A 72089-nucleotide genomic window follows, 5' to 3' on the forward strand; every position below is an offset into this window, starting at 1 on the left:
AGTGAAGAGAATGATTGATCAATACCGTTTATAAGTAATGCTACAAACCTTTTGTTCATAACTTGCCAAAGCATTGTAAATGGACTGAAGCACAGTTTCTCCACTGACTGCTATTGATTAACCACTTTCATTTTTGTATACAATTTGCATAATGCATCATTCATTTGTCACTGTATGAATAATGCACACTAGCTTGTTTTCATTCCATCATAAAGAAAATCCAAAATGTAATCAAAGCAAAAAGGGTCTTATAATATATTTATTTTTGAACTGAAAGTTTTGGAATTTCGCAAACAGGAACAGAAGAGTCACCCTTTTTATTTATTTATTTGCTTTTGCACTTTTTCATGGCCTCTAAGGGAGTACAAAGGCCAAATTGTTTAAATTATGACTAGGTTGAGTCACAGGGACATTACTAATATACTCAACGGATCATCTAATAAGATAGGTTTCTCTCGCTATTAAGACCAAAGGCCCCTCATTTGAAATTACACCAACATGGTTCTGAGATAATACCTTGCTACAGGTCTTGCATAGCAGTTTGGAAGTTTGCTATTTGCCATGGGTCGCGTCCAAGCTTTTCAGCTCCTATTGGAGCATTGTAATCATATTTGAGTTACTTTAGTTGAGTTTAAGTGTCACATTATAGCTCAGCCAGGTGCAAAGTTAACTATTGTTCCACAACAATAGAAAAAATTTGTGTTATATTGAACTGTGTTGAGCCAGATAATAAAGCATAATCAGGGCTCTCTTGAGATTCTCTTGAGATACATCCACCTGTTCTTATCACCTGATTCCCTTTCTTACCCCCACCCCCACAAGGTAGAGCTCATGATAGGGGTACAGTCCCTATGGAGTTTCTATTATTCTATTCTATTATTTGTTATTATTTGTTTCCATTTTTCTTAAATTTAAAGGGGAGATAATACCTGATGTGATATTGGACTGAGTGCCTTTCTGACTACTTTTGCAGTTTATGCTTCATGCACAGGAGATGCTTCTTGTTAAGCCTCTGGCGTTCTGTCCTGCTCCATCCAAACAGAAGAGCAGTCCTTGTACACATTCATGATATTAGCAGTGTTAATATCTTAAATATAAATAATATTAGGTTTGTTGGGTGGGTATAAGTTCCCTATAAATATTAAAATGAATTTGTTGCTTTCTCTTTCCTTTTATGTATGATCTGCGCAAGAGTGCCCATCTGCTAAACAGTAACAAATACATACATACTAAGCAGCACCTGAACGCTACTGTATCAATTGTAATGGTTGCTCTATAAAAGATTTTAGTAAAGCTCAGGAGCATGCTCAGTAGCGGCTGATCTACTGTAACAGTGCAGAAAGTCATTATTTGTAAAAAATGATTGTTGGCGAACTTCTCCCTTACGGTGAGTATCTGCATCACATCCTAGAAGATGACTGCAGGGTTCAGAAGTACAGAGAAATAACACCATATAAAGGTACATTGCTAATTCCCACTTCATACTGAAACACTGCAGATTCCCATGACTCAACTGTCTATAATTGATCTCCTTTTTTAGGAATAATAAGGTCCCACTCCCATAAGCAACCGTTTGCCATTCACTTAGTGCTTAGCGATGTTGGTACATACAGTATTCTTTATCATGTTTACCCTCCAGGCCATGGGCTCAGCTTGCACCACATTTTCTCTCATCTGTTACCAACAAATCCTGTTTATTTTGTGTTACCCTCTGAAAAATGACATATTAGCGCACGGGTTAAACAGTTAACTCCCACTAAGACCTTCAGGGCTGTTAAATGTTAACTAAGCACTGTAGGTTCCAATAAACAGTGTCCTGAGTTATACGTACAGGAGGGCAGGAGCTGAGCAGGCACACACAAGGTAAATATGAAATGGTTAATGCACCAAGACAAAATAAACTATGATTGTTTTAAGTCAGATAAACTGTATTGTCTAAAATATTGTAGACAACCGATAGTTATTATTAATTAAAGGGGATTAAATCTGAAAATATTTCCAGTTATACTCATTCATAGTGGCAATGGTCCTGCATCAGGTACTGGAAGTTGCAGGTGCTGCGGCAAGTTTCAAGCCACAGAACTAATCACTGAATTTTTCACCAGGGTACAATCCGTTGTATGTGAGATTTGATTTAAGTTGAAAATGATTGTAACAACTTATCTATAACTGGGGTTTTCCTACATAGTAGCCAAGGCAGTTTCTTAGTTTCTCCTACATTCAGCCAGATTGGAACTAGTAGGCCGAGGATGCATCTGCCTAGGGGGAAATATGGCTGTTTGTGTTTGCCATTAACTCTGGTGTAGTACCACAGTGGATGGGCACATACAGTAGATTGCACATATATATTTTTTAGAAACAGCCATCCAAATAAAAAAATTACTTAAAGAATTTTTTAAAATTCAGTATTGTTTTTATTGGATATACAGTGTTTTTATACAGCAATGGTAATAGGTTACAGAACTATGGTTACACAGATTGGGGTTTCAGTATAGACAAAATATACATTCCAAATCTGTAGGAGCAGTACATACTTTCTTTTCATAAAAACAAGTTTATGTTTTTAAGTCTTAGGTGCTATGTTTCGGCGGTCGTCTAGTTCTCCATATTTGTTTAAGCAATAGTAAATAACCCCTGAAACATACGAGTTTCAATTTGAATTGCACAACTTTATTGAACTGCCACTTGAAAAACGTTGATGTTAACTAAATAGGAGAGGGCCTAAATAGATAGATAAATAGACGAGTAATAGAAAGTAGTAATAACAATAAGGGGCCCATTTCATAATATTCTAATTTCATTTTTTCCATGAATCTATATTTCCTAAATATCCAAGATTTATTAAGTGCAAAAGCTTTAATAAATGCAAATCTTTGCTAAGTAAAAGTTGTCGAGGTGGGACTTGAACTTGATGAACTTGACAATGAAGAGATCATATTGTGATCCTTGCATTATATTACAGTTGCGGAGTTTATAGAGCTCATTTACAACAGAAATTCCTACAATTTCAGTAACATTTCATCCAATCATGCATTTGCATGCGTAAATTGTCAAGGTGGGGCGTGAGAACTATTCAGTGCTCGCAATTAAAACTAGAAAGGGAAGTTTTGTAACAAAGCATGTTGGTTTGTAAAACATGTGAAGTCATGAATGAAATCTAAGGGCTGCTGTTGGCTCCACCCAGTTTTTATAACCTTCTAAACATGTGAGAATGGCAGCAGTTTAAATATCCATATTAAAATCAATTAGATAAATCTGGAATTGTCTTGAATTATTATATAGAACTCTGCAACATTTGGGGACACTGGCATTAAACTTGTTAAAATGGCAGCAGTTTAAATTTACCCATTAAAATTAATTGGATAAATCTGATTGGCTGTTGGTGGCTTCGTCCACTTTCCCCAATCCGTGAGCTATTGTCACCCAGATAAAATCTGCAAAGTTTGGGGACCCTGCTGTAAATAGTATGAGAATAAGAGCATTTTCAATTGAAACCAAATAAAAAGGTGAAATCTTATTGGCTGTTGGTAGCTCTGCCCCTTTTTCAAACCTAAAACTACAGTCCCGACCAACTGCGAAGAGTTTGGGGACCCTGTCGTGAGAATGGCAGCAGGTTTAATTTCCCTTTGGAAAGTCAATAGGTAAAATCAGATTGGCTGTTGGTGGCTCCACCTACTTTCTCTAACCTTGACCTGCAGTCCACCAGGGATCAACCATGAAGAGATTGGGGACCATGGCCAACCGTGAAGAGTTTGGGGAGACTGTGAGAATTGTAGCAGGTTCAAATCCTCCATTGAAAGTTAAAGTGATACTGACACTAAGGAATTTCTTTTCACAATGACATTTGATTAGCTGTTTTTGGCTCATGCCACTTTGCGTTGTCCAAAAAATGTTGTTTCATTTGAGATGAACCCATGATTGTGTTTGTATTTTTGTTTGGTGAATGTAGCTTCAAAATTGTAAGAGTGGCAGCATCAGTACACAATACAGTATTTGGCAACCTAAACAGCTTCAAAATTTGAATTACAAATATTGAAAAAATCACTGTAAGTGATGCAATTTGCTTTGCTTTTTTTTCTACACAATCGAGCTGTTAATGCAAAAATCAAAGTAAAAAATGTTCCATGACTGGATGGTATTGAACGGACGTCTATTTTGTTTTTTTCATAAATATTTTTCATTTGCCCCTGTCAATCCTCCATATCAACAGAAAAAAAAAGAATAATTACTAGATTGCTTTAACTTTAAAGGAGAATTCAACCCCTTATTAAAAAAAACCCAACCTCTCCTAGCCTACATAGATCCCACTCCCCCCCCCCCAAGACTAGCTGCTACCCCGGTTAAATGCCCATAACGTTTTACTTATCCCTCGGTGCAGATTCAGGGCATCAGAGTTCACGGCAGCCATCTTCTTCTTCAGTAATCTTCGGGTCTTCTTCTGGTGCAATTTCGGTGACTTTTGGTGCATGCGCAGTTGTTCGGTACCGGTAGACTGCTCCAACTGAAGGTCAATTAGGTTGATTATTATATCTGCACAAAAATAATAATATCAGAATACAGGAGAATACAATGTAAAATAAATTTTAACAGGAATAAAATTGTCCCTGATTCAGACTTTGGCCCCTATAATTTATCTTAACAGGGGCATATTTATTATGCTGTGTAAAACTAAATTCGCCGAAATTCCGGCCATATTTTTGCAGGCTGAGAGAAGCAGATCTGTTCAGTGCACCTGCTCCACTGATTTGAATCTGATTCACCATTAGTCTCAGTTATTCCAATAGACCTGCTTATATTAAATAGTTACAATTGTATCTTTGCTTATCTTAAATTGATACAAATGTATCTAAGTGCAGGTTCTTAGTAGTGCAGCCTCTTTGCCAAAAAGCCTCTTATTTTAATTTAGTTTATGAAACTTTGTATCTTTTTCTGTCGTCAGTGCAGGAGATCAAAGAGAAACTCTGGCCTTTTTAATAAATCCAATGCCATAGGCTGAGCTGTCAAAATCAGGACTGTCCACAGACAGTTGGGTGGTGTGAGTAAGAAGTGCTGGGTATACTGTATATAATACAAATATAGAAACTATTATGTGCTATGTTTAAGACCTGGGGTTTTCTGGATAAGGGATCTTTATGTAATTTGCTAAATATCATTTAAACATTAAATAAACCCAATAGGAATTGATTTGCCACTGATATGGATATGCATTCATGGTTCATGGACTCGATGGGAGGTGGCCTTCACGTGATTCAGAGCATTCTGTCTAATGGTTTTTCACATAAGGGATCCCAAACCTGTATACGTCTGTATATTTCTGTGTAAGAAAAGCTAACCAGTAAATCACTCTGCACAAAGGCTAATATCCTTATTCAGGATGTGGGAACTTCTACACAAGCTATATGTAAACATTGCGTTATTCAGAGTAACAGTAGTTGGTGTTTTTTAGATTTGTGTTCCTTTAAAAGTTCAATTTCCTAATTGAAATTCACCCTTGCCAAGTATGCCTTAATGCAATGCATGATTAATGTCTAAATCAGTAAGGCAGTACCAGGAACGGATTCCAATTCACTCTTTCTAGTTGAGCAGGAAGAAAAATTATTTCAATTTCAATCTCTTTGCCTCATCTGTGATTATGCGACTGCTGTTTGGCATAAAGGAAGTGTCTGTGAGATCCAGCGAGACTCAGAGAGAGCAAGTGTGTGACTGCTGACACAGTAAAGTGAAGAGCAGCACAGGACTACAGTGGGAAACAAGCTTCAGACGCACACAAGTAAAGGGAAAGGTAAGCTGCCAGATCTTTAAGAAACATTTTGGCATGTATAACTACAGAAATATTGCATGCAGCACGTCTTTCCTTTAGAGAATTAAAACAAATGTTTATTTCTCCCAGTGCTGCTTTACTGACTGCATCAGGGGTTTGCACACTTCTGCTACAAGATTGCTCAGTGCCATTTTATTTTGTACTCCATCCACAGCTTCTCATATTAACCAACACTTGTATAATGTGTCTAGAATGAAAATATCTTATTATAATACACAAAAGCCATGAATACCTTGTAAATAATATCCTTATAAACGGTGAGTACTGATGTCATCAGTTATAAACGGTGAGTAGTGATGTCATCAATTATAAACGTTGAGTAGTGATGTCATTTCTGTCACAAAACTCAAGCCGTGGGCCTCGTGCTTTTATATGGTCATGAAAATCCTCGGTAACTTATAATATCCTTAGAATTTACAAGAGGGGGTACTTTATTCACTATATAATAATTATTATTATTATAATTGGCAACATTGTTTCTGTTCAAAATTGTGGTATGGGAGAGCTGTTTTAATATTAAAAAAAGGGAGTTGTGATGGGCCTGCCACAGGAAGTATCAGCTGCATGTATTATAAAATAGGAATTAGAACCTTTTTAAGATTGTGACTCTTTCTATTGTTTCCATTGTGTTACGAGTTAACCCAGCACTTGATGACTGGAACATTTTAGATCACAAATTAGATCAGCCCCTGCTACGCCCACTTACACCCAGACATGCCCCCAATTCACCCAAAACCACACCCACTTTAAACCCTGCTTGGTTAATGACAAAGGCATGGCTGTACTAAGCATTGTGCAAAAAGTGGCTCTGTATTGTGAAGAAGAGTAAAGAGTGCAGTGGAAGTAAAGGTGGCCATAGATGGTACAATTACAATCTTTCCTGGAAAAGATCTTTCCAAGAAAGATTGTTTGTTTTAATACACACGTGTAGAGCTGAATCATCAGCTGTATCTGATGATTCAGCAATGCAATGGCTGATGCTCGGGTGCATAGACGAGCCGACCGATATCCAAGTCTTCTTCTGATATCGGTCGGCTTCTCTCCCACCATACATGCACTGAATATCCATATGAATATCCATATTTCATGTGATATTAATGGTGCGTCTATGGCCATCTTAAGTGTGTGGCATGTGAGCAGAATAGTCTGATCCATTGAGCTAGTAGTGTCGGGTTTAAGAGGTAGCAACATAGTTAGAGCTTTGGCGCAGCACAAACCCCATTACACCCAGCCATAACCACATTCAAAAAATCAATCAAAATCAGTGCATCCCCCCCATGGGCTTAACCCTTTTGCTGTACATGTTTGCTGCCCTATGCAATGAACAGATGTTCCAGTGTTTACTTGGCAGGGTCCTTGGCAGTCTCCTGTTGCTGCCTTTCCAGGTGAATTCCAAGGACTCATCATTGCCTCCTATTGAGCATGGATTTCCTTAAATATTAAAGGCTTCTGTTAAGTGAGAATTTAGTAGATGTTCAGGATATAAAAGCATATGGAGGGTAACCAGTAAAACCTCTCTGGATTTTCTCAGCTTTTGCTATGTATCTAAAATACTTTGAAAATTTCAAGGAAAAATCAGGAACAGCACAGGAAACTATTATAGCAAGTATCTGCATATACTGATTATGCAGACTGGTCTTTAGAATTTACAAGCTAAAAGATACTTTTAAAACTTAATCTGGAGATTAGGGGGCCGATTCACCAAGGGTCGAATATCGAGGGTTAATTAATTATCAAAGTTGAAGGATTTTAGCGCAAATAGTTCGATCGTTCGATCGAAGGAATAATCCTTCGATCGAACGGTTCGAAGGATTTTAATCCAACGATCAAAGGATTAGCCTTCGACCAAAAAAACTTAGGAAAGCCTATGGGGACCTTCCCCATAGGCTAACATTGACTTTTGTAGTTTTTAGATGGCGAACTATGGGGTCAAAGGTTTTTCTTAAAGAGACAGTACTTCGACTATCGAATATTCGAATAGTCGAATGATTTTTAGTTCGAATCCTTCGATTCGAAGTCGAAGTCGTAGTCGAAGGTCGAAGTAGCCCATTCGATGGTCGAAGTATCCCAAAAAACACTTTGAATTTCGAAGTTTTTTTACTTCGAATCCTTCACTCGAAGTTAGTGAATCGGCCCCTAGGTCTCAAGATCACTGGTAAGATTGCAACTTTATTTATTACAAAAGCTTTATTATCCAAGGCAGTAGATAGCTGGACTGGCCAAATAAACAATGCTATATTTCTTGCATTGCTTCTGGTGGAATTCACTCTAAAAAAAACCACGTAAAAAATGTATGTAATTTTTTACACTGTTTTTTACATGGCAGAGCCTGGCGATGTGTGGTGTATTATCCCCGTTTTTAACGAAGCATAATAAATATGCATCTTTAACTTAGAAAAGAGAGTATCTAACACTTGCATTTTTTTATGTTTTGTTTTCCAGTTTGTTTACAATTTACACTTTGCATATAATAGTGTAGCTTAAGTAGAGCTTCTTCTACATCCCGAAGAAAAGACCCAAATAAATGATCAGTTATGCTGACTCTGCAGTTGTCCCAATATAAGTACAGTAATCACTGCTCTGATGAGACGAAGAACAATATTCATGTCTAATTCACTCTCTTCCTTGAGTGTTTATTATGCCAAATGCATAATTCAACAAGCAAAGCTTAATAAGAAAGCAGTTCAGGCCATTTATACAATGGTTCAAAAAAGTTGCAAACATTATGAAATTTCATGTTGCCTCCCATAGTTGTACGGTATAATCAACAGATTGCAGGAAAATTGTTTTTATTTATTATTGCAATAATATTATCAGAAAGGTTTTTATCCCACATTGCTCTCCTAGAAATACATCTGGTTTATCTTATAGTGGCAGACGATAAAGCAGCTTACTTAAAATTGTCACAACCTTATAAGTTAAGCACCTGGAATACCTCATGTGCCAGTGTAGGATAACAAGTTCCATACCACGTACAGCCAGTAATCACTTGCTGAGAGCAAAATCAAAGTTTGCACAAAGAACAAAATGATACGAAGGCCTCTGCTACTAAGTGCAGGCCTTGAGTATTTCCCTTTCATTGTTACTACAGTGGAAAGATCCAAAGTTGGTCTGTGTGGCATATTTTCGACTGAACCCAGGTCCTTTTTATGTACATGTATAGACATGGCTGGAAAACGATGTCATATACTGGCTCAGGACAATGAAGAATATGAAAATGACTCATAGAAGTGGAACATGATTGCATTCCCTGGACTTGTTAAGAAGCCGAGGGAAATTCACATTGTTCATATGTGATTAACAACTTATAGGAAAAATGTGAGCCACATGCATAGGGTTTGCATTCTACATATGGTTGCAAAAGTTGTTGTTTCTATTTCTAAAACGTTGAAATGGATCATTGGTATCCTTCAATTATACTGCACTGACATATTCCTTAGTGCATGACAGATATATCAATTCTTCTCTATCTGGAGGAAACACACAACAAGCACAGGGATCATGGTTTGGTTCCTACAGTTATGTTCATGCTTGCCCTTCCTGTGGAATTGAGTAGAGTTTAAAAAGAGATTATGTTCTCTGTACAATGGCCTCACTCATTATCAGTCCGAATTCATTATACAAAAGCTTAATTAGGAAGGAAGAATTTACAAAATACATATCCTCTTCCTACAATTGCCCTAAAGCAGTGATACCTAACCAGTGGCTCATGAGCAACATGTTGCTTTCTGACCCCTTGGATGTTGCTCCCAGTGGCCTCAAAGGAGATATTTATTTTTTAATTCTTGGCTTGAAAGCAAATATAAGTTGCATAAAATCCAGATGAACTGCCAAACAGAGCCTCCTGTAGGCTGCCAGCCCACATTGTGGCTACCAATTTCAGCCCTTTTTTGGCACCGCTGGGACTTGTTCATGCTTGTGTTGCTCCTCAACTCTTTTTACATCTGAATGTGGCTCACGGGTAAAAAAGGTTGGAGACCCCTGCTCTAAAGAACCAAGAAGGCAAGTTTGAAGGAACAGTAACAACAAAACATGAAAGTACTATAAAGGAATGACAATATAATGTACTGTTGCCCTGCACTGGTGAAATTGGTATGTTTGCTTCAGAAACACAACTATAATTTATATAAACAAGCTGCTGTGTAGCCATGGGGTCAGCCATTCGAGTGCAGGTTACACAGTAGATAACAGAGACCGTAAGTTCTGAAGAATCCCATTGTACTACAGAGCTTATGTGTTATCTGCTGTGTATCCTGTGCTTTTTCTCCTTTTCAGCTTTGAATGGCTGCTCCATGGCTACACAGCAGCTTGTTTATATAAACTATTGTAGAGTTTCTGAAGCAAACCAATGCAGCACAACAGTACATTACTGTATATTCTTATTACTTTAACACACTTTAATTTTTGATGTTACTGTTCATTTAATTCAACAAATAACGCATTTTATTAATACTAAAGAATAAGCAAAATACATGTAAACACAATCCGCATTTATTAGATTAATGCTGAATACAAATCTGTATTGTTCCTTTAAATTAGATCCAAATCTTAAAGGGGCTATAGAAAAAAATAAAAAGTTGTCTGCCAGTGAAAACAAAGTTACTGGGCCCCACAGCAAATCTTTGTAGGCCCCCAAAACTTTGGCAATAAGACATGGGCATCTAAACCCAGCCCCAGATTTGTGGCGAGGCCAAAAAGGGCACCATAGAAATTGCTTGTCACTGGTGGAAAGTGTTGAGTAATTTTATATGCACTAGAATATGCATCAGTTTGGTTACATAATGTAACTAGGATACTACATGTCTATACAATACTGATTTCATCGTTCACAGCCGACACACCCATATAATACACTGCCAATGTCTATAACTGACAATTAAAAGTTTTTGAGCGAAGCTCCCAAATTATAATTTAACCCACTACAAACAGGTAGGGCATTTGTACGTTTCATCATGGCAAAAAAGTGAAGAATCAAATCAGCTACTATCCCATATCTAAATGTATCATTGCACCAAAGAAAAATCATTACAGTAAATTAATACATTGAATTGGAGAATGCCATATAGGCAGCATTACAAACATTGCAATAAGTCATTTAAGGATTTCAGTAATATACTGTACTTTCCCTGTTGTTTTCTTCATGCTCTCAGTTCTGTCAGGTGTGGCTTACTTGGATCTGTTGACAGTCAAAACATTTTCAGGCAGGGAGCCGTACTTCTGTGTTTGTATTATAACAGAATTGTGTGCATTGATGTTATCAATGACTTCTCTGCATGGATTCACACAATGCACATTATTTTTCATAATTATAATAGGGCTTCTTTATACAGCAATGCAAGGTGCAATGTGCCCAACAACAACATAAATCACTTTTATACCCATAATGCAGTATTTTTACTCCAAATTCCAGTGTCATTGAGGTGCCTAGTAAATACTGTAGCTTGCACCTATATGAACAAAAAAAATAGCATCTACGTGTTGCATGTGTGAGTAGCATAACTTCTTGAGCATGGTATCACTAACAACATTAATAGCAAATTCACTGGACACAAGTAATTTGTGTGTGTTTTGTGCAATCTGCTCGGGGAACCTTAAAAGTATTGCCCCATGGGCCCTGTTATTTGCAGCAATTTCTTAAAACTGAATGAACTGGTGTATTGCATTAGGTGTTAAGTAGACAGTTATCTAAGGGAAGTATCGGGCGTACCTATAGAGGAAGCAGACCCTGTGGTTGCTGTGGGCCCAGGAATGTAGAGGCCCTAAATCTCACCCTCAATGGTGTGTCTTAATTGCAACCCCCAAAATGGTTTATTCAACCTTCTAACCAGTGTCTGACTGGCCCACAGGGATACCAGGAAAACTCCCGATGGGCCCAGGTGTCAGTGGGCCCTCCTGCTTCTAAACATTTGGCCTATTTCATGGTCATTCCCTGTTTCTATGAGAATAAAGAGGCTAAATAGATGAAATAATAAATTATAGTATGTAAAGAAAAGAGAATAGGAGAATAGAGGTTGAGTAAGGAAAGTAAGAAAATAATACTTAGAGTGAGCCCCTGGTCGAAAGGTTTTTGGGTGGGCCCCTGGTGTCCCAGTCTGACACTGCTTCTAACTAAGTAAAATTATACAAAGTATTTGAGGTTTTTAAATAAGGTTTCTCCTCTTCCCTACTAACAGCAAGTGGCTAAGATAGAAAATCTGTTTAATGCATGTGGTGACTATTACACATCTGATAGCAGTGAATCAATGTAAAGAGAGCAAAAGCAAATCCAGATAGATATTGGTATATTTTGTTATGTGAGTGTATTGTGGGGTTGGTGTAAGTGTGTGTAGGTATGTGCAGGTATGTGCTCTGGGTTTCATTTGGAGGTATTGAACCTGATGTACTATGTAACTATTTGTTTAAAAAAGAGAAAGAATTCTCATCAGAGGATCTTTTTGCGTTAACTGGGATTAATACAGCTCCCACTATGTTGAGAATATCAGCAATTTGCTAGGATTTGCTGTCCACCATCATCTGTAGTGATGGGCGAATTTATTCTTTAGGCGCGAATTCGCCATCTCCACAGCACAACTTTGACGCCGGCGCCCATTTTGAAGCTGGCAACAATTCATCATCATCTGGATAAAGCAACACTACAACTGAAGGTACATTTCCCCTTTAATAAATTGCATATTTAGAACCTAACGCAAATGCAGGGTGTTAGGGTCCTTGCCTGACAGGGTGGGCCCTCAAGTTGGGCATATTGGGGAAAAGTTGCTTGTTTGATGAGCAGATCTTTTAGTGTATAACCAGCTTTTTAATGCTCTACTGAACAGATTCATTAGTCTTGTTCCCTCCAGGTTTGGGCAAATTATTTCAGAAATCTTTTTATTTTTGTAAAAAAAAAAACTGCTCATGGGAAAGAAAATAATATTTTTAATTTTGTTTTAAAAACCCATTCGGCAGCAAGGCAAAGGAACCGCTAAAAGGAAATGAGTTAAGGAATCACTTGCAGTTTCTGCAGTCGTTTGCCTAAACCAGAATGAGCATAGATTCAAAAATCTGCCCCCAAGACTAAGTGGAAAGGACAAACTACCTCATTGATGGATTGCATACAAACAAGGCACCAACAAAGTATGGGAGAGCTTTATTTAAGGAGTACAGTCACCCTCTCACCTCTTAAATTGTACCACTTGTTGCAGTTCAGGAGGGTAATGTAAGCTCCAAGATATTAAGAAAGATTTTATTCTGTTACTTAAAGGAAAACTTTACCCCCAAAGTGAATACTTAAGCAACAGATCGTTTATATCAAATAGTGACATATTAAAGAATCTTACCAAACTGTTATATATATATATATATATGTAAGTAAATATTGCCCTTTTACGTCTCTTGCCTTGAACCACCATTTTGTGATGGTCTGTGTGCTGCCTCAGAGATCACCTGACCAGAAATAATGTAACTCTAAGGGGCACATTTACTAAGCTCGAGTGAAGGATTCGAATGAAAAAAACGTAGAATTTCGAAGTTTTTTTTGGCTACTTCGACCATCGAATTGGCTACTTCGACCTTCGACTAGGACTTCGAAACGAATGATTCGAACTAAAAATCGTTCGACTATTCGAGCATTCGATAGTCGAAGTATTGTCTCTTTAAAAAAAACTTCGACCACCTACTTCGCCAACTAAAACCTACCGAGCATCAATGTTAGCCTATGGGGACCTTCCGCATAAGCTTTATAAGCATTTTTTGATCGAAGGAAAATCATTCGTTGGATTAAAATCCTTTGAATCATTCGATTCGTAGGATTTAAACCTAACATGTGGTTTGTTTGTGTGCACCCTGAATCATACGATCCCAGAGGGCGGCTTTTATTTTTTAAAATGGCAATATTCTATTTAGGATTACCCAATGGCACATACTACTAAAAAAGTATATTAGTATGAAAATGGTTTTTTTACATGAAGCAGGGATTTATACATGAGCTGTTTTACGCAATATCTTTTTATAAAGACCTACAATGTTCGGGGGGTATAGTTTTCCTTTAAATATACTTACTTAAAGTACAAATAGTCCTCTATTAACACATAGCGATGTACCTGATGATGTGCCCCTCTTGCTGCCTCCTCTTCTACATGATCAGCACATGCTCAATACAATCTATTAACATATACTGATTGGAACCTCCTCTACACATCTGCTGGAGTTATTTCGAAGTTGCCTCAAGAAGACCTCAGCACTGCAACTACACTGCCCTTCAGTATATATTTCTCTGTATAGGGTGGTCTACTCTAGATGGTCCCTTGAAGCTGCTGGCATGGGCCCATAAGTGCCTGCATACAAAACTAACCTACACATAACATTGAATGGTACACCATGCAGTAACGGAACTATGATCGTCGCCCCAAGGGGGCCTGATCGCACCCACCCCTGACACCATAGTACCTGGAAAGACAGTTTGCACCTGATTCTTCCATTGTTTTGTATTAACGGTGTATCCTAATCACAGGGGAAATACAGTTGGAAGCTGATTGATATGGATTGAAATAGTGGGTAAAACAGATTTTAATTAAAAACACTAATCTTACTGCAGGTTCAAACTAAGTGTTAAATTAGGCCCTGGCATTTCAAGTACACAGAGGCCCAAACATTCCACCAAAATCCCAATAAATAATGTGTGTATGGCATCTTACAGCAGCCCCTCATTTGTCAGAATCCATAGATTGCCGGTTCAGGGCTGGGTAACTGCAATATTGACTGTACATGTAAAGGTATGATTAAATGTGGAGAGACAAATATTAAATAAAAATATTACTAAGTTTGCTTTCTATAAAGGTTGAACAAAGTTTGTTTTCATGTATTTAAGCACTTTCTTTTAATGCCCTTTGCCAAACCTTTACACAGATCTTCCAAAACTGACGACATTAATTATATAGCCGCAGGAAGCAGAATTTGTGCACTTTGCTGCATGTTTTGTACCACGCCTCTCCAGCCAAGCTAGACTACACATACACACAGTGGTTTGAGGTTTCCTATGGTTGCTTACATGTCGATCATTTAGTAATGTTAGTTAAATTCACTCACACTTATGTATGCTTCTGTGTCTAGCTTAGCATTTGAGAAGGTATTTACAGAATTTGCACTTGTATGTGCACATGAATTTTTTATATAGAATTGTGACTTTCTGAGCTTGAGATCCAGTGGTTAGATACTTTCACATTCGAGCACTGACCTGCTACTGCATCCTGTAACGTACGTCAGAAACCCAACATATTTAGCTACTAAGAGTCAGTAAATTGGACAGACGCATTTATACACTGGCACTGCCTTCACTTTATTCTCCCGTGATTCTAGGTTTTCTCGTGACATGATCGACTTTTCATTCGAATAGAGCCTGCGGTGCCTGGCAAGGATTTTCTGCACACAGACAGAATGAAAGTATGGGACTAAAATTCTCATGTCTGAAAGGTAAGAAATTGAAATGCAGCAAAGACAAAACAATGTTTCTATGATACTCTCTGACTAACTCTCTACAAGAATTCTGTCTCATGTACACTGCTATGCAGTTTTTATATTAAAGCTTATCTTCTTAGATCTCTTTCCAATAAACAGCACAAATCAGGAATCCAATTATGTCATGAATTTCATTGTACAGGTATCGGATCTGTTATCCGGAAAGCTCCGAATTGGGGAAGGCAATTTCCTATAGACACCGTTTTAATTTAATGATTCTAGTTTATTTGAAAATAATTTTTCCTTTTTCTCTGTAATAATAAAACAGTACCTTCTGAATCTCAACTAAAATATAATTAACCCTTATTAGAGGCAAAACTCTCCAGTTAGATTTAAAGTGGACCTGTCGCCTACACATAAAAAGCTGCACCTTTGCAAATTAAACATGAAACACAAATTCTTTTTTTCATTAAAACATCCATACATGTTATTAAAAAAAACCCTGGTATTTAAATATTGGAGCTGTCAATCAAATATTATATGCCCCACCTCTATGCCTGAGGCATGTTGTCGGGCAGTCAATTACTTTCACTTTCAATTCAGTGCTTCCTACATATCACTGCATTCTCACCTTCCCCCTTCCCTCCTCAGGCTCTATAATTATGTAGAGCACTTTGCATGGGCATTATGTTCCCCATTCATACACAAGATTTTGGGGTGATACAACATTTATCTTAATAACAGTGTCCACAAAATGGCTCCTGCCTGCTCGCTGTGATAGTGTAATTCTAAGGAAACACAATTTAAATAATATATATAGTGTAAGTAAAGTTTATTTTGCTCAGCTAACATGATAATAAAGAATTTGGAATTATTTCTTAGGGTGACAGGTCCCCTTTAATGTTTTAATGATTTTTTAGTAGACTTGAGGTACGGAGATCCAAATAATGGAAAATACCCCATATCTGGAAAAGCAAAGGTTCTGCACAGTCTGGATAATCGATACCTGTATTCCAAAATTTCAGACTGACCTGATATTTAAATCTGAGATCTGTAATTATCACATTTAAAGTGCTAGATTTCAGTTACTATATATTGTACCTGTGTGAATATACAGTGGAACATGAGAGACATTGATGACATTTAAAGGATAATGTAAAGCCAACTAGAACCAGTTATGGTTTTACTAACTAGAACCAATATATGGAGCTTTCTGCACCAGCCTTGATCTCCAGCAGGCATTTGCATTAACATAACTAAAGCCCTATGGCCAGAGTTGCTACAATTTTTAGAAAAAAATACTGGCCTTCCTTTATTTTTATGGTTTTCCCCTATTAATAACATTGGCATCAAGCAATTTTTTTACTGGTTAGGCTGGTAAAATAACGGCCGGGTGGCAACCAAACCTGTGGCTACCAGTTAGGGTTGCCACCTTTTCTGGAAAAAAATACTGGCCATCCTTTATATTTATCTTTTTTAACTATTAATAACATTGGGATCAACCATCATTTTTACCGGCCAGGCCGGTAAAATACCGGCCAGGTAGCCACCCTACTCCCAGTGGATAATTTGCACCTGGCCCCCAGCAGTGCACCATCCCAGGGCCAGAACTAGGGCAAGGCTGGAGAGGCACGTGACTAGGGTGTAACACTTGGGGGTACTCATTTGCGCACATGTGAGCGCTTGTTTGTGTGTGTAGGTGGGGGGAGAGGTTGCCTGGGCCAGGCCCCAGGCCCTGCACCATCCTCCGCCCTCCTTACCAAAAATGAAATATTAACTGAAAAATCTTCTTTGAAAGAATGCAAAAACACAATATGTTCCTAATGTAAAATAAAACAATTATGCATTCTATGAAATGTTTGTTTTCCAATGACAAAGGCTGCATTATCCAGTTTTAGATTGCTTTGGAAGGGGTTGTGTGCCAGCGGAAAACCCACTATCATAGTGATTGCCCATGTATCATTAACCACATTTCTACCCAATGTATTGCATCCCCTTTTAGAAGTTAACTGCCAGTTTTTCCTAAAAGATGAAAGTTGGAATTATATTAGTATTCATGGTCCCAAAAAGTCCTACTTTCATGCTCTAATTGCATGATCACATTTATGGGCTGATAAGTGATAGCTTGCACAAGTGCGGTTGCCAGTAGCAAACAGTTGTTTACTTAGTCCCAAACAGCCAAAATGCGGAAGTCCCGAAGCAGCGAAAAAACCCAAAGCCACAAAAATAGCCGAAGTCCCGAAGCGGCGAAAAGACCCAAAGTCACGAAAGAAGGCGAAGTTTAAGTCCTGAAGCCATGAGTTCAATTCCTCTGAACACCAATGTGTGTTTTTTTGTTATTCCCCTGGCCACCAATGTATTATTTTAATACTCTATAGGCCCCTGTCACCAATGTTTTTTTAAAAAAATATTCTTTGGGGCCCCAATTGTTTTTAACTGGTAAGGGGGGCCCTGGTGCCAATGTTTTTTTAAAAAAATATTCTTTGGGGCCCCAATTTTTTTTAACTTGTCTGTGTGGTCTTTTAACTGTGATGTGGAGTGGGCGGGATCTGGGGTGGGGCTTGGTGGCCCGAAAATTTAGTTGCATGGGGCCCCGTGATTTCTAACGGTGGCCCTGCTCACAGGTATGGGAGCAATTGGGGAGGGGGGAATTGTTTAGAACTATAGAAGAAGCCGATTCCTTGTTCCAGACCCCCTCTTGTTCCCCGTCCCCCCTTTGGGGTCTGCTTCCTCTATAGTTACACCACTAGATACATTCACTGACTGTAATAAGCTATTTACTGTATGTAGCTCCATATCTGTTACCCAAATGTAGTCACTAATTTTACTAACATTGCCCTTATACCTATTTATGTATGTAGATATACTTTAAATATATAGCACTATTTGTATACAAAGATTGATTAACTTTTTGCACTCTTTGCCCAGAGGTCATTAATACAGCTCTCACCTGCTTAGTATGAATATTACCAATACTTTTTCTTTGTTTTCATAAAAATTCTATGAAGTGTGATTAAATCATGATTTGTTTTTACAGTCTTTACATTTGTGAATATTTTTTCACAATGTGAATTCGCAAAAGACGGAAAGACGGGCACAGCAGTTCAATATTTTAAAGCTCAGGAAAAAACATGGGCAATACAACTATTTGCGAAAAAATATGTGAACTTTGTAAATGACCCCCAGTGTATTTTCTTACATAAATGTCATTCTATGCTTTAAGGCCATATGGCAATTTGATTTTCTAAGGTCCCTGCCTTTTGTTGTCATCCCTGCAACCAGGCCCAAATCCTTGTACCCATTCCCAGAGAAACAAAGATTTGCATCAGTTTATTAATATCTCTCATTTGTGCCCTACCTTGTATAGGGTGGTGTTAAAGGGGGAGTTCACCTTTAAGTTAACTTTGTTTAACTAGGTTATAGAATGCATAATTCTGAGCAACTTTTCAATTAGTCTGCGTTATTTATTTTTTATCATTTTATATTGATTTGCCTTTATCTTCTGACTCTTTCCAGCTTTCAAATGGGGGTCACTGACCCCATCTATAAAACAAATGTTTGGTAAGTCATATTAGAATAAGCCAAACATCCCCAGTATATCATGGGTTAATGCCCTAGCCCTTCAACTCTTTAAGGTAGTACGTACTAAAAACATCAGTAGTCACAAACAAATCCCATGAGCATGAATTGTAGAGGAATACTAACCTTTTTTATTATAAGAGTACATCAATTACAAATAGCCTTATGCATTTCAACCTACACAGCACTTAATCTTAACAACTGTGATATATTGTTACATTTAAGCTTTTATTGAGCAGAATCATCCTCCCATGTAAAACCACAGCTCTCTTCAGAATTAACCTGTGTACATGCTTTCAGTGTGATTATGTTGGAATTAAGCCTAAGTATTTATCATCTCTAAGCGCATATTCTTAGAAACCCCTTCAAATGGTCTTCATTATTATTTTATATAGTTTTTTAATTATTTGCCGTCCTCTTCTGCCTCTCTTCAGCTCTTAAAGGAGAAGGAAAGCCACTGAGGCATTTTATTGCCAATAGATTAGCTGCAATAGTGCAAGCTAGAATGCTAGATTTATTCCGTAGAATGTTTTATCATACCTAAGTAAAAAGCTCTAGAAGCTCTCTGTTTGTTTAGGATAGCAGCTGCAGTATTAGCTTGGTTTGACATCACTTCTTTCCCAGTTCACTCATAGCTCTGGGCTCAGATTACAGCAGAGAAGAGAGGGGGAGGAGAGGAGCAAACTGAGAATGCTCACGCCCAGGGCAAGGAGGTTTAAGATGAAGGCAGGAAGTCTGATACAGAAGCCCATGTGTACACAATAGAAGAAAAGAAATGCAGTGTTTCTTTTGACAGAGGACTCAGAGCAGCATTACTTTGAGGATTTACTTGTATATTTAGGTGGACTTTTCTGATAAGGCTTACTTTGTTTTAACTTTTCTTTCTCCTTTAAATGAGGGTCATTGACCCTGCTGTCATGGTTACACTTAATTACTTTTCTTTCCATTCAGGCCATCTCCTATTCACATTCCAGTCTCCCATTCATCCACTGTCTAAGGCAGGAATATGCATAGCTGATATGATGGGTTTCTCCACTACACCTTATCACAAATGACCATGAGTAAAGCTAAATGGAACAATAAAATGAGATATTCATGTTTGTGTTCCTTTTCACAGGTCTGCCATTCTGTAACAACAATGAGGAGATTCCTTCAGGCAATTCTGACAGTCATCTGAATGTCCCTGATATTATTGTTACCCCACCCACCCCTACAGGGACAATGACCAGCAGAGCTCCAGGGCAAGGGGCCAGTTCAAACCCTGCAGAGAAGAGTTGTTGCTAATAATGTCTAACTGCTAGAGATGAACAGGAGCCAGGGACTCCTAATTTCAATAAACACTAGTGGGTTTTTTTTAGAGGTGCCATGCTCAGGTCTGTTTCAATGGGAAAGTGTGCAAGGTAAAAGATGCAACTGTATACTTTATATTATGAACTTCTGTCTACAGTATATGCTTTTTGCTTTCACTCATTCGGTGACATTGTGAGACTTGCTCAAACTAAATGATCTCTGTAAGCATAGAGTGCCTAATTTTTGAGAACATATGGACATAGTGCGGAATAATTTATAACATTTATAAAAGTTAATCCTTCATGTATATATTGTGTATTGGAGACATTTATATATGAAAAACATGTTTGATTATTATGATTCTTGATATAGCAGAAACATATTCCACTGCAGTTTGCAGTGCCTGTTACATTGGAGCTTACAGTCTAAGGTCCTTATCACATTCATGGTGAATTTGTTGCTGTCTATAGGTATGACATTCTGCCGGTGAGCTAGCTCAGAATACACAAGGGACGGAATGTTGTTGTCCACTCACATGCTGGTCCTTGAGGTCTAGTATGCAGTCAGCTTTCAGCATAGCAAGGTATGGGATCCGCTATCCAGAAACCCATTATCTAAAAAGTTCCAAATTACAGAAAGGTCATCTCCCATAGAGCCCATTTTAATCTAATAATTGAGATTTTGTTTAAATGATTACTTTTTCTCTGTAATAAGAAGACAGTGGGGCAAATTTACTTACCTCCGAAATTGCGCCAGTGACGGCTTTGCTGACATCGCAACACTTCGCCAGGCGTAGATTCGCCAGGACAACGCTAATTCACGAAGATCCGAAGTTGCGTCCAGGGTTCAGAACGCTTGCGAAGTTGCGCTCGTGATAATACAATAAGCAGTTCAAAGTTACGCTAGCGATGCCTAATTAGTATACGGCGTGAAGTTAAAGTACAATGGACATATATGTTGCAGTAACTATATTACACTACACAAGCCCAGGGAACCTTAATAAAATAAAATAGAGGTGTTATATTGCCCTACACATGAGCCCACAGTCTAGTTTATGGGGTAAATTTATCAAAGAGTGAAGTTCCGCCACTAGAGTGAAATTCCGCAGCTCTCAATTAATTTCTATGGGATTTTGAAAGGCGTTTTTATCAATGGGTGAGAGTGAAAGTTCACCCTTTGATAAATACGCCTATAAAAATCCCATAGAAATGAATGGAGAGTGGCGGAATTTCACTCTAGTGGCGGAACTTCACTATTAACTTCACTCTTTGATAAATATACCCCTATGTGCCATATGTTAGGAAATATAGGGGGGAAGGAGGGAACCCAAAACAAAATTTACGATCTTTTTCAGCCTATCACCCTGTAAAAAGTAAAAAACACCAGTGTTTTTTGGGACTTAGAAAAATTTTCAACTTTTTTTTGAGGAATTCCTATATACTCTATTGCACTTCGCCTGGTCTGAGGTGGTGAAGGCAAGTCTGGCGCAGGAGGTAACGTTCAGCAAAATCTGCATCTTAGTGAATTTGCGTAGTTACGTCCATTCGAGCGAAAATTCACCTGGCGAGTGCGAAGTAGCGCTAGAGTCTATCTCCTTCACTTGCGAAGTTATGCCAGCACCCATTAGTAAATCGGCAAAGTCACAAAATGGCGACATGTTGGCGAATTTTCGTCACTTCGCCCTTTAGTAAATTTGCCCCAGTACCTTGTACTTGATACCTAAAAACTAAGATATAATAAGTACTTATTGGAGGCAAAACAATCCTGTTTGGGTTACTTAATGTTTAAATGATCTTTTAGTAGACTTGTATAGAGATCCAAATTACAGAATGATCTCCTATCCAGAACCTGGTCTGAGCATTCTGAACAAATCCCATACCTGCATATGAAAACACTGATCTTTGCTGGATATGGCTACCCACGTGCTCTATGGTGAGATTTACCAGGATAGAGTTATCCTGTCTGTATGTTTCTTTGTGGAAGAAAACTGCATTATTTGGATGAAACACCCATTTGTAGTTAGCATAATAATACTTCATGTGTGTACTGTGCATCTGAACCATATTTATACAAAATATGATTTTGATTTTTTCCTTATAGGGGTTGCCATACATGCATACATCTGGTAAGGGAGTTTAGCCAGTTTTGACCATCTAAGAATGTATGAATAATGGGCAGAGATCCCACTAGGCAGGCTTGTAGAGGTACATTTTGAATACTCAAATCCTGTGTCAGCCACCAGTTGATGTAACTAATTTGACCAGCTATATAATAATCATAGAAATTGGGTAAACTCAAACCTCCATTAGCATATTTAGTCATTAACTTGACTGTCTCTTGGAGCTTTATTATGCCATAAAAAAAGGAGTTACGAAAGCTTGTATGGCTTTACAGGTTTGTTTAGATATTACTGTCGGGGAGTTATGAAATAGGTACAGATATTTAGGTAAATAGACCATCTTTACAATATTAATTCTGTCCCAGAATGTTAAAGGAAGGTTGCCCCAAGCCTGCAGCACAATGGTCAATTGTTGGTTAATGGGAACTATATTCAGGGGTACAAACTGGTTGGGATCTAGATGGATATTGATTCCTAAATATTTAAAGGTGGTAACCCACTTGAGACTCGAGTCAGCTGCCAGCTGGGGGTCTAAAGCTGGGTCCAGAGGGAATATCACGGATTTAGTCCAGTTAATGCGGAGACCAGCGTATATTGTAAATTGGGCAAAAATGTTTAACACTTCGGCCAAGGAGGGGCCGGGATCCGCCAAGTAAATTAGGACATCGTCCGCATAAAGTGAAATAATCTCCTCTATCCGGCCATATTTCAGACCAGTCAGGTTGGAGGATAGGCGAAGTTGAGTAGCCAATGGCTTTATCGCTAGGGCAAACAGGAGAGGCTACAGGTGGCAGCCCTGGCGCATCCCCCTACCCAGAGGAAAGGATGGGGTAATGAAGTCATTCACTAATACTTGAGCTGTGGGATTACTATATAACAGCCTAATCCATTTAATAAATTGCCTGCAAAAGACAAAGGATTCCATTACTGCCCATAAGTAAGGCCATTTGACTGAATCGAACGCTTTTTCGGAATCCAAGGAGACCACCACCCTGGATCCCAAATTGTCATGTGGAACCTGCATATTGTAATAGAGCCTTCTTAGATTAACAACTGTGGACCTTTTGGGCATAAAACCTGTTTGATCGGGCTGGATTAGCTTTGTGATAACCAGTTGCAACCTGAACGCTAGTACCTTTGCCAGAATTTTGGCGTCCACATTTATAAGGGAGATGGGACGGTATGAAACACATTGTGCTGGGTCTTTCCCCTCTTTATGGATCAGGACAATGAGTGCATTAGCGAAGGAGGGTGGGAGTCTACTTTCCTGATTGGCCTGATTTAAAATTTCACAAATTGTGCCTGGTGTTTGTTCCCCCCAACGTTCGGTACCACTCAATGGGTAGCCCATCTGGTCCGTGGGCATTAGCTGGGGCCATTGATGCATTCACTACACGGATTTCCTCTGTTGTAATGGGACTATCAAGCATTGCTGCATGCGAGGGGTGCAATCTGGGCAGTGGAATATCTAGTAAAAAATCTGTTAGCTGTGCATCGGTGTAAGTCACCTGTGAGCGATATAGATTGGTATAGTAGTCAGCAAATATATCTGCTATTTCACACGGATCTGTAACGATCCCCTGTAGCAGATAGCACTCTGTGTATGATCGTCTGTGGGGCAGTAAATACAGATAAATAGGCTAACATCTTGCCAGACTTATCACCTTGTCCAAATCCTCTCTGAGAGGCATATAGTAACTTTTTCTGGGTAACTGCTGTCATTTTACATTTCAGTTTAGTGTGAGCCTGCATCAAATTGTAATGTAATTCAGGGGAGGGGGACTCTATATATGCCATTTCCGCTTCTTCCAGGTCTGAGGTCGTCTGTTGAACCTCACGTTTGGCCCTATTTCTCACTGCATTTATAGATTGGATCAGGGTACCTCTCGATACTGCCTTAAATGCTTCCCATAGCACTAAAGGGGATGCAGAGCCCTGGTTTTCGTCCCAGTATGTCTCTGCTGTCTCCTGTCCCTTGTCCGCCACCTCTTTCTGGGTCAACCACAGAGGGCTGAGCCTCCACCTTCTGGTTCCTGCACAGATATAGGGTTGTATAGCAATGTGATTATAGGTGAATGATCAGAAATTGACCTAACTCCATATTGGATATGGCTAATTTTAGTGGCCATCTCTGGGGACGTCAGGGCCATGTCTATTCTTGAAAGTGTCTGGTGTGAAGTAGAATGGCAAGAAAAAATTTGAGTTCCCGGGTGCCTGGCCCACCAGACATACTGGAGACCCATTGAATCCGCCCAGGCCTTTAATTTGGTTGGCTTGGTGTCGGTTGAATTAAGCCTATCCAACACAGGGATCATGCCACTATTAAAATCACCCACCCAGCACTGAGGCACCGCTGCCAGTGCTGCCACTTTCTGCATTACAGTGGCCATCAGTTCTACTGTGAAGGGAGGGGGTACATACATGTTAACCAGTATAAATTCAAAGGAGTAAACAGTACAGTGCATAATAAGATATCTGCCATAGTGATCCACATGAATGTGATGGAGTGCAAAGTGAAGGCCTTTTTTAATTAAGATAGAGACCCCTCTCCCATGAGTGGAAAAGGTGGCATGGTACGACTGAGAGACCCTCGCCCTCTTTAGTACCAGGACTTTCTATCCAGTTAAATGGGTTTCTTTTGCTGGGTACCATTGTTTCAATGCATTGAATCAGAGGCCCTCTTAATTTTATCATTAAGCCTCTAATATTCCATAAAATCAAGTTTACCTTAGCCATAGTTAAATAAGACGATTTTACACTGTGCCAATATCTTGCTGCTGTATATATACATAAAAGGGTAGGAGTTAAAGTGGTAAAAACCACAGGGAAACCCACAACGCCCTAGCCCGCCCTGCCCCCCCCTGGAACCTGGGGTGGGCCTTAACCCCTAACAGAACCCATATAGCCACCATCTGGGACATGGCGACTATAGCATAAACACACTTCAATTAAACAAAGGTTACAGCATAAGCACTCGCCCCCAGTCCTCCGGGCTTTGGCTAATGTCCCCACTGGCAAGTGCATGTGTTTACAAAACAGGGGTTTTTAGTTACAAATTTATGATCATAAAGTTGATAAGCCACCATACCACGTCAAGGTAAACCCCACTTGACAAATACAAGAGTCCTCTGCACTCAAACCATTATCAATATATTTAAGACAGAGACATTTTTTGCATACTGCTCCTGAAAAATGCCTTACCCTTTACACAAAACAGGGATTGTTTGTCCATATATTGCAATATATTTAAGCTGGCGTCTGAACTGCACATTTCTTGGAATGGCCACATGATGCTACACCCCTCGCTCAATAGAGGTGGTTTTCCGTGTCCATACCCCAGTGCACCTTCTTAACGTACTCTATTCTTTAAATATACCAGTCGAGATTCAGGCTAAAGAGACAAACATTCCTCTCCCTTAATGAACCTTTATTTTAATTTAACAAGTACAACAATATAAACTGCATTTCTATTGGCATACTATTATGGACGGGTCTGGTGTTGTATGCCCTTAAACATGTAGGTGGTTTACCCAGCCTGATACCTAGTGTGTCCCATTTTGCAAAACCTCAACATTTAATCACATCTTAATGTACATAATGGATGTATTTATGTAACACTCCTCTGGCACTTCCCTTTGTCTGATTCTCTCCAGTGGCGTAACTACCGGGGAGCAGGAGGTGCAACTGGGCCAGGCCCCGCACCGCGCGCTGGAGCCGCAAAGTAAATTCGCATGAACAAAGGTGGTGGGGGCGCACCAGGGCTCCCCCTAGTTCCGTTACTGATTCTCTCTTGTCTACACTTTCCCTGTGCTTCCTTCGCACTGTTCTACCTTTTTTCCACTTTCCCTGCGCTTCCTTCGCACTGTTCTACCTTTTCACCACTTTCCCTGCTCTTCCTTCGCACTTTTCTACCTTCTCATATCCTCTTTCTTTTTCTCCCCTCACTCCAGCTGCCCTTATTCTATGATCTATTTCTGGCTGACAGCAAACCACTGAATGGGCATGATGTATGGTATCAGATCCTGGTCGCTATGACACTGGGCCTTAACAACATTCCCAACCAGTACCACACGGCAGGGGCCTTCACGTATACCCATGAGTCCTCACGTCTGACACGCTGCACCTGATTGATTGCTCCAATGAATGCCGCACCGCTTCCGATCTCCTCGAGTACCGACTCTCTATCTGACGCCCGTTTCCCTTCGGACATCTCCAGGCTCTCTGTCAACCTTCTCCTCGGACATTTCCAGGCTCTCTTTGAACTTTCGCGGGATTTGGAGAATTCTCCCCTGTAAATTTAGACACCGAACCTCACATGGATTAAAAACTTGCCAGTTATGTACAGTGGTGTGAAAAACTATTTGCCCCCTTCCTGATTTCTTATTCTTTTGCATGTTTGTCACACAAAATGTTTCTGATCATCAAACACATTTAACTATTAGTCAAAGATAACATAATTGAACACAAAATGCAGTTTTTAAATGAAGGTTTACGTTATTAAGGGAGAAAAAAAACTCCAAATCTACATGGGCCTGTGTGAAAAAGTGATTGCCCCCCTTGTTAAAAAATAACTTAACTGTGGTTTATCACACCTGAGTTCAATTTCAAAGGTTATAAAGCCATTTCTAAAGCTTTGGGACTCCAGCGAACCACAGTGAGAGCCATTATCCACAAATGGCAAAAACATGGAACAGTGGTGAACCTTCCCAGGAGTGGCCGGCCAACCAAAATTACCCCAAGAGCGCAGAGACAACTCATCCGAGAGGCCACAAAGGACCCCAGGACAACATCTAAAGAACTGCAGGCCTCACTTGCCTCAATTAAGGTCAGTGTTCACGACTCCACCATAAGAAAGAGACTGGGCAAAAACGGCCTGCATGGCAGATTTCCAAGGCGCAAACCACTTTTAAGCAAAAAGAACATTAAGGCTCGTCTCAATTTTGCTAAAAAACATCTCAATGATTGCCAAGACTTTTGGGAAAATACCTTGTGACAAAAGTTGAACTTTTTGGAAGGTGCGCGTCCCGTTACATCTGGTGTAAAAGTAACACAGCATTTCAGAAAAAGAACATCATACCAACAGTAAAATATGGTGGTGGTAGTGTGATGGTCTGGGGTTGTTTTGCTGCTTCAGGACCTGGAAGACTTGCTGTGATAGATGGAACCATGAATTCTACTGTCTACCAAAAAATCCTGAAGGAGAATGTCCGGCCATCTGTTCGTCAACTCAAGCTGAAGCGATCTTGGGTGCTGCAGCAGGACAATGACCCAAAACACACCAGCAAATCCACCTCTGAATGGCTGAAGAAAAACAAAATGAAGACTTTGGAGTGGCCTAGTCAAAGTCCTGTCCTGAATCATAGAGATGTTGTGGCATGACCTTAAAAAAGGCGGTTCATGCTAGAAAACCCTCAAATAAAGCTGAATTACAACAATTCTGCAAAGATGAGTGGGCCAAAATTCCTCCAGAGCGCTGTAAAAGACTCGTTGCAAGTTATCGCAAACGCTTGATTGCAGTTATTGCTGCTAAGGGTGGCCCAACCAGTTATTAGGTTCAGGGGGCAATTACTTTTTCACACAGGTTTGGATTTCTTTTCTCCCTAAATAATAAAAACCCTCATTTAAAAACTGCATTTTGTGTTTACTTGTGTTATCTTTGACTAATAGTTAAATGTGTTTGATGATTAGAAACATTTTGTGTGACTAACATGCAAAAGAATAAGAAATCAGGAAGGGGGCAAATAGTTTTTCACACCACTGTCTGACTTACACTTTATGATTGTAAGTTTCTTATAAGCTCATCTGTATATGTTGAATGATTTTGCACTAAATTAGGTGAACTATCGGGCTTAGGACACATTTAATTAAATACTCTATGAATATTTTTACCGATGTTCAGCTCTATACAATGTTGCCTTAAGGGCACTAAATCTGACATGTTAATTAACTAGCTACATTGTTGATGGATACTTTGATACAAAAAATGTTACATATTAATTCTTGCCAACCTCTATGGCAGACTCCGATTCTTTGCGGTTTATTGCGTGTTTACATATACATTAAGTGATTTGCATACTTTGTTTCTACCCCCCTGACGCCATATGACATCAGCACTCCCCCTTTCCCGCCACTTGGTGTTTAAATGATTGGTTTGTTTGTTTTGCACTTTGAGAAAGGCTAGAGTGCTAGCCAAAACATCAGCAACTTTTTTGCTAAATAAATACACATTTATTCCTTCTAAGACCTGTGAGTGCTCAACTTCTTGCACGGATACATAGATATATATGTACATTTTTCAAGTGTGCACCTATAGATATATTTTTACTTGGCCTTCACTAATTTAATATTACATTTTTTTTTTTTAAATGGGCGTTGGTTTGGGCAATCACTCTCTTAAAAGCTGAAAGCTAGCGGCGGGGAAGGATCTAGCCTTCAGACTGAAACCAAGGTTCAGCAGACATTTACTTCAATTAATGCTACTATGCAGAGAGGCACTGGATCCTTTTACTATGACCAGAGGTAACAAGTTAGGGACCACCGTGCAGGGTTTACATTGCTGTGGTATGGTGGCTTATCAACTTTATGATCATAACTTTGTTACTAAAAAAAAACCCTGTCTTTGTGAACACCTGCACTTGCATATATACTGAATTACTTTAGACAGGGGCCCAGGGAATGTGCACTGCTTAATTTGGCCAAGTCAGTAGCACTTCCATTATACTTTAATACATTTTCACTTAGCCTTAGGAGTGCTCCCACAACCCTCCTTTGTATCAAATACTCATTAAATAGATACCATAACTGCAAAGCCCATTATTATTAACGATTGCAAACAAAATATTCACTCAGGAAAATAATGTTTAACCACAGCATTTGTGACACAAAAGGGAAGGATGCATGAGAATGGGTCAAAATTGCAATTTATTGATCTCTATGCTAGGAACCTGAATTAGTTTGTAAGCACTCAAATCATCATGTGATCCATTGCTCTAAGAGCTACTACTTACCTGATGTTGAACTAAATCTTAACTAAAGAAGTAGGCTAGAAATGTTGTACATTTAGTTTGAGCTTCTGTTCCAGCCCAAGGCAACCACAGCCCTTTAGCAGGAAGATCTGTCTCAAAAGACGCCCCAGTAGCTCCCCATCTTCTTTTCTGCCGATTCACATGCTCTGTGTTGTTGTCAGTTACTGATTAGCAATTAATACAGATAGAAATGTCACAATATAAGGCTGATTAGTAATTAATTCAGATAATTACTATATGGCAGCACAGAAACCAGTGCAACACCAGAATGTAATAATTAGCCCTGTAGCATCAGTTATATTACAGTCCAACCTCATTTTCTGCTTAATTTGTGACGACCCCTAAGCTTAGCTTCAACAGCTGCTGAGAGCCCATTGAGCATCTGAGTGTCAGAGACTTTCCAAGATGTTGAACCCATATGAACAAGTTTGAAGTCCTGGATCATTGCTGCTACTGAGAAGCTGAAACATTAGGCTGGTGCAAAAAGTTCAGTAAATGAAATATGTCCTTTTTAGCCATATTCATTTGTATGTTTCATACTTCTTTAAAACAAAACCTTAGGTGTAGCTTTGTTGTGAGTTTTCTCAATTACATATTTAAATACACCCAGACAAGTTGTTTGAACAATGTAGTTACCAATTACAAGTAAATAAGGTTTAACTATTATCTTTAGCATCACACGTAAACCGCTACAATTCTTTAAAGTGGCTGTACCCCAATACTTGCGGTTTTCATGGAAGTTGAGAAAATGTCTCTAACAGGCTCATTTATAAAAACACTGTGCAAATTTGTTCCCGGGGATTAACCAAAAGCAACAAGTGATTAGGTTTTTTTTTCAGCCAGCTGCAGGTTGAACTCTGAAAACAATCATCTCATTGGTTACTGCCCAGGTGCAAATTTTTCCTGTGTATACATAAATGACCCCCACCTACTCTTATGGGGACTGACATATGTGGTAGAGTGAGCTAAATTCAAAAAACAGTTTTTAATCTGAGAATTTGTACTACCAGAGTCAGTAAAGCACCGGCTGGGAAAAAATAAAAAGTAACCTGTGAGACCCCTAAAGTGTGAAAGACAGAACTCAACCCATCTCCACTGACAGGTACCAAAGGAGACGTCAGCTCGACATGAAGATTAAAAGAAAGATGAACAGACTACAACTTCCAATATCCAAGTAAGACACACTTAAAATTTGTATTTTTGTCTTAAATGTATTTAATACAAGAACAGTTTCAAAACATTTGATTTATCTGAATTCAGTATCAAGAACTTACTCTGTGGATACATAACCTTCATGAGCTCTAAGCCCAATCAGGCATTGTTTCTCTTTGAAAAAGAATAGATTTAACAGTTGTACACTTGTACAAAAGTGAACAATCCTTGCATTGACATCAGTTTCTATGTAATTGTCTGGAATACCTGAAATTATAACCAGTTTGATTTAAAAAATATATAAAGAAAAAAGTTTCACTGTAATCCTTACAGGCGTCATAACACAGTGACAAATCTACAATGTAGTTGAAAAAGTCCAAAAAGAGGGAAAAAAGTACCCGGTTTCATTCCTTCTGTTTTCACAGATGAAAATGTTTGGGAACAGCAGAGGGGAACAGATTTATCCGAAGCATTAATTCATGACACTCTGTAGCAAAGTGATGTTATCGCCTTTCAACATGATACGCCCTGAAACACAAGAATAAAGAAGTCAATTTAAAAAACTCAAGTATTGCCAAGTAAAGGTATAATGTAATAAAAACTGTGTGTAACTGGGAAAGATGTTTAAGGCTGTTTACAGGAGCTCCTCTCTGCAGTGTGTCAGCACTATGCATTTCTCACCAATACACATCAATGCAGAGACACGGCTGAACAGAGCCGAGTGAATCAGCTTCTCCCCAGCTGCAGAGAAAATATAGGCAAAGTAGAGGAGAGAGAGCCTCCTGTGATCTCCCAGCCTTATTTATAATTAGGGCATAAGGGTACAGGGAAAAATCCCAAGAGCTTAGTTAACATCCCTATTTACAGCTCAGGAGATGAAACAAATGCTTAAAAACACTCCCATTCCCATTTACAGCATCACTAAGCATGAAGAAACTGTAGAATGACTTTGTAGGCAATTGGTGGAAACGCAAATTGTAAAGAAGGGTGGGGAAATTGGTGATTTAATGCATTTTGCCCAACACCAGGCAACAAAACACTGGTTATCTCTGCTTTTGCCACAGTCCTCGGACATACACTAGTATACTAGTAAAACAACAACTGTCATACTGTCTCATGTATAATCACACAAATTACCTATAGGTCTTGGTGTTTTAGTTATTAGAAACTCCCTGAAGCTTTTTTTTTTTTTAATGAAGTTGGGCTGCTGGAGAAAGGAAAGGCATGCATAAAAGCAAATTAACACTGCCTATATGTACAGTACTTATAGGACTACAGTACAGGTATAGGATCAGTTATCTGGAAACCCGTTATCCAGAAAGCTACGAATTACAGAAAAGCTGTCTCCCATAGATTCCATTATAAGCAAATAATTAAAATTTTTACAAATGATATTCTTTTTCTCTGTAAAGATAAAACAGTACCATGTACTTGATCCTAAGTAGGACATATTTAATCCTTATTGGAAGCAAAACCATTTCATTGCATTTATTTAATGCTTATATGATTTTCTATTAGACAAGGAATAAAGATCCAAATTATGGAAAGATCTGTCTGGGGCATTCTGGATAAGAGGTCACATACCTGTACATAGTAGCTACAGTGACCATGTGACAAAAAGTCCATCTCTTGTGTCAGTAATGCGTGTGCAAAACCCATTAATTAGCATATGTAATGCTATGTGATTTGCAGGGACAGAGCATGGTCTGGGCCACAATACTAAAATCTTCAAGATGTAATAGTAGTGCACAGTCCCTTCATGAACAGTGCCCGTGTAGTTTATTCAGAAAACGACCACTGACCTAGCACTTGCAAAGTTAAAAGCTAAATCAGAGGGAAAAGAAAGTGCCAGCAAGGAGATATCTCCCCAACAGGGACAGTAACAAAGGTGACAAAGCTGCTAATGATCCGCAACCAGCAACACAATGAGCAAAATGCAAGTACATAATGACCATACACAACTGTAGCACAGGATAGAATAGCAAACATTCAAAAGTCACACAAATAACGGAGCCGACAGCAGATGGTTATCTTTACCATAACATGACAATTAATAGAATTCTGATCCTGCCCAGTTGTTGACAGACTTTGAATTAAGGATTATACCCAGAAGATATGCTAAAAAATGCATCTTTTATTTTTAGCAAGAGAATTAGGATAAACTTACTGAAAACCTTGTTTTCATGCCAAAAAAATGTATTTATTAAATGCAACCCCACCAGTACAGAGGTTAACCTACATATATGTAAAAAGGTCTAATACGCACCAATCGGTTTTCGTGACTTTGTTTTGAGATGGATTTCTTCTGAGTCGTCCAGCACTAGATTCATGTATTCATCAAAGCCCTGGTAAAAAAGAAGTGAGATACATTAACAGTGCCCCCACAATTTGTATTCATTTCTCATACATTAGACCTTTTGGACAGACTCTACTGCCCTGCAACTGTCTCTGTAATATTTTATACAAATTGGAAAATACCCCAATAAGTAAACCAAACATAGTAAAGTATAAACAAAAAGCACTGTAGCAACCGAACGTTTTGGATGGTTTAGAAATTCAACCTGCACTACAGACAAGAACAGCACAATCTATTGATGTCCTCAAAACCACCTAGTGGCTATCTTCCCCATTAACCATTCAATTGTAGATAAAGTTACAGTCTCTCTTTTCTCTAAATATTCATATGTATAAAAATGCAAATCATGTATCTAAATTATTGACGAACAATGATGCAGCCATCCACCTAACTGACCCAAGGCTATTTGTTATACTTCACATAGTAAAAGGCCTATAATGCTGAAACTGAAATGTTTTTCTTAAATTTAAACATGAAGTCAAGAATTACTTACAATGATGCAGCCTTCAATACGCATATTCACTTGCTCATACAACCACACCTGAATCCGTGATCTCTGAAACAGGCACAGAGGGTAATTAGAACACACATAAAAAATGTAAACACTTAAACAAAAAATAAAAAATCTGTAACTTACATTTTGAAGATACCTGAAGATCAAATTCTGGCAGCAACGTTAAGGCAAACAACTCACTAAAATGCAGGAATATATTTTTTACTATACTATAGATGTAATTGGTGTAACACTATATGTACATTTTAGCAAACGAATCATGTTAAAGACCTAGCAAATCTCAGTAAGGGGGCAAATGCTGTTGTATGATTTAATGAGTCTATAGTATAGCTTTGTTTAGAATAAGGAATTGCCTATAACAGGGGTCCCCAACCTTTTCTACTCAAGAGCCACATTTAAATGTAAAAAGAGATGGAGAGCAACAAAAGCATGAGAACGTCTGTGGGAATGTCAAATAAGGGCTGTGATTGGCGGTTTGGTAGCCCCTATGTGGACTGGCAGCCTAAATGAGGCTCTTTTTGACAGTACACCTGGTTTTTATGCAACGAAAACTTGCCTCTAAGCCAGGATTTCAAAAATAAGCACCTGCTTTGAGGCAACTGGGAGCAACATCCAAGGTTTTATTTTAGTGTTTACAAGTGCATACTGGACACACAATGTATATACAAGTATGGGATCTGTAATCTGGAAACCCATTATCCCGAAGCTTCCAAATTGCATAAATGCTGTCTCCCATAGACTGCATTATAATCAAATAATCCAATTTAGTCAAAATTATGTCCTTTTTCTTTGTAATAATAAAAGAGTAACTTGTACTTGATCCAAACTAAGATATAATTAATCCTTTATGGAGGCAGAACCAATCTGTTTGGTTTATTTAATGTTTACATGATTGGAAATATATATATATATATATATATATATATATATATATATATATATATATATATATATATATATATATATATATATATATATATATATATTGAAAAAGGATTGCGGCACTCACAGGGTTTTAGTGAAAAAACAAAAAATGTTTTATTATTAAGCCTCAACGTTTCGATCCCCCACAGGGATCTTCGTCAGGAGCAAAAACAAACATTATTTATTTATTTTATATATATATATATATATATATATATATATATATATATATATATATATATATATATATATATATATAGAAAAAACAAAGAAAGTCTTTCGCACACCTTCCAATATTAACAATAACCAGGTGCTGCTGTCTTGTCAATTATGTAAAATTCCGGTTGTAGTTAACAGCGCACACTGGGATTCTTTAAAAGATTAATTTATTTATCAAATATTAAAATTCACACGTATCGACGTTTCGGTCCGGATCTGAAGATGAAAATGGTCCAAGATCCGGACCGAAACGTCGATACGTGTGAATTTTAATATTTGATAAATAAATTAATCTTTTAAAGAATCCCAGTGTGCGCTGTTAACTACAACCGGAATTTTATATATATATATATATATATATATATATATATATATATATATATATATATATATATATATATATATATATATATATATATCTATCTATATATATGCACTCTCAGGTCTTATAAATAAGAAAAAATATTTATAGTGGGCACAAAAACTGACGTTTCGGCTGCGAACAAGGCTAGACAGCTAGCGGAAACATTAGCAGTTTTTTGCTGAATAAACGCAATTTTTTTCACCTTGGATAAGACCTGTGAGTGCATGCCTTATTTGGGACAGTTATCTTATTGTTTATATTTTGTACCCAGGCACTTTTAACCTTTATACGTGCTGTGCCGGCTTCAAGCAAGTTTTCGAGTACATATACACATATATCTATATATCTATATATATATACACACCATTTTTTTTTTTTTTAAATGCACTGAAGTGTTTTTGTCAACTTCAAATTCAACCATCTGATTAAGTTCTGAACATGCAAAAGAGTCATCATGGTTTACTACTGCCCTCATATAATTAATTATAAAATAAGTTCATTTTAAGCAACGTTCCAATAGACATTCATTACACGTGTTATTTGTAAGTATAACTTCCAGTGAAAGCAGGGCCTGTCTCCAGCTATCCTCTGCCCTAGTGGCTCGGACTTTTGAAACATCATTTTTTGAAACTCATTTATTGATATACGGCCAGCAAGTTACCCGGCTCTTTTACATTAACGGGTAATCTTCTCCTTGTTCTTTTACATTAACAGGCAGTGTTTGTCCTTTGGGGATGACAATGTAACTCTCTCTCCGACGTGTTTCAGGAGAGGAGACTCGTACAACTCATATTATAGACTGCCCATATGTAATGGCTCAGTATGTGTTGGGAGTCAACTCGAAACAATGGCGGCAATTACAAATGAATCGCCAAATAAATCATGTCAATAAGAACAGGGCCTCTGCTCAGTCTCACGGCACAAAGCGTCACAAAACAAGCGCTAAAGATGTTATTATAGTCTTAGTGGTAAGTACAAGCAAAACAATAAAAGGATACGATGGGCTGCACCATCACTTTCTGCACTTTCTGGCCTCCTTGCCCGCGGTACGCCATCTCTGCTGCCTCGTTAGCTGCTAGTTCCCAGTAGATAAGACGCCGTGTGTGACGTTACGAACGTCTCCGCCACGTGACCTTCGGCGCGTATTCGGCGCCTTCGTCAAATGGCGGTCACGCTGGGATTGGCTGGAGCCGTACGCTACTACAGTGCTCCACTTAGTAGTTGTTTACGCTGACTAGCTTTAGGATTTTTCTTTGGGGCAGGGTTTTATTCAGTCTTCCCTTGCGGCTGCGAACCTGTTACATACTTGCTGGTCTGTGTAAGGTGTGTGTCCTTGATATTAGGGGGTTATTGGAGGCTGTTTACACATAATGCTTTTGTGTGGTAACTCGGAGGGCCCAAGAATAAGCAGAAGCCACCCACACGTGACGCAGTTCCATTAGTCTGATTTATAGCGGCCATTGGCCCTGCTGCATCAGGTAACACGTGCTCCTAATGACAGAAGAGTTTTATTAGACATGTTGGGACGAGAATAAACCCGGGTATTGCGCTTTATAGCAACCTATACCCTAATACATACCTACATGTGAATAACAGCCACACTGTACAATGATCAAGAAGTGAAGACATATAAATATCCCAATGTAAAGTGTAGTGGCACTTAAAAGGGGTTGTTCACCTTTAAATTCACTAACCTCCGAAAATTCACCAGCGACGGCTTTGCTCACACCGCCACACTTTGCCAGGCGTAGATTTGCCAGGACAAAGCTAATTCACTAAAATCCGAAGTTGCGCCCAGGATGCCGAGGAAGTTGCGCTAGCGTAATTGCGCCGAGTGAAGCGAAGTTGCGCTAGCGTTGCCTAATTTGCATACGGCAGGAAGTTAAAGTTGAATGGACGTATATGTTGCAGCAAATACATTACACTACACAATCCTGGGAAAACTTCATAAAATAGAGTTTTTATATTGCCCTACACATGAGCCCACTATGTGCCATATGTTAGGAAATGTAGGGGGGAAGCCGGTTACCCACAAAAAAATTCATGCTCTTTTTCAGCCTATCACCCTGAAAAAGTAAAAGTCGCCAGCGTTTTTTTTTTGGACTTAAATTAAATTAAAAAATTTCAACTTATTTTTTGAGGAACTCCTATCTACTCTATTGCACTTCTCCCGGTCTGAGGTGGCGAAGGCAAGTCTGGCGCAAGATTGAACGTTCAGTAAAATCCTCATCTTAGTGAATTTGCGTAGTTACGTTAATTCGCCAGAGCGCAAATTCGCCAGGCATTAGGGAGCGAAGTACCGCTAGAGTCTATCTCCTTCGATAGCGAAGTTATGCCAGTTGCGAAGTTAGTAAATCGGCGAAGTACCAAAATGACGTCACGCTAGCAAATTTTTCCCCGCATTAGTCACTTTGCCCTTTAGTAAATTTGCCCCATAGTATGATGTAAGGGTGATATTCTGAGACAATTTGCAATTGGTTTTCATTTTTGTGGTTTTTAAATGGGGGTCAGTGACCCCCATTTGAAAGCTGGAAAGCATTAGGAAAAGAAGGCAAATAATTCAAAGATTATAAATAATGAAGACCATGTCAAAAGTTGCTTAGAATGAGTCATTCTATAATATACTACAAGTTAATTTAAAGGTGAACCACCCCTTTAAATAAACAGTATGTGTGCCATGGTATAGAAGAATATGACTGAATTTAAACATCCAAATAAAAGTTTCTTGTGTAGGATATATTACATATTAACTGGCTAGATTCTAATAAGATTAAAGGGGACATTTTACATAACCTTCATATTCAGATATATGATTAATCTTTCCTCAAACCATGCAGTGATGCAGGAAAAAAAATATTTGATGAGAGGTGGAAGTGTCTGTTCATTCTCTCATAGGAAATGGTCACAGCACTGACTGACGGGCTGAGCTCTGCTGTAGCTTGGAAAACTCTTCCCATCTCCCTGCCTGTGTGTCTGTTCCCAGTCTGCACATAACTGTCCTATGTCCATCTCTCTGCCATATCCCTGCCACCTGGGAGCTGTAGTTTAGGAACTTTAGGCTGCACATTTTGGACACCTGGGATGTGGGGGGTAAACCCTTTTCTACCACTTTCTAGAAACATAATTGATGGATTTTTCCCATTTTACTAAGTCCAAGGCCGCTATATCTAGTTATATGCAGCTTGGAAGTCTTCCAGCCACCCTCCCCTTACGTGCACAGATTTATGCTGAAGCTGTTTGTAAAGCAAGCGCTCTCCCTCTATACTGCTGCCCCCTGCGACCCACCCACTCCTCGTTGTGTAGTGCAGGGAAATTCATTGGGGAGGGGGGAGGAGCGGGGTGGGTGACGAGTGGAGTTAAATCTAAACAGTTTCAGCTTTAAGCAGGCTAAATGTGTCACTGCTGGGATACAGCTGCTTTAAATCAGTGGATCACTTCTTCTCCTAGCTCCTCACTTGCGTGCCTGTCAGTGCTCCATTCTGCTCCCCTCGCAACTAGGGTTGCCATCCGGCCGGTATTTTACCGGCCAAGGCCAGGGCCGGTATTACAAATTTACCGGCAATGTAGCTACCGGTAAATTTGTAATACAATTAAAAAGAGCCCTCGGCCTGCCCCCAATCCCCTTGAACTTACCTTTTCTTTGTGGTTCGTTTAGTGTCCGTGGCGCGGCCCCGCCCCCTTTGACGTCATGCCCTGCCCATTTTGACGTCACCGCCCGCCCCTTTGCGTCCCCGCCCCCCACAGCCGGTAAAGAAATGTTAAAAAGGTGGCAACCCTACTCGCAACCTAATTGTTCGATGCCCTGTGCTTGTGTGACCCGCACCCGACCCTAACCCGCCCTGCTGCAGCCCGCGCCCACCCGCACTTCCGGGGTCCTTTTATAGACCCGCGCCGCCCCACAGATGACATCACAATGATGTCACAAAAGGGGCGGGGCGAGCAGATGCTGGATGCCGGCATTTGAACGTGGCGGGCAGGGAGGGCAGGAGAAGAGCTCAACCCGCACCCGTCCGCCACCCGCAAGGGGCAGTGCGAGGTCGAAGCTGGGTGAGTGGGCGGGGAAAGCGCAAGCAGCACTGAGAAGGACCCAGGCTTGATTGACATAGTAAGTTGATGAGGGTCAGCGCTAAAAATAGCTAGGAGAGAAGAGAATATGGCATAGAGAGATCTTATAGTGTAGTATTTAGTTGTGAGTGTTGTAATCTTAAATGTGTGCCTATTTTAATCTTTACACACCACGTGTTCAGTAATAGGTGGGTACTCACAAATGTTTAAAAATATAATCAGCATATAACTCAAAATCACGAGCTGTAGCTTCCAAATAGAATTCCTTGCTGTAAAAAGATGTGGAGCAGTAATAGTGTAAAAACTTTTATTACTGATAAAAATACTTAAAATTGTGCACTCACAAATTTGTAGTTAATACAGGCATATCGAGTCATCAAAATTTCCTCGCCATAGTATATCAAGGACCCCAGTGTTCACGGTTCAACCCTGACCAGCGGTGTTGCCACGTCTGTGTATGGATTCTCCGGCGCTTGGAGATGACGTCTACAGCCTTCACCTGACACGTTTCGTCGATATACGACTTCCTGAGAGGCTCAAATTCTAAAGTATGCGGTTCTCTCCTTTTACGGATCCTGGTTGCCTAGGTCATGCGTCCCTGCACTTCCTTTCCAAAAGTGCGGTGCGTTACCATAGCAACTAAACCCTAATGTCCACTCCGCTTACCACATTGCAAATTATTAATACTTTCCCACTAGCACAAACATATTTTGAATGTCCCCAGCATTGGATCCCACAGCATCAAGTGGTTTAAGTGCTTCAGTGTTTCTTTCATGGTATTATCCATTAAGAGAATTAATTTACAATTAGGAATTCAGGAGATCTTTAAATTTCTTTTACCTGGCTTTTCACTAATTATGATTATTTATACCTTTAAAAATTACCTAATCTATTACCGGTATACTCAATCCCTCCACATTATTAGTTAAAATTTGCATTTTTGTTACATATATATAGGGAGTTTTTTTTTTATAAAATTTGTATATATCAAGAAGGTATATTGTACATAAGTTTAGATAAAGACTTCTCCTAAAAAGGGACCTTAGATTGAAGTCTATGTTGAGGCCCTTAGGTTCGAATGTTCCCATTTTATATATCCTTCTGCTTTCGCAATCTTAGAGTATCTTCTACAATGTTTCCCCCCCTCCACTTTCTGTTTAATGCCTCCACACCCCAATATGTTAGACCCTTGGGGTTACATCTATGTAACGCCTTAAAATGTTTAGATACACTAAGGGTTTCTATACCTTTCTCTATATTTCTCAAATGTTCCCTAATTCAACTTATTTTGTCGTTTGAATACTAAGCTCAAGGAGAACGAGCCTTCCTGTGGGTCGGTTTTAAAAGGGGATTTCCAGAAACTGTTTTGGACACAACCTTATTAAGTATTTTGATTGACATAGTGCCTAGATGACATCGGCAACCAGCACCTCACACCAATGCACGCCCAGTCCTTCTGAGTGGCTGCTGCTCAGTGAAAGTGAAAAAAAGAGATGGCCGACGGCTGCCCTGGATTACTGTAGCTGTAACAGGACAGGAAATCAGGAGAAAGGGAGAAGCGTGATAAGAAATGCTAAGATAACAAATAAAGTGGACCCAAAGGTATCTAAAACATGTTTTATTCAATTTTATTGCAAAAAGAATTGATTAAGCTACAGTTCAAAATTATGGTATATGTCCCCTTTAATATCTATGGAGCATTAAAGGATGCCATTTATCCTATCCTTCTCATTCATCCATTTTTTGTAAAACTATTTTCAATTTTAATCAGTTTTGTATACTATGAAGCCTGTAATGCGATAGCTATATTTGTAGAAAGTTTTTTTTTAATACAGATAAAGTCTTACTAAAGGGGTGGTTCACCTTTGAGTTAACTTTTAGTATGATGTAGAGAGGGATATTCTGAGACAATTTGCAATTGGTTTTCATTTTGTATTATCTGTGGTTTTTGAGTTATTTCGCTTTTTATTCAGCAGCTCTCCAGTTTGCAATTTCACCAATCTGGTTGCTAGGATGCAAATTACCCTAGCAACCATGCACTAATTTGAATAATAGACTGGAATATGAATAGTATAGAGCCTGAACATAAAGATAAGTAATAAAAAGTAGCAATAACAATACATTTATAGCCTTACAGAGCATTTGTTTTGTAGATGGGAGTCAGTGACCCCAATTTGAAAAGTTGCTTAGAATTAGCCATTCTGTAACATACAAAAAGTTACCTTAAAGGTGAACAACCACTCTTGCTGCAGCTAGAGTTAATTTGAGGTATTTTAGTATGTTGTCAAGAATGACGTATTACAGAGGATAAACCAGTTTTTATTATCAATACCCATGAGATTAAATCGAGAGGATAATGAAAATTGAGAAAATGATCTTGAATATCTTTCCAAAATGTTGAATTAGAGGACATTCCCAGGGTAGATGTAAATAATGAGGTAAAGAAAAACACATTTGGGAGAGCTGTTAAGGTATTTGCCATTATTTGAATGAAAGTTAAATCCTTTGTATGTCAAAGGGATCAATCTGTAATTTGTTCTCTCAGTACTCTAGAAAGTAGTTTATAAAAGTAGAATTTACTAAGGATTCTGCAGAAACTTCATGATGCATTTTTTGCTGTGGATTCTGTGGGATGAGAATATTTTTCCATAGATGGGATTGAATGAATCTAATTTTGATACAAAACACAGAATGAAATCGCCGGAGCTTGGTCTAACCCACACTTTGGAGTTGAGCAGCTGCTAGAAGCACCCTTGTGCCAGCACTCAGTCTAACCCACACTCTGGAATTGACCAGCTGCAATAAACGATAAAAAGCCAATATTTGTACAGAGAGAGAAATTACCAGCACACAGTTTGCCTTTAATATTAATTGTGTGTATTACAAAAAAATGAGGTGTTAGTACCACACATTGGACAAAATATGTAAGCTCATGTGCCACGTCAAGGCCCCTCATTGTACGCAAGTCCTACACTAGCCATTAGCATTTAAGTTTTTAGTGCATTTAAAATCAAGTGCCCCAGTAACAGTGTGACTGGGTAGTAAGACCAACAGTGCACTTACCCTTAATTACATTTTTCTCTCAACCAAATGTTATCTGATTGAAAGGAGATGTATTTTTTGGGTTTTTTTTAAAAAAAAATCTCAATTTGCACCAAAAAATACATACAAAATTTAATGAAATATGACATTACAGTCGTGAATAGGATTACATATGTAAATTGGAGTAGGCCTACACACATTCCTCGTCCTACACCCAATAACCAGAAACTTACACTACACATCTGATTGTCCTAAACAGTAAAATAGTTACAGTTTCTTTTCCCTTCAGCTGTTAGAGTTGCCTCCTTTCGTATAGATTTTTCTGGCCTGAATGAGAAGTCCCTTCTTGGTAAAATCAAGGGAAATGGGCAAAGTGGTGATGTCACGGAGCCGGGATTGGGCAGGTATGGCACATCGGGGTGCAGAACTAGGCATATTGGGCAATTGTAAGCTGTGGGAGATGAGAGGGAATGTTTAAAAAGTTTTTTTAACGAACCACTGTAGGGAGGGAAGGAGAAGATTCTCCTTATTTCTGGGGAACAATCTAAAAACAACTGAATTGAAGAAATTATTTGGCAGATGAATAACCCATTTTATTGCCGGTAAATTAATAATACCCAGCCCCCGGTTATAGTTGGTGTTTTTCTGGCTAGCCCAGTCAAATATCAGCTGTGTGGCAACCTTTGGGGCTATACCTATTTTCACTTGGCATTGTATAAAATAAAATGCTATCAGGACATTTATAAGTATTCTTTTGTGTTTGAGTTGTTATTGGTAAGGGATTTCTCCCTACCAAGTCCTCGGACATACTGTATACCAGGTAGTAAATACATAGGAAGTTTCCTGTTGTTGATTGTGGGGTAATGTCTGTACATATTTTGTCCAGGTAGCAAAGAAGGTAGTTACTTAGTGCTCTATGTTCAAGGTGGCTTCCAGCCAATCCATGTGATAGGCAAAATCAAGCTTAGTAATCGTCATTTCAAGTGATGGGGGGAGGGTTGATAACCAAGAATACTGTGTCTCCCAAGATTGCCCACAAAGATGTGAGATGTATCTGAAAATGTAGCGTGAATTTACAAAAGGAGGTGACAGTCTCCCAGAATTGTTTGATCAATGGACAAGACCATAGACAGTGGTAAATATCTGCGTTTGGAGCCTGGCACTTTGGGCAGGCATTAGTTTCAGATCATTCCACTTGTTTCCGTAACTTGGGACAAAAATGTTGCAAAACATTCAGAAACGTAACATAAAAATTACTTTTAAATTAAAAACTGATATGTATTTAAATTGTAAGGAATTTTTTTTCGTATAAGGTCTGGAAATTCTCTATGCCCCTCTCAAAATCCTTATCCAATAGTGAAGGTTTAAACATTTTGGACTTAAGGAAGATGAAAGGTTGTATTGTGACCAATCAAAATAAGCAATCGTTTGGGTTATCGATTTTCTCTGATAGAATGTTACAAATCACTGTTTTGTGCATAAAGCCTAATTTGGAAATATATTTGTTAAAGAATGAAATGGGGAAAGTGTAAATCAGAGAATCATTTAAACTAGGCTTGTTGAACCAAAGGGGTAGTTGAAAATAAAACAATTTCTCTTTGTCAGAGATTTGACATTTGCTTATACAATCACCCCAACAAAGAATATTTGTAGGGGAATTGAGATGTTGTAACCAATTAATATTTTTTCTTTTACATTTAGGAGACTGGAGGCTAAGCCGAGCAGAGGAGACTCGCGTTCCTTGTTAAAGGGGAAGGAAAGTCTTTTTAACTTGAGGGTGCCACAATTTAGGCATCCCAAGTGATTTTATTTACTTAACAGATAACCCAGGCTGCTGCTCCTGTCAACAGAAAACTGCACCGGCCCAGGGTTCTTCCAGAGATCACCACAGAGTGATTCTCTTTTCCACTTCTTCAGACATAACTGCACATTGTTGTGAAATAGCTGTTTTTTTCTTCTGTTGTTAAAGTATGACTTTTCACTCTGCTGTGTATGCACAGCTGCGGGAATAAAGAATAAGCATGAACAGGATCCCTCTGTGTAGCTCACTGGGCCTCTGCAGTTTTCTGTTGATAGGAGCAGCAGCCCTGGGTATATACAATCACTTAGAGCTGCCTAACGTTTGTACCTGAGGCAAAAAGTGTTATATCACGCCAGCCTTTTATTATAGCAAGAGGAATCAGGATACACCCTTGTTTTCAATGGCCAAAAAAATTGTATTTATGTTAAGTCATGCACCCACCACCAGTACACAGAGATTTAGATACTAACCACTAGCTATGTAAAAAGGTCTAAATTACCGCACCCCAATTGGTTTTCTTTCTGATCTTCTGTTTGTTTTGAGATGGATTCTTCCCGGACGATCTCCGAACCCATCTAGATTCATCTGTACTTCATCCAAAGCCCTAGGTAAAAGAGAAGTGCAGATACCTATCTACACAGTCACCCACAATTGTCATTCAGTTCTCTACATAGACCTTTTGGATTACAGACCCATCTATCTGCCCTCGCAAGCTGCATCTGCCCATCTAAGGAACACTTGTAATCACTTTTTATCATCAAATTGGACAAGACTACACCAACATAGGCGATCTGGCTGTTCAACACCAAACATCAGCATCAAAATAAGTAAACAAAAAGCACTGTGGCAACCAAACGTCTTTGGCATGCCTTCGTCAGAAATGTCTACACTGCACTACAGACAAAGACAGCACAAATTCTCATGAATTGTCCTAAACCACTCATGGTATCCTTCCCCATTATTAACCATTTCAACTTTGTAGCGGAGAAATGTCCCACTCCTCTCCTTTTCCTCTAAAACTATTTATGATGTGAGTAGAGAAGTGGGCTACAATCATTGTATATCTAAATTAATTGATGAAAAACTCTCGATGAAACAATATGACTGCAGCCATCCACCTAACATGACCCCACGGGCCGTAACAATTTATATACTTCACATAGTAAACCTAAGGACCTCTATAATTTGCTGCAAGCGTAACTGATCATCAATACATGCGCCATGTTTTCATCTTAAATTTTTTTACACCACCTCAAGTCCGCAACGAATTACTCGTACCCAATGATGCAGCCTTCCCATAATACCCTGCATATTCACTGCTTCACATACAGACCCACTGACTCCTCCGTCACGATCTCTGAAACAGGCACAGGAGGTGTAATCCTAGAACACCATCAAAAAAAAATGAGTCAATCAACAGCAGCTTCACCCTGTACTGGGAATGTCAAATAAGGGAGGCAACGTGTGATTGAGACGTGTTATTGCGTAGGCTCCCCTATGGGAAACTCCGGACAGAAACGCAACCCTAGCTATAAGGGCTCTTCCTCTTGACAGACCACTGCGACCCCGGTTCTTTATGCAACGAATAACCTTGCCCTCTAAGCCAGGACTTTTCAAAAATAAGCACTCTGCTTTGAGGCCAGCTGGCGCCTCAAGCAACATCCAAGTTATTATATTATGTGTCTTTAACAAGTGCATACTGGACACACATGTAATTAATTACCAAGTATCGGCTCATCTGTAAATTGCTGAAACCCCCGATTATCCAGAACGCCTTCGCAAATTGCGAATAAATAGCATTCTTCTCGCCCATAAGACTGCCCATTATACAATCAAATAATCCAATTTATTTCAAAATCTATTGTCCTTCTTTCTTGTGTCAATAATAAAGCAGTTTAACTCTGTACCTGTGATCCAAACTAAGAATTATAATTAATCACTTTATTATATGCGAGGATAACCAGAATCCACAAATCGGAGTGCCCGATTGATTTATTTAAAGTATGACTTATAGATATCTAGGAACCCTCATATATCTCACCTCATATAACGTATTACCTATATACTATATAAAGAATACTATATATTTACATACTATTATATACCAGTGCCCCTGCAGTAACAATTCTATTCCTAAAAACAAAAAGCGCATGCCAAACATCAGCTTGTGACGTCATCAGAGGCCTGGATGCGTCACTACATTAGGTGTGCATTAAAACAGTTACTCAACAGCGCTATCATGTAACGTGGAAATATCTCAGTGCATATCGTGATGACTCATAGCGTGCCATCGGCGTGCTCTTATGATACTCAAACAGTCTTGTCTGCACTGAGCCAGCCGCATGTATACTTTGGTTGGTCTTTAAATTGTCAATCCCACTTACCCGGAGAGACCTGTAACTAGCCAGAGCAGGGAAAGATGCGTCACCATGTCGCCCTCTGAAGACTGGAGGCTGTCCATCCACTAAGCGAAAACTGAGACCCCCTTCACCTGTTTGCCTTCAAATTGCCCCGCCGCGTGTATTACTATCTCGGTAATCCTGCACCCATGCCCCCATCGTCGCTCTAGTACGAGACTTGTCTCCAGCCTGATGAACATTACGTTATTACTTTGACCAACTCTGTGGTCCAATCTGACCAGTCCAGCGTGCCACAGTTCTTGCAGACATGATCTACTGCACCTGGTTTGGCATTCCGTTCGTATCTGGTCAGCAACCTAGTTTTGATTAATTTTTTTTTTTTGCCACCGACATTAGATGTTATTGGCACTGTGTTATTTCACACCTGAGGAAGCGCTAGTATTAGCAGCCGAAACGTTCGTTAATAACAACTTTTCTTTTTTTCACCCTTTACAAGTCTGTGAGCTGCGGGTTTTTTCAAAGACCCCTTTTGTTATACTTATCTGTAACCTGCACCCACGGCAGTCGGGCCTTGAGCTTTGTATGATGTCTTATGTCCGAGCCTGCCCATGAAGTATTTAAAATATATATAATATATAGTATATATATACCTGGACATCAGACAGCTGTGCCAGCTCTAAACCAGGTCTTCCATGTAACGGTGGTTCTGGGTCAAAGCTTATTTAAGTGAGTTCAAAGACGACCCGCACCACCTTGGAGTTAGTGCAACCAGAAATATTCCTGTTATTTTTCTAACAAACTTCTTGTTGGTCCATTCCTTTTTTTTCTTTTTCTATAGTTCTTTCCTTTTTCTTATCCTCTTTTTATACACGCCTCTTGTACACCTTAACAAACCAATTTCTTCTAATTTTTTCTAGAACACTTGTCCACTTCCAACGTTGTTCGAACCACACATTAGGGCCTTTATCAAGATCAAAAATACTTAATGGATTGTGCGGTAAATTGAGCATTATCTTTAAAACCTGTGTAGCTAACCCTCCCAGTTTACAAAGGCCACCCATCATAACCAAGATCAAGTATAAAAACTTCCACATGTGCATTTATACATCAGGCCATAACAGGTGAGTAATTGTGCCCCAATATCTTATGTTCCTCACCATTGATTGTCGCTGTGGAGTTGCAAAAAAGTGGTTTTTCTTTCAGAATAAGTCCATTCAATAAAAAAGCCATCATCCCCTGTGCAACCTTGGTGAATACATTACATTCCTTGTGTTTACCTGCTGTTATCTTGGACAAGCCGACAGGATACCACTTTTACAATGTTAGCACTCGTCAAATTATCTGTTTCAATAAAAAGTTATACAAACTTCTGCTTCATACATTGTGGCATGTCATTCCTTACATAACTACCTTAGTTCATTGAATTCATAAAAAGCAATTCAGACCAACTGCCCGGTGTTAACACCCATCTGTGTTCTACAACAACTGTCAATTCGCGGTAGTATCCAGTAAGCACCTCCACGTCGTGGCCAGCTAGTACCCTCTGTCCCAAGTTCCCCTCACTAGCTGGCGCCCTCAACAGCGACGATGGCTCAATTGCATGCATCTAAAGGCCAGCTGGCTATTGTTTGGGCTCAAGCCCCCAATGTACCACCAGCTGCTGTGGCTGTGTATATGCTTGTTGTGCTGCCTTTGTTCTGTTTTTATCCTTCGCTTAGGCCACGATGCACATAGTGTGTTGAAAAGAATATAAGATTACAATTTGTTTATGGCGTCTATCACCTTAAGCCATACATAGGGCGTGTCCGGAGATTGTTCCTGTCCTCCTTTGGACACTGTCCGCATACTACTCATAACGCACTTATATATTAATAATAATTATTGATACTATAACTTATACTATTTAATCCTGAAAAAGGTTCCCAGAGCGTAGGACGAAACGTTCTGGACCATGAATTTGAATAAAGTCACTACTTAGAAATTTTCGTTCACTAACGAAACAAGCCGATGTGCCGTCGTCCATTTTACTTACGATGTCGTATTACAATGATTTGACCAACCTTTTATATGCCTTAAATCCTTAAAGCCGCTCGCCTCACATGTACTGCAGATATAGCTATACTTTGAATTTTGCACATAATGCAGACGTGCGGTATCTTTTCCAGTTTGAAGTATTATTAATCGCGAACACTCTGGAATGCCTTACGACACCCCAGTATTTGATGGGCAATGATTCCGGAAGTTTCCGATCGTGAACGAGGCCTGCGCCCTGCCCACAAGTTGCAATAGACGATACTTATTATAGTGATATATATATATTTCTATTGAGTGAGGATTCTAGTCCTTTGCACTCTTCCTTCCCAACGGAACAGCTTTCGAAATGATCCCGGAGGCCCTGTCATCGTGAACTAGCGCCTGGGTGCCAATCCTAAATTTGTCACGTGTCAAAGCCACGACTAGTTTTAACAGAGGGCACTCTCACGGTCTCTAGTTAAATAAGGTCGAACAATACTATATGCTATATTTGTTTGATGTGTCCATCACAAGTACGCGACACGTTTCGCATTCGGCTGTTACCAGGCGAACCAAGGTTTCATCGATTACGCTGCCGTTCAGTCTGATCGAAAGCATTCGCTTCATCGCTTGATTGCGTACGTGCTGCTAATGTTAGCATTCGTATTGTCTTCCGGGATTTTTCCGGAACTTCCGTGCCACAATATCTTTTAAGTCCGTCATATTTGTCTCTCTTATTGCGCTTTTCGTTCTACAATCTATCGTCTACCACTCATATCTGTTCTGACGTAGTTTTTTTCTTATTGCGCGTGTCGCTTATCGCGTGTTCCGATTTCTCGGTTACTCCGATTGGGTTCATACTATCTCTTAGCAACGATCGCTGGGACTTTATTCTTCATACCTACCACCTGGCCAGATCGGTCACTCGTTATCAAGAATCACAGCTCTCAGCAAGTCTCTTTTTATTCCAGACTACGACTTTCGATTTTGACATCGATCGATACGCACCTTGTTCGTCTATATGCTCGCTTTCTTTATGTATTCTACTTGCTCTTTCCAGTTAACTTGTATTACTTGCTATATAGAGATGTATCACTTTATTGCTCCTGTCACTATTCGTCTTCGGGATGGAACTCTAGGCTCTACATATTCTCACGGTAGTCGATTCTTATTTACTCTTTATCATACGTGGCTATTCTTACATTCACATCAATCTGTGTCTCTAAGTGCAGCCCTCCTACACTCCAGTTTCTCATGACTCACACTATACTTTAAGCCTTTATACGCTTCGCTAGTCCGACATCTTTTGTTGCCGGGCTTTCCCAAGCAAAACTTCGAGTATCATGCCTAATATATATATATTCACTATTAATTTTTTTTTATTTACAATGCACTGAATGTTATTTGTCACTTCAAATGCAAACCCCATCTGCATTAACTTTATACTGAAACATGCAAAAGAGTCATCATGGTTTACTACTGCCCTCATATAATTAATTATAAAATAAGTTCATTTTAAGCAACGTTCCAATAGACATTCATTACACGTGTTATTTGTAAGTATAACTTCCAGTGAAAGCAGGCCTGTCTCCAGCTTTCCTCTGCCCTAGTGGCTCGGACTTTTGAAACATCATTTTTGAAACTCATGTATTGATATACGGCCAGCAAGTTACCCGGCTCTTTTACATTAACAGGTAATCTTTCTCCTTGCTCTTTTACATTAACAGGCAGTGTTTGTCCTTTGGGGATGACAATGTAACTCTCTCTCCGACGTGTTTCAGGAGAGGAGACTCGTACAACTCATATTATAGACTGCCCATATGTAATGGCTCAGTATGTGTTGGGAGCCGAAACAATGGCGGCAATTACAAATGAATCGCCAAATAAACCATGTCAATAAGAACAGGGCCTCTGCTCAGTCTCACGGCACAAAGCGTCACAACACAAGAGCTAAAGATGTTATTATAGTTTTATTGGTAAGTACAAGCAGAACAATAAAAGGATACGATGGGCTGCACCATCACTTTCTGCACTTTCTGGCCTCCTTGCCCGCGGTACGCCATCTCTGCTGCCTCGTTAGTTGCTAGTTCCCAGTAGCTAAGACGCCGTGGGTGACGTCACGAACGTCTCCGTCACGTGACCTTCGGCGCCTTCGTCAAATGGCGGTCACGCGGGGATTGGCTGGAGCCGTACGCTACTACAGTGCTCCACTTAGTAGTTGTTTACGCTGACTAGCTTTAGGATTTTTCTTTGGGGCAGGATTTTATTCAGTCTTCCCTTGCGGCTGCGAACCTGTTACATACTTGCTGGTCTGTGTAAGGTGTGTGTCCTTGATATTAGGGGGTTATTGGAGGCTGTTTACACATAATGCTTTTGTGTGGTAACTCGGAGGGCCCAAGAATAAGCAGAAGCCACCCACACGTGACGCAGTTCCATTAGTCTGATTTATAGCGGCCATTGGCCCTGCTGCATCAGGTAACACGTGCTCCTAATGACAGAAGAGTTTTATTAGACATGTTGGGACGAGAATAAACCCGGGTATTGCGCTTTATAGCAACCTATACCCTTATACATACCTACATGTGAATAACAGCCACACTGTACAATGATCAAGAAGTGAAGACATATAAATATCCCAATGTAAAGTGTAGTGGCACTTAAAAGGGGTTGTTCACCTTTAAATTCACTAACCTCCGAAAATTCACCAGCGACGGCTTTGCTCACACCGCCACACTTTGCCAGGCGTAGATTTGCCAGGACAAAGCTAATTCACTAAAATCCGAAGTTGCGCCCAGGATGCCGAGGAAGTTGCGCTAGCGTAATTGCGCCGAGTGAAGCGAAGTTGCGCTAGCGTTGCCTAATTTGCATACGGCAGGAAGTTAAAGTTGAATGGACGTATATGTTGCAGCAAATACATTACACTACACAATCCTGGGAAAACTTCATAAAATAGAGTTTTTATATTGCCCTACACATGAGCCCACTATGTGCCATATGTTAGGAAATGTAGGGGGAAGCCGGTTACCCACAAAAAAATTCATGCTCTTTTTCAGCCTATCACCCTGAAAAAGTAAAAGTCGCCAGCGTTTTTTTTTTGGACTTAAATTAAATTAAAAAATTTCAACTTATTTTTTGAGGAACTCCTATCTACTCTATTGCACTTCTCCCGGTCTGAGGTGGCGAAGGCAAGTCTGGCGCAAGATTGAACGTTCAGTAAAATCCTCATCTTAGTGAATTTGCGTAGTTACGTTAATTCGCCAGAGCGCAAATTCGCCAGGCATTAGGGAGCGAAGTACCGCTAGAGTCTATCTCCTTCGATAGCGAAGTTATGCCAGTTGCGAAGTTAGTAAATCGGCGAAGTACCAAAATGACGTCACGCTAGCAAATTTTCCCCGCATTAGTCACTTTGCCCTTTAGTAAATTTGCCCCATAGTATGATGTAAGGGTGATATTCTGAGACAATTTGCAATTGGTTTTCATTTTTGTGGTTTTTAAATGGGGGTCAGTGACCCCCATTTGAAAGCTGGAAAGCATTAGGAAAAGAAGGCAAATAATTCAAAGATTATAAATAATGAAGACCATGTCAAAAGTTGCTTAGAATGAGTCATTCTATAATATACTACAAGTTAATTTAAAGGTGAACCACCCCTTTAAATAAACAGTATGTGTGCCATGGTATAGAAGAATATGACTGAATTTAAACATCCAAATGAAAGTTTCTTGTGTAGGATATATTACATATTAACTGGCTAGATTCTAATAAGATTAAAGGGGACATTTTACATAACCTTCATATTCAGATATATGATTAATCTTTCCTCAAACCATGCAGTGATGCAGGAAAAAAAAAATTTTGATGAGAGGTGGAAGTGTCTGTTCATTCTCTCATAGGAAATGGTCACAGCACTGACTGACGGGCTGAGCTCTGCTGTAGCTTGGAAAACTCTCCCATCTCCCTGCCTGTGTGTCTGTTCCCAGTCTGCACATAACTGTCCTATGTCCATCTCTCTGCCATATCCCTGCCACCTGGGAGCTGTAGTTTAGGAACTTTAGGCTGCACATTTTGGACACCTGGGATGTGGGGGTAAACCCTTTTCTACCACTTTCTAGAAACATAATTGATGGATTTTTCCCATTTTACTAAGTCCAAGGCCGCTATATCTAGTTATATGCAGCTTGGAAGTCTTCCAGCCACCCTCCCCTTACGTGCACAGATTTATGCTGAAGCTGTTTGTAAAGCAAGCGCTCTCCCTCTATACTGCTGCCCCCTGCGACCCACCCACTCCTCGTTGTGTAGTGCAGGGAAATTCATTGGGGAGGGGGAGGAGCGGGGTGGGGACGAGTGGAGTTAAATCTAAACAGTTTCAGCTTTAAGCAGGCTAAATGTGTCACTGCTGGGATACAGCTGCTTTAAATCAGTGGATCACTTCTTCTCCTAGCTCCTCACTTGCGTGCCTGTCAGTGCTCCATTCTGCTCCCCTCGCAACTAGGGTTGCCACCCGGCCGGTATTTTACCGGCCAAGGCCAGGGCCGGTATTACAAATTTACCGGCAATGTAGCTGCCGGTAAATTTGTAATACAATTAAAAAGAGCCCTCGGCCTGCCCCCAATCCCCTTGAACTTACCTTTTCTTTGTGGTTCGTTTAGTGTCCGTGGCGCGGCCCCGCCCCCTTTGACGTCATGCCCTGCCCATTTTGACGTCACCGCCCGCCCCTTTGCGTCCCCGCCCCCACAGCCGGTAAAGAAATGTTAAAAAGGTGGCAACCCTACTCGCAACCTAATTGTTCGATGCCCTGTGCTTGTGTGACCCGCACCCGACCCTAACCCGCCCTGCTGCAGCCCGCGCCCACCCGCGCTTCCGGGGTCCTTTTATAGACCCGCGCCGCCCCACAGATGACATCACAATGATGTCACAAAAGGGGCGGGGCGAGCAGATGCTGGATGCCGGCATTTGAACGTGGCGGGCAGGGAGGGCAGGAGAAGAGCTCAACCCGCACCCGTCCGCCACCCGCGGGGCAGTGCGAGGTCGAAGCTGGGTGAGTGGGCGGGGAAAGCGCAAGCAGCACTGAGAAGGACCCAGGCTTGATTGACATAGTAAGTTGATGAGGGTCAGCGCTAAAAATAGCTAGGAGAGAAGAGAATATGGCATAGAGAGATCTTATAGTGTAGTATTTAGTTGTGAGTGTTGTAATCTTAAATGTGTGCCTATTTTAATCTTTACACACCACGTGTTCAGTAATAGGTGGGTACTCACAAATGTTTAAAAATATAATCAGCATATAACTCAAAATCACGAGCTGTAGCTTCCAAATAGAATTCCTTGCTGTAAAAAGATGTGGAGCAGTAATAGTGTAAAAACTTTTATTACTGATAAAAATACTTAAAATTGTGCACTCACAAATTTGTAGTTAATACAGGCATATCGAGTCATCAAAATTTCCTCGCCATAGTATATCAAGGACCCCAGTGTTCACGGTTCAACCCTGACCAGCGGTGTTGCCACGTCTGTGTATGGATTCTCCGGCGCTTGGAGATGACGTCTACAGCCTTCACCTGACACGTTTCGTCGATATACGACTTCCTGAGAGGCTCAAATTCTAAAGTATGCGGTTCTCTCCTTTTACGGATCCTGGTTGCCTAGGTCATGCGTCCCTGCACTTCCTTTCCAAAAGTGCGGTGCGTTACCATAGCAACTAAACCCTAATGTCCACTCCGCTTACCACATTGCAAATTATTAATACTTTCCCACTAGCACAAACATATTTTGAATGTCCCCAGCATTGGATCCCACAGCATCAAGTGGTTTAAGTGCTTCAGTGTTCTTTCATGGTATTATCCATTAAGAGAATTAATTTACAATTAGGAATTCAGGAGATCTTTAAATTTCTTTTACCTGGCTTTTCACTAATTATGATTATTTATACCTTTAAAAATTACCTAATCTATTACCGGTATACTCAATCCCTCCACATTATTAGTTAAAATTTGCATTTTTGTTACATATATATAGGGAGTTTTTTTTTTTATAAAATTTGTATATATCAAGAAGGTATATTGTACATAAGTTTAGATAAAGACTTCTCCTAAAAAGGACCTTAGATTGAAGTCTATGTTGAGGCCCTTAGGTTCGAATGTTCCCATTTTATATATCCTTCTGCTTTCGCATCTTAGAGTATCTTCTACAATGTTTCCCCCCCTCCACTTTCTGTTTAATGCCTCCACACCCAATATGTTAGACCCTTGGGGTTACATCTATGTACCGCCTTAAAATGTTTAGATACACTATGGGTTTCTATACCTTTCTCTATATTTCTCAAATGTTCCCTAATTCAACTTATTTTGTCGTTTGAATACTAAGCTCAAGGAGAACGAGCCTTCCTGTGGGTCGGTTTTAAAAGGGGATTTCCAGAAACTGTTTTGGACACAACCTTATTAAGTATTTTGATTGACATAGTGCCTAGATGACATCGGCAACCAGCACCTCCCACCAATGCACGCCCAGTCCTTCTGAGTGGCTGCTGCTCAGTGAAAGTGAAAAAAGAGATGGCCGACGGCTGCCCTGGATTACTGTAGCTGTAACAGGACAGGAAATCAGGAGAAAGGGAGAAGCGTGATAAGAAATGCTAAGATAACAAATAAAGTGGACCCAAAAGGTATCTAAAAATGTTTTATTCAATTTTATTGCAAAAAGAATTGATTAAGCTACAGTTCAAAATTATGGTATATGTCCCCTTTAATATCTATGGAGCATTAAAGGATGCCATTTATCCTATCCTTCTCATTCATCCATTTTTTGTAAAACTATTTTCAATTTTAATCAGTTTTGTATACTATGAAGCCTGTAATGCGATAGCTATATTTGTAGAAAGTTTTTTTTTAATACAGATAAAGTCTTACTAAAGGGGTGGTTCACCTTTGAGTTAACTTTTAGTATGATGTAGAGAGGGATATTCTGAGACAATTTGCAATTGGTTTTCATTTTGTATTATCTGTGGTTTTTGAGTTATTTCGCTTTTTATTCAGCAGCTCTCCAGTTTGCAATTTCACCAATCTGGTTGCTAGGATGCAAATTACCCTAGCAACCATGCACTAATTTGAATAATAGACTGGAATATGAATAGTATAGAGCCTGAACATAAAGATAAGTAATAAAAAGTAGCAATAACAATACATTTATAGCCTTACAGAGCATTTGTTTTGTAGATGGGAGTCAGTGACCCCAATTTGAAAAGTTGCTTAGAATTAGCCATTCTGTAACATACAAAAAAGTTACCTTAAAGGTGAAACAACCACTCTTGCTGCAGCTAGAGTTAATTTGAGGTATTTTAGTATGTTGTCAAGAATGACGTATTACAGAGGATAAACCAGTTTTTATTATCAATACCCATGAGATTAAATCGAGAGGATAATGAAAATTGAGAAAATGATCTTGAATATCTTTCCAAAATGTTGAATTGAGACATTCCCAGGGTAGATGTAAATAATGAGGTAAAGAAAAAACACATTTGGGAGAGCTGTTAAGGTATTTGCCAATTATTTGAATGAAAGTTAAATCCTTTGTATGTCAAAGGGATCAATCTGTAATTTTGTTCTCTCAGTACTCTAGAAAGTAGTTTATAAAAGTAGAATTTACTAAGGATTCTGCAGAGACTTCATGATGCATTTTTTTGCTGTGGATTCTGTGGGATGAGAATATTTTTCCATAGATGGGATTGAATGAATCTAATTTTGATACAAACCAGAATGAAATCGCCGGAGCTTGGTCTAAACCCACACTTTGGAGTTGAGCAGCTGCTAGAAGCACCCTTGTGCCAGCAACTCAGTCTAACCCACACTCTGGAATTGACCAGCTGCAATAACGATAAAAGCCAATATTTGTACAGAGAGAGAATACCAAGCACACAGTTTGCCTTTAATATTAATTGTGTGTATTTACAAAAAAATGAGTGTTAGTACCACACATTGGAACAAAATATGTAAGCTCATGTGCCATGTCAAGGCCCCTCATTGTACGCAAGTCCTACCACTAGCCATTAGCATTTAAAGTTTTTAGTGCATTTAAAATCAAGTGCCCCAGTAAACGTGTGACTGGGTAGTAAGACCAACAGTGCACTTACCCTTAATTACATTTTTTCTCTCAACCAAATGTTTATCTGATTGAAAGGAGATGTAATTTTTGTTTTTTTTTTAAAAAAAAATCTCAATTTGCACCAAAAAATACATACAAAATTAATGAAATATGACATTACAGTCGTGAATAGGATACATATGTAAATTGGAGTAGGCCTACACACATTCCTCGTCCTACACCCAATAACCAGAACTTACACTACACATCTGATTGTCCTAAACAGTAAAATAGTTACAGTTTTTTTTTCCCTTCGGCTGGTTAGAGTTGCCTCCTTTCGTATAGATTTTTCTGGCCTGAATGAGAAGTCCCTGCTTGGTAAAATCAAGGGAAATGGGCAAAGTGGTGATGTCACGGAGCCGGGATTGGGCAGGCTATGGCACATCGGGGTGCAGAACTAGGCGTATTGGGCAATTGTAAGCTGTGGGAGATGAGAGGGAATGTTTAAAAGTTTTTTTTAACGAACCACTGTAGGGAGGGAAGGAGAAGATTCTCCTTATTTCTGGGGAACAATCTAAAAACAACTGAATTGAAGAAATTATTTGGCAGATGAATAACCCATTTTATTGCCGGTAAATTAGTAATACCAGCCCCGGTTATAGTTGGTGTTTTTCTGGCTAGCCCAGTCAAATATCAGCTGTGTGGCAACCTTAGGGGCTATACCTATTTTCACTTGGCATTGTATAGAAATAAAATGCTATCAGGACATTTATAAGTATTCTTTTGTGTTTGAGTTGTTTATTTGGTAAGGGATTTCTCCCTACCAAGTCCTCGGACAATACTGTATACCAGGTAGTAAATACATAGGAAGTTTCCTGTTGTTGATTGTGGGGTAATGTCTGTACATATTTTGTCCAGGTAGCAAAGAAGGCAGTTACTTAGTGCTCTATGTTCAAGGGTGGCTTCCAGCCAATCCATGTGATAGGCAAAATCAAGCTTAGTAATCGTCATTTCAAGTGATGGGGTGAGGGTTGATAACCAAGAATACTGTGTCTCCCAAGATTGCCCACAAAGATGTGAGATGTATCTGAAAATGGTAGCGTGAATTTACAAAGGAGGTGACAGTCTCCCAGAATTGTTTTGATCAATGGACAAGACCATAGACAGTGGTAAATATCTGCCTTTGGAGCCCTGGCACTTTGGGCAGGCATTAGTTTCAGATCATCCACTTGTTTTCCGTAACTTGGGACAAAAATGTGCAAAACATTCAGAAACGTAACATAAAATTACTTTTAAATTAAAAACTGATATGTATTTAAATTGTAAGGAATTTTTTTTCGTATAAGGTCTGGAAATTCTCTATGCCCCCTCTCAAAATCCTTATCCAATAGTGAAGGTTTAAACATTTTGGACTTAAGGAAGATGAAAGGTTGTATTGTGACCAATCAAAATAAGCAATCGTTTGGGTTATCGATTTTCTCTGATAGAATGTTACAAATCACTGTTTGTGCATAAAGCCTAATTTGGAAATATATTTGTTAAAGAATGAAATGGGGAAAGTGTAAATCAGAGAATCATTTAAACTAGGGCTTTGTTGAACCAAAGGGGTAGTTGAAAATAAAACAATTTCTCTTTGTCAGAGATTTGACATTTGCTTATACAATCACCCCAACAAAGAATATTTGTAGGGGAATTGAGATGTTGTAACCAATTAATATTTTTTCTTTTACATTTAGGAGACTGGAGGCTAAGCCGAGCAGAGGAGACTCGCGTTCCCTTGTTAAAGGGGAAGGAAAGTCTTTTTAACTTGAGGGTGCCACAATTTAGGCATCCCAAGTGATTTTATTTACTTAACAGATAACCCAGGCTGCTGCTCCTGTCAACAGAAAACTGCACCGGCCCAGGGTTCTTCCAGAGATCACCACAGAGTGATTCTCTTTTTCCACTTCTTCAGACATAACTGCACATTGTTGTGAAATAGCTGTTTTTTTCTTCTGTTGTTAAAGTATGACTTTTCACTCTGCTGTGTATGCACAGCTGCGGGAATAAAGAATAAGCATGAACAGGATCCCTCTGTGTAGCTCACTGGCCTCTGCAGTTTTCTGTTGATAGGAGCAGCAAGCCCTGGGTATATACAATCACTTAGAGCTGCCTAACGTTTGGTACCGGGCAGAAAAGTTTATATCAAAAAACGATATAAGTCCCAAGGCCTCTTCAAGTAAAAAAATATTAATTTATTGTTATTCACATTAAAACAGTATCTAGTACATACTACCCCACATATCCCACCTTACGCGTTTCGCACCCTCCGGCGCTTAGTCATAGGTGTATCTGTCAGTAAGGGGTCGAGTACAGAATTTAAACCCAAGTGATCCCGCCCCTTTTTTTGTTTAAAACCAATCAAGGGTCACAAGCAATTATCCCTGCTTCGTATTTGTTAACCCATAATGCTCTATACAGGGTGTATGTACCATTTCAGTTATATAATAGTTTAAAGTTATACATTGTATTCAAATTATTCACTATCTATACAGTCCATAAAGTTAGTTATTGCACAACATTGTATTTTAGCAGTATATAAACGTTACACACCAATTAGTTAATCGCTAACCTTGCACAAATTCCATTATTACCAGAATTATATCGAGTGTATACACTGTCATCATTGTCGCTGCATTCCATTATTAGTATTATATAATAAGTATATTCCTTTATCATTATAAACATTCAGGTGTAACACGTCACGTCAAATTCATAATTAAGTCCTAATGGCAACCGTGTTCCTAAATGAAAAATCCAATAAACTTCTCTCTTTTCTCTGTTGTCTCAGGGGGACACAGGGACTATGGGGTTAAGCTCCACCTCCAGGAGGCAGGACACTTATTCAAATGAAAAAAGGGGGCGTGCCAGTACTGCGGCTTAACCCCAGGCTAGAGCCAATGTATTCAGTTTTTAAGTGTCCTGCTTACTAGGAGGATGGACATCCTGCAAGCTTCAAGTAGACAGGGGTGCTACCACAATCAGGGATACCTGTTTCTGTTGCGTACACCCCCCTCCGTGGGAGCCCCACTGGAGTCATTCCCTGGCCTCTAGGCTATACCAGACTCGGTTAGGCATACCTGCACTCCTTGAGGGAGAGCAGAGGGCCTTACAGTGCGGCTGCATGTGAGTACAAAGCATTACTTCATCTCACCTTGGTTGCTCTCCCCCCTACCTCTTCTAATCCTGCTCTGGCTGTTGTGCTGCGTAGGGTCCGTGCTGCCTTGTCTCCCAGGTCGCCTGATGTGCCTCCCCCCCCCCCCTCCTTCATCCTTCCAGGGTCGGTTTTTTCCCCTTTACGCTGCTCAGGGGGTGTTTCTACTGGCTCCTCAATTCATTTGGGCCCATTTGCGCTTCGGCGCGCTTCCTCTGGAACGCATGGCTGGGAAGGGGGCGGAACCGCGTTCCAAGCCTCTCTTTCACGCCGCATCTCGCGCCCTTTTGCTATGCGGCGGCCATTTTTTGTGCTTCCATTCACCTGCGCACATTCCTCTTTTCTCTGCCTGTTTCTGCCTCAAAAGTGGCCGTTTTTGGAGCGCATCTCCTGGGCAGCGTTCTGTAGTGATTGGAGAACAAGCTGCTTAACCTTTTTTTCAAGAATCATCATTTTTAGTGCACACAGCCAGTGTTTTCAGCAGGTTACCACAGGCACTGCTCATGGCAGAAGGTAAGTCTGGGGGACTATTCCCCAGGGCGGGGGGGGGGGCAGAGCACCAGCAACAGCAGGACAGATCACCTATTTTGCCTGCAAGAATTGCCAATCCAAAATACCAGGGGGGCAGGGGGATCCTCTCTGCAGATCTTGCTCCAAGGGTGCTGCTGTTGTACCTGTCTCAGGGGGCTCTAATTTTCCTCACACAGAATCACCGGGTCCCCCATCAGGAGATGACCACTCCTCAAGGACAGCGCAGCTGGGCCCTCTTCTGAACCCCCTGCTCCTCTGTGGGCTCTTCAACTCTCACAGTCTCTAGCCTCCCTTCAACATCTACCTGCTATTGCAGATAATTTGGGGAAAGCCTTATCTAGACTGGGCCACAGATCCAGCGCAAAACGCAAGAGACCAGAGCCTTCCAAACCACACACTGGGACCCATACTCCCTCTGATGGTTCAACCGCAGGTGGGGATTCCTCTCACTCTGAGGGTGAACTCCTCCCCTCCGAACTGTCGTCGGAGGATGAAGAGGAACTTGAAGATGAGGCTAAAGGCCATGAGGTTCAACACGATATTGAACATATCATCAAGGGTGTGTCTGATGTGTTGAAGGTTTCTCAGTCAAAGGAGCAAGCTCAATCCTCCAGCTTGTTCAAGAGACAACACAAATCCTCCATCTGTTTTCCATCTCACGATCAGCTCCTAGCTATCATACAAGAAGAGTGGAATTATCCTGAACGAAAATTTCAAGCCACTCGCAAGTTCTCTAAATCCTAACCCTTTCCTAAGGAATTGGTTGACAAGTGGTCTATGCCTCCCACAGTTGATGCCCCTGTTTCTCGTTTGTCAAAATCAACTACACTTCCAGTCACAGACGCGGCGGCATTCAAAGACCCATCTGACCGACGTCTTGAAGGGTTTCTAAAAAGCCGTTTACTCCTCGGCCGGTTCTACCCTTCGCCCAGTCCTGGCATCGGCCTGGGTAGCCAGAGCCATTCAAGCATGGGCCGACTCTCTCCTTACTGATATTCAGGAGGGTGTTCCCAGAGTGGACCTAGTCTCGTCTGTTCAATCTATCGCTGAGGCATCGGCCTATCTTTCCGAAACCACTCTAGATACCGCACAGATCACCGCACGGACTTCAGCTCTATCAGTAGCCGCTAGGCGAACTCTCTGGTTGAAAATTGGTCTGCTGACCTCAGCTCTAAGAAGTCCCTAACTTCTATTCCCTTTAAGGGACAGAGACTTTTCGGTGAGGAACTCGAGAAAAATTATTTCCCAAGCCACTGGGGGAAAGAGCACGTTCCTTCCACAAGCTAAGAATAGACCTACTCAGTCCTTTCGTCAAAGGAAATTTTTTCGTGGCCAATCTGGACGATCTTCAAGAAGATACAGTCCGCCTCGACGCTCCAACTTTCGCTCCAAACCTTCTGATAAGGGACGCCCAACTTGGAAAAATTCTAAATTCCAGAACAAGTCTTCCTCCGACAAGCCAGTTTCAGGCTGACGGGCCACCCCCTCTGGAACCGCAGCAGTCCTTGGGGGAAGACTTCTGCAATTCCGGGAGGTGTGGAGTCGACACTCCTCAGACGCCTGGGTCAACGAGATCATCACAGAGGGTTATCATCTAGATTTTTCGTCCCTTCCCCCACGAAATTCCTCATGTCCAGAATTCCAACCAGTCCCTCCAAGGGTCGGGCCTTCCTGGATTGCATCTCCAAGATGGAACGAAGTGGGGTCATTGTACCGGTGCCCCCGTCAGAGACTTTCTCCGGTTTCTACTCCAACCTCTTTCTAGTCCCCAAGAAAGACGGGTCCTTCAGGCCGGTACTAGACCTGAAGTTCCTCAAACAAGTACATCCGCTCGGTTCGTTTCAAAATGGAAACCCTGCGATCAGTCATTCGGGGCATGGAGTCGAAGGAATTTCTGATGTCCCTCGACATCAAGGATGCTTACCTTCACGTCCCTATTTGGCCTCCTCATCATCGGTTTCTGAGGTTCGCCTTCAAGAATCATCACTTCCAGTTTGTGGCGCTCCCCTTCGGTCTCACGTCAGCCCCCAGGGTGTTCACCAAACTCATGGCGGTGACGGCCGCAGCATTGCGTCTTCAGGGGATTTCGGTGACCCCTTATCTGGACGATCTGCTCCTCAAGGCCAGCACAGCGGAGAGGAGCAAGGAGAATCTCCGACAAGCAATTGTCCTTCTACAGGAGTTCAGTTGGACCATCAACTGGAAGAAATCCAACCTCTTGCCCAGTCACCAGATGACCTTCCTGGGTCTCGAGTTCAATACTCTCACACAACGTGTCCTTCTCCCCCTCGAGAAACAGGAGAAACTACACTCTCTGACCAGACTCCTACTGCATTCTCAGTCCCCCACTGTCCACCTGGCCATGAAAGTCCTGGGTTCGATGGTGTCCACCATAGAGGCGGTGCCCTTTGCTCAACTTCACCTACGCCCACTTCAAGCCAACATTCTCACTGCCTGGAAGAGGGGATCTCTCCTTCAGAAGATGACTCTCCTGCCATCCACCAGGCTATCTCTCCAGTGGTGGCTCAAGCCCAGCAATCTCGCCAGGGGTCAATCCTGGGCGACGCCGGATTGGACGATTCTCACGACCGACGCCAGTCTTCTAGGGTGGGGCGCCACATTCGACTCCCTATCCGCACAAGGTCTATGGTCTCCCGCGGAGTCCAAACTCTCCATAAACGTCCTGGAACTCCGCGCCGTAAAGTTGGTGCTCCGGCACTGGTCCTCTCTTCTCCGGGCCAAAGCGATCAGAGTCCAAAGCGACAACTCCACCACAGTCGCATACATCAACCGCCAAGGAGGAACCCGCAGCAGAGCAGCGTTGGCGGAGGTTCAACAGATTCTGGGTTGGGCAGAATCGAATGCGGCAAGACTCTCAGCCATTCACATCCCGGGAGTCGACAACACACGAGCCGATTTTCTCAGCCGCAATCTACTGGACCCAGGGGAATGGGAACTTCACCCGGAAGCCTTTGCGGACCTCGTTCATCGTTGGGGGCGTCCTCAAATCGACCTGATGGCCTCCAGGACCAACCGCAAAGTGAACACTTTCTTCGCTCGCTCACGGGGATCCTCTCGCTGCCGGGGTGGACGCCATGACTCAACGTTGGCTATTCGACCTGGCCTACGTCTTCCCGCCTCTTCCCATGCTCCCACGAGTGCTAAAGAAGATCAAGCGGTCTCCGGCCACTGTCATGGTCATAGCTCCCTTCTGGCCCAGAAGAACCTGGTTCTCGGATCTCCGGGACATGTCCGTAGCTCCGCCAGTTCGCTTAGCCCTCCGGACCGACCTACTCCGTCAGGGCCCCATCTACCACCACAACCCGGGCCTCTTCGTTTTGACGGGATGGCTATTGAGGCGGCCATCTGGAAACGACAGGGAATAGCGGAGGATGTCATTGCTACTATGCTGCAATCACGCAAGCCTACGTCCTCTAAAGCTTATCACAGAGTTTGGCGCAACTATTGGAATTGGTGCAACGAGACCGCAATTCCCTTCACCAGCCCTTTTTCCTTCACTGACTGTAACGTCCCTAGAGTACTGTCCTTTCTTCAACGGGGGCTGCAGTTGGGCCTGAAACTCAGTTCCTTAAAGGTTCAAGTCTCAGCTCTTTCCGTATTGTTTCAACACCGTTTGGCTCTGGATGACTCCGTCCGCACCTTTCTCCAAGGCGTAGCGCACATCAGTCCTCCCTTCCGTCCACCGGTTCCCGGCTGGGACCTGAATACTGTTTTGGATGCTCTGTTGGATCCCCCCTTCGAGCCTCTCGGGACTGTTTCTGAACAATGGCTTACCTGGAAAGTTGTCTTCCTTGTGGCAATCTCATCTACTCGGAGAGTCTCTGAACTCAGCGCCTTATCTTGCGATCCTGCCTTCCTTGTTTTTCACAAAGACAAAGCGGTGCTTCGCACCTTACCGTCCTTTCTGCCTAAGGTGGTGTCGTCCTTTCACATTAATCAGGAGATTGTATTGCCTTCGCTCTGCCCTGATCCCAAGAACGACAAGGAGCGTAGACTTCATGGCCTGGACGTTGTTCGAGCGCTGCGCTGGTATATTCAGCGATCCAAGGATTTTCGACTGTCTCAAAATCTGTTCGTCCTGCCTTCTGGAGCCCGCAAAGGTCTGGCAGCTTCCAAGACTTCCATTGCTCGATGGTTACGGGAGACCATTCGTCAGGCTTACCTAGCCAAAGGTAAATCTCCGCCTGAGGGCGTCCGAGCCCATTCCACGAGGTCGGTTGGAGCCTCCTGGGCTTGGCGCAACTCGGCGTCCTTGGACCAGATCTGCAGAGCTGCTACCTGGTCCTCCGTTCACACCTTCACAAAATTTTACAAAATTGACACGTTTTCCTCTGCGGAAGCCGCTTTTGGCCGCAAGGTGTTGCACTCGGTAGTGCAATAATGTGTCTCTTTTTATCTCGCTCCCACCCTGCTGTTCTGGGGCTGCTTTGTTAAGTCCCCATAGTCCCTGTGTCCCCCTTGAGACAACAGAGAAAACAGGATTTTTGATACTCACCGTTAAATCTGTTTCTCTGTGGTCGATAGGGGGACACAGGGCTTCCCGCCCTATGCGAGTTGTTTGACCAGTTTGGTTTGGGTGGATTTTCTTCCTGAGTTATCTGTTCTGCCGTTAATATTCATATGAGCATTCCTTATTTCTTTTTGATTAGCAGGTCTTTGGTACCAACTGAATACATTGGCTCTAGCCTGGGGTTAAGCCGCAGTACTGGCACGCCCCCTTTTTCATTTGAATAAGTGTCCTGCCTCCTGGAGGGTGGAGCTTAACCCCATAGTCCCTGTGTCCCCCTATCGACCACAGAGAAACAGATTTAACGGTGAGTATCAAAAATCCTGTTTTCTAATAATTTCTGATGATCCCCTCCCCTTATTCCTAATCTCACCCTCTCTATTCCCTGTATGGAGAATTGATTTACATCCCCTCCGCTGCATATTGCAAAGTGCTTGGTGACATTACTTTTCTCCATCATTTTGGGGTTCTTAATTTGACTCAAATGTTCCCTCGCTCTCTCCTTCAGTTTTCTACCAGTACACCCGACATATTGCTTGCAGCACTTCAAACAATTGATCAAACAGATCACAAATGCAGTGTTGCAATTAATATATCCTTTAATTACAAATTCTTTTCCTGTTACTGTAGACTTAAACTTCTTAGACACTTTCATATGTGTACAGGTAACACATCTGCGACTCTCACTACGGTAGGTACATAAATCCTATTTTAAGTGCCAATTACAACCAGTGCATTTTTTTTAACCTATTTTGCAATGTAGATAATCTTTATACTACTACTTCCCAGATCTTCCTTTTTCAAGGCTCTTTTTTCTAGGGGTGATATGCTTCAGAGGAGTTTTAATAAACCATTTTGGGATCTGTTATCACCTTAGTAAGAGAAATTAGGCTTGATGTCAAAGGTTGTTTTGAGAAACAACGGTATTAAGCAAATGGGTCAAAAAAAGAGAAATTCAATTGATTAACTATTTGTTAAAGGGGTTGTTCACCTTTTAACATCTGTTCAAACATAAACAGTCTGGGTCATTAAAGCATTTTACTTAATCATCTTTATTATTTAAAAAACTTTTTTTTAAATTACAGATCACTTTAGTTGCAGGTCAGAAGCTCTTAAAGAGATACTGACACCAGAATTTAAACAATTTTTTACATCTGTCATAATATTGCCTTTGAAAGCTACTTATAACTTTGCCATAAAGTATTTGCACAATGCTTTTACAGTACCTGTCTGATGCCCCATGTTCCTATATGAGGGGGCTGCCATATTTGTGCAGCAGTAGCCCATTAGCATTAGAAACTTTAACTGACAGGCTGAGATGGGACAGTCGGGTTGGCAAAACAGTCAGGTTTAGAAACTTCAACTTACAAAAACAATCCTCTCCACAAAAAACGATCAACATGACCTATAGGTAACTTTTAATATACATTCATATTTTAAAAAGTAGTTTTTAGTGTCAGTATCACTTTAAGTTTCTTTCTGTTCTCCACTTAGGGAGGGGATCTCTCACATCTTTGCCTGTGTGATGTGATGAAAGCCCAAGGAGGAAGTTCTGGACCGAAGAGCTACTGCACATTCATTCCTTTCCTCTCCTGCTTCATTTGCATGTCTTCGACCCAACTGGCTGGCAAGATTTTACATAAGAGAATTAATTTAATTTATGTTCCAGAATATGACTTTGATTTTATCATTATAAACAATTGAAATGTACTATGCCACAAAAGAGATCATATTCAGTTTATCTATCCATAGAAAAAAATATATATGTAAATGTCAGCACAAAAGAAACCAAAAATAAACATTAAAAAACATGTTCTGCATTCTCTAATGAACCAGTGTGGCAGAAGATTTAGGGGTAGATTTATTAAAATGTGAGATCAGAGCTCACCACAAAAAAAAACACTTTGATTTTTAAGAAGCATATTTATCAATGAAAGTTACAGTTCACCATTTGATAAATACACTTATAGGAATGACTAGAAAGGGGATGAGATTTTTTGTGGTGAGCTCTGATGTCACATTAAGGGGCCTATCTATTATGCTGTGTAAATGGAGTCTTGTCAAAAAAGGTGATAAGGGTGAAGACACGCAGAGCTACTAGTAGCAGCTACTTGTCACATCTACAAAATAGACAATAGTGATTATTGGTTAGCTAAAACACTACATGTGTTTTAGCAGAAGCAAGTCTTAGTATTGTCTATGGCAGGATCATTTTTTGGCTTTTTGTAGCTGCTACTAGTGGCCCTGTGTGTTTTCACCCTAAACATTGTGTAAAATAAACAGCAAATTCCTCAACGTTTGTGCGCCTTCCAAATTCCACATTTGGCGGCATTAGAAAAGTAGAATGCATGATAAGTGCACCTTTTTCCTTTTGATGTGTGGTGAATTTGAATGTTGTTTCTTTGCTGTATTTTTACACATCAGTAAATATTCCCCGTAGTGTCAGTCAATCGTTCAAGTGTCCATTGCTAATTGATGTGAAAGGGATATGCTCTTAGTCAGAGAGGATCTGGATAATTGGCTATAGATATTTTTCATTGTCCTTTTATTTGATAAGGCTGAGAACTCTGCTCCCTGAATATCGCATAATCATCTTTTAGCTTAGGTAGGGAGTCATCAGTTACCAGAGAGAGAGTCTGATAGTAGTAAAGCAAGCAAGTCTTTATAAAGTTCAAGAATGCCATTGAAACATACATTTTATCTTCTGGACCTGTTTTCCCAATACTTAGCTTTTCTTGCTAACTGTTTAAACTTTTTTTCCTAGATACAACAATTTATTTTTTGTGGAGGAAGAGTTATCTTCTATGAAAGGAATGCTGTCTTCCATCTCTAAAACAGTCATTTTGGAGGTAGGTAGGGCAGTTGATTATTTATATAACTCTGTAACCTATCTCTTGCTTTCTATACATAATTCTCAATAGTCATGTCAGCTGTCTAGCTAAAATTCAACTGTTTTTGCATGACATGACATGTGGGAGAGACTTATAATTGCACGTTGTCTGTTGGTGTTTCATATTCTATGCAGTTCTTTACACAGATTATACCCAATTCACATCTGTCCCTGCCCCACAGGAATTTACAATATAAGCTTCCTATCACGTTCATTCACAGTTAAGTCAGTTATATGTTAATCATAACACACACACACAGACACACACACACGTGTGAATCTGGTGTTTGAACTACTGCATTACATACTAGTGAAGAAGCACAGAATGCTAAGGTGTTTAACTCATTGCATGTTGGGAGGGACACCCTGATTGATAAAGCCTGGCTTTACCCCTCAATAGAGCAGTGAAACCCTTTATCAGACGGGATAGTAGCGAACAGCTTAGCTTCTGGCTTGTGAGTGCTAAAGGGTTTTTACCTTAAACGATACATAATCATTAGAAAAGGTCCTTTTACAGATTATACATCATTCACATCAGTCCCTGCCCCACGAGGAGAGCTTACAATCTAAGTATCCTATTATGTTCATTCACAGTAAGGCCAGTTATTTGTCAATCATATGGCTCACACACACACACACACACACACACACACTTCATGCAGATGTTCCAGAGAGTTTACATCATTCACATCAGTCCCTGCTCCACGGGGGGAGTTTACAATCTAAGGATCCTATCACATTCATAGACAGAAGGGTCAATTATAGATTGTGTAACTGAGTGAGTGCAATCAATTTTGATGATTTATTGAATCTGGTGTTTGAACTACTGAATTGCATACTAGTGAAGAAGCACAGAATGCTAAGGTGTTTAACTCATTACATGTTGGGAGGGACACCCTGATTGATAAAGCCTGGCTTTACCCCTCAATAGAGCAGTGATACCCCTCATCCTTCATGCTCCGAGTGAACAGGCACTACTGTCTGTCTTCCGTAATGAGGTATGCCTTCTTCCCCACATTACAGTCGAGCGTGCACTACCAGACGGGACAGTAGCGAAGAGCTTAGCTTCTGGCTTGTGAGTGTGGAAGGGTTTTTACCTTACAAGGTACATAATCATTAAAACAACTCATTGCATTGCACAGATTATACATCATTCACATCAGTCCCTGCCCCACGGGGGGAGCTTACAATCTAAGGATCCTATCACATTCATAGACAGAAGGGTCAGTTGTAGGTTTAGGTTGCATAACGGAGTGATTGGAACCAAGGTGCATGATTTAGTGAATCTGGTGTTTGAACTACTGAATTGCATACTAGTGAAGAAGCACAGAATGCTAAGGTGTTTAACTCATTGCATGTTGGGAGGGACACCCTGACTGATAAAGCCTGGCTTTACCCCTCAATAGAGCAGTGATACCCCTCATCCTTCATGCTCCGAGTGAACAGGCACTACTGTCTGTCTTGCGTAATGAGGTATGCCTTCTTCCCCACATTACAGTCGAGCGAGGCTATCAGACGGGACAGTAGCGAAGAGCTTAGCTTCTGGCTTGTGAGTGTGAAAGGGTTTTTACCTTACAAGATATATAATCATTAAAAAAGTCCTACCTTCTGTTCTTCAAATGTGCCATCGTCATTTGTTCCATGTCATTTGGCTTCCTCTTCTTATTTCTATAGCTCCGTCACATTTTATGCAGTGCATTTTACAGATTATACATCATTCACATCAGTCCCTGCCCCACTAGGAGAGCTTACACTCTACGGATTCTATTACGTTCATTCACAGTAAGGTCAGTTATTTGTCAATCATATCACTCACACACACACTTCATGCAGTGGTTTCCAGAGAGTTTACATCATTCACGTCAGTCCCTGCCCCACAGGGGGAGCTTACAATCTAAAGATCCTATCACATTCATACACAGAAGGGTCAGTTGTAGTGTGTGGGTTGTATAACGGAGTGATTGGAACCAAGGTGCATGATTTAGTGAATCTGGTGTTTGAACTACTGAATTGCATACTAGTGAAGAAGCACAGAATGCTAAGGTGTTTAACTCATTACATGTTGGGAGGGACACCCTGATTGATAAAGCCTGGCTTTACCCCTCAATAGAGCAGTGATACCCCTCATCCTTCATGCTCCGAGTGAACAGGCACTACTGTCTGTCTTCCTTAATGAGGTATGCCTTCTTCCCCACATTACAGTCGAGCGTGCACTACCAGACGGGACAGTAGCGAAGAGCTTAGCTTCTGGCTTGTGAGTGTGAAAGGGTTTTTACCTTACAAGATATATAATCATTAAAAAAGTCCTACCTTCTGTTCTTCAAACGTGCCATCGTCATTTGTTCCATGTCATCGGGCTTCCTCTTCTTATTTCTTCCTCTTCTTATTTCTATAGCGCCGTAACATTTTATGCAGTACATTTTACAGATTATACATCATTCACATCAGTCCCTGCCCCACAAGGAGAGCTTACAATCTAAGGATTCTATTACGTCCATTCACAGTAAGGTCAGTTATTTGTCAATCATATCGCTCACACACACACTTCATGCAGTGGTTTCCAGAGAGTTTACATCATTCACATCAGTCCCTGCCCCACAGGGGGAGCTTACAATCTAAGGATCCTATCACATTCATAGACAGAAGGGTCAGTTGTAGTGTGTGGGTTGCATAACGGAGTGATTGGAACCAAGGTGCATGATTTAGTGAATCTGGTGTTTGAACTACTGAATTGCATACTAGTGAAGAAGCACAGAATGCTAAGGTGTTTAACTCATTACATGTTGGGAGGGACACCCTGATTGATAAAGCCTGGCTTTACCCCTCAATAGAGCAGTGATACCCCTCATCCTTCATGCTCCGAGTGAACAGGCACTACTGTCTGTCTTCCGTAATGAGGTATGCCTTCTTCCCCACATTACAGTCGAGCGTGCACTACCAGACGGGACAGTAGCGAAGAGCTTAGCTTCTGGCTTGTGAGTGTGAAAGGGTTTTTACCTTACAAGATATATAATCATTAAAAAAGTCCTACCTTCTGTTCTTCAAATGTGCCATCGTCATTTGTTCCATGTCATCTGGCTTCCTCTTCTTATTTCTATAGCTCCGTCACATTTTATGCAGTGCATTTTACAGATTATACATCATTCACATCAGTCCCTGCCCCACAAGGAGAGCTTACAATCTAAGGATTCTATTACGTCCATTCACAGTAAAGGGTCAGTTATTTGTCAATCATATCGCTCACACACACACACACTTCATGCAGATGGTTTCCAGAGAGTTTACATCAATTCACATCAGTGCCCTGCCCCACGGGGGAGCTTACAATCTAAGGATCCTATCACATTCATAGAGCACGAAGGGTCAGTCTGTTAGGTTAAGGTTGCATAACGGAGTGATTGGGAACCCAAAGGTGGCATATTTATGCGACTGGTGTTTGAACTAACTGAAATTGGCATACTAGTGAAGAAAGCACAGAATGCCTAAGGTGTTTAACTGCATATGCATGTTGGGAGGGGACACCCTGATTCGATAAGCCTGGCTTTGACCCCTCAATAGAGCAAGGATACCACCTCATCCTTCATGTCTCCCGAAAGTGTAACAGGCAACTACTGTCTGTCTTCCGTAATGAGGTATGCTCTTCTTCCCCACATTTACAAGCTCAGAGCGGTAGCACTACCAGAACGGGACAGTAGCAAGAAAGCTTAGCTTGCTGGCTTGTGAGTCGTGAAAGGGTTTTTACCTTACAAGAATAATATAAATCATTAAGAAAGGCCATTACACGAAATCAAAGGGGTCACGGTATAAATGTTCCATACTGATATACGGCCGTCACACACACACTTCAACATGCCTAGTGGGTCTTCCAAGGAGTATTTACAAGAGTCATACACAACAATCACGTCCGCGGTGCCCCACGAGCGGAGAGACTGTACGAAGTACATGAAGTGATCCAATAATCACATTCATAGCACCAGAAGGTTAGTTGTAGGTTAGGTGCTAACGAGTGTGATTGAACCAAGCAGTGCATGATTATTTGAATCTGGTTTTGAACTACTGAATTGCCATTACTAGTGAAGAAGCACCAGAATGCTAAAAGTGTTTAACTAATTACATGTTGCGAGGGGAACACCCTGATTGATAAAGCCTGTTTACCCCTCAATAGAGCAGTGATACTCCCCTCATCCTTCATGCTCGACGTGAACAGGCCACTACTGTCTGTCTTCCGTAATGAGTATAGCGCTTCTTCCCCACATACAGCGACGCGTGCAACTACCAACGGGACAGTACGCGAAGAGCTTAGCTTCCTGGCTGTGTGAGTGTTGAAAGGTGGTATTTTACCTAAAAGATAAGAATCATTAAAAGAAGTCCTACCTTCTGTTCTTCAAATGTCCATCGTCATATGTTCCCATTGTCATCGGGCTCCTCTTCTTATTTCTTCCTCTTACTATATTTCTTCCTCTTCTGATATCTATAAGCGCCGTAACCATTTATGCAGCTGCATTTACAGATTTATACATTCATCACATCAGTCCCTGACCCCACATAGGAGAGCATTACAATCTTAAGGATTCATATTACGTTCATTCACAGTAAGGTCATATATTGTCAATCATATACGACTCAACACACACACCCATGCAAGTGGATTCCAGAGAGTTTACATTCATTCACGAATCTGTCCCTGCCCCACAGGAGGAGCTTAACAATCTAAGGATCCATCACCATTCTATAGACAGAAAGGTCAGTTGTAGGTTTAAGGTTGCATAAACGGAGTGATTGGAACCAAGGTGCATGATTTAT

At 40.5% G+C, this 72089-nt stretch overlaps 1 protein-coding gene and 4 long non-coding RNA genes across 9 annotated transcripts; 3 read left to right on the plus strand and 2 right to left on the minus strand.

Moving 5' to 3' along the window:
* The first annotated feature begins 1794 nt into the window (after positions 1 to 1794).
* On the plus strand, positions 1795 to 26637 carry LOC121393254. Of its 4 annotated transcripts, none has more exons than XR_005960903.1 (6): positions 1795 to 1863; positions 5579 to 5782; positions 12364 to 12465; positions 15155 to 15268; positions 19950 to 20705; positions 26192 to 26637. It is a non-coding gene; the product is annotated as an uncharacterized LOC121393254 (long non-coding RNA). The 4 variants fall into 4 exon arrangements; XR_005960904.1 differs by having other exon boundaries at positions 1798 to 1863; positions 19950 to 20232; XR_005960905.1 differs by lacking the exon at positions 26192 to 26637 and having other exon boundaries at positions 1831 to 1863; positions 5657 to 5782; positions 19950 to 20429.
* A 3826-nt stretch (positions 26638 to 30463) lies between these two features.
* On the minus strand, positions 30464 to 35926 carry snrpe.S (small nuclear ribonucleoprotein polypeptide E S homeolog). Its single transcript, NM_001092031.1, is given in 5 exon segments — positions 30464 to 30946; positions 32685 to 32763; positions 33268 to 33330; positions 33412 to 33438; positions 35794 to 35926. Coding segments are annotated over 5 exon segments (282 nt in total). The 5' UTR covers positions 35851 to 35926; the 3' UTR covers positions 30464 to 30890.
* A 105-nt stretch (positions 35927 to 36031) lies between these two features.
* Positions 36032 to 40455, plus strand: LOC121393257. 2 transcript variants are annotated; one of them, XR_005960908.1, is made up of 3 exons: positions 36032 to 36118; positions 39215 to 39408; positions 40264 to 40455. It is a non-coding gene; the product is annotated as an uncharacterized LOC121393257 (long non-coding RNA). The 2 variants fall into 2 exon arrangements; XR_005960909.1 differs by having other exon boundaries at positions 36034 to 36118; positions 39224 to 39408.
* A 9279-nt stretch (positions 40456 to 49734) lies between these two features.
* On the plus strand, positions 49735 to 57921 carry LOC121393256. The gene is made up of 3 exons (XR_005960907.1): positions 49735 to 50396; positions 54531 to 54729; positions 57881 to 57921. It is a non-coding gene; the product is annotated as an uncharacterized LOC121393256 (long non-coding RNA).
* LOC121393255 lies at positions 50028 to 52798 on the minus strand. Its single transcript, XR_005960906.1, has 2 exons — positions 52702 to 52798; positions 50028 to 50564 (listed from the first exon to the last, which is right to left on the minus strand). It is a non-coding gene; the product is annotated as an uncharacterized LOC121393255 (long non-coding RNA).
* Positions 57922 to 72089: the final 14168 nt, after the last annotated feature.

Source organism: Xenopus laevis, chromosome 4S (genome assembly GCF_017654675.1).
Source record: "Xenopus laevis strain J_2021 chromosome 4S, Xenopus_laevis_v10.1, whole genome shotgun sequence".
Lineage (NCBI taxonomy): Eukaryota > Metazoa > Chordata > Amphibia > Anura > Pipidae > Xenopus > Xenopus laevis.